The following is a 72,089-nucleotide window of genomic DNA, read 5'->3' as shown; positions in this document are numbered from 1 at the left end:
AGGTCATGATCTCACAGTACTGAGATTGATTCCCACATCAGGCTCCCTGCTCAGTGAGGGGTCTGCTTCCCCACTTTGTCTGCTCCTCCTCCATCCACGGACACACACACACACACACACACACACACACACACACTTTCTCTAAAATAGATAAATAAACGTTTTTTAAAAAGTGAAAGTACACCTATTGAATGGGGAAAATATTTGCCAATCACATATCTGAGAAGAGTAATATGAAGAATATGTAAAGAACTACAACTCAAAAACAAAAAAAAATCCAATTTAAAAATGGGCAGATGATTTGAAAAGAAATTCCTCCAAAGAAGATATACAAATGACCAATAAGCACATGAAAACATTCTCAATATCTATAGTCATTAAAAATCAAAACCAAGATGAGATACTACTTCACACCTGATACAGTTTAACAAAATTTTTTCTTAATTTATTTTTTTGACAGATAGAGAGAGAGCCAGAGAGCACAAACAGGAGAAACAGCAAAGGGGGTAGGAGAAGCAGGTTCCCTACTGAGCAGGGAGCCTGATGTGGGGCCTGATGTAGGACTTGATTCCAGGACCCAGGGACTATGACCTGAGCTGAATGAAGGCAGGCACTCAACTGACTGAGCCACCAAGGCACCCCAGTTAAAAAATTTTTTTAAGGTTTTATTTATTTATTTATTTATTCATGCAGAGAGGCAGAGACACAGGCAGAGGGAGAAGCAGGCCCCACACAGGGAGCCCGACATGGGACTCAATCCTGGGTCTCCAGGGTCAGGCCCTGGGCTAAAGGCTGTGTTAAACCATTGAGCCACTAGGGCTGCCCTCACCTTTGATTTCTTTAAATGAACTTCTGTGCCTTTCTTTCTCTCTTTTCTTTCTGGAATCCAGATTATTTTGCATAGACTACAGACTTCATTCTTGAGGACTCTGTGCTATGCAGAATGACAAGCTAAAAAGGTAGAAATCAGCTTTGAGGATATCTTTCAGTTTAGAATGAGATGGGTTACAAATAGGTTGTGGCCTTGGAAATAGTGGAACTGCCTTTGATATGTGACTGTCTGTTTGTGCAAGAACCTCTTCCTCCATAAATTTGAGAGTTTTCATATTTAAGTAGGAGAAGTTTATACCTCACTAAGTCTACATGTCTTAGAATTTTATAGGTACCAGAAACTGTTCTTTATGCCTTACCTATTTTAATTTTTAGAGTGATTCTAGAGGGTAGGTGTATGTGAAACATACCAGTGAAAGAATTGAGGGAGAAGCTACAAAATAAGTAAAAGCAGTAAGAAGCAAACTTAGATATAATATTTGGTATATTTTGCTCCAGTTTCTTCAGCTTTAATCATGTTGTCATAATTCTTATAGAAGGCTTTTATTTAATAACATTGTGCATCAATGTGCTTGGCACATTCTGGATTCTCATACAGTGAAGATTCCTTCAAAAGCTGCCACCTAAGTTCCAGCATGGGATGAAGAAAGAATGTATGTAAGGGAAAAGGACAGTAGGGTAAAATTTCAGGCTGCCGCACTAAGATGATATTCCTCACCCATAATCACAGTGATCATAGCTCTGAGGTGTTTGCAAGGTAGTGATCAAGGTGATTACTGAGGGGAAAGCACAGTGAGTTCTACCAGGAGCCTTTAAAATCCCATCTGGCTATTCAGTGAGATCCTCTGATCTTAACCTCTGTCACAGCCTTCTCTGCATTGCAATGAGCTTCCTTCCCCCGAGGTGAAGCATGGCTGCTAATCACATACCCATGCAAAACAGCCGTGGTCTAGTGAGCAGGGCCCTGGGGAACTGTGCCTTTCTGCTCTTCACCCAGGAATCAGCAACCTGCTATGGCTAAGTCCTTATGTTGTGAGTAAATTCGAATATACTACTCTAGCAACCTTCAAAGGACGCTGAGTGGGACTAAATATTTTCTTTATTCTTCAGCGTCATGAACTTAGGCTTAAAGGTGGTAAATCAATTGCCCACAGACTGAATAGATGGATAGATGGTTGGACAATGAGTGACCGCATAGATGTCTGACTGTGAAGCTCATGTTTTTTTCCACTGCCCTCCTGTGCTGAAGTGACCTGCCTCTGTCCATCCCCTTTCCTGTGTGAGTTCATGAGTTCTGCCTACAATGAGAGCCATGGGAGTAAAAGGCAATGATGTCCTGCTGGTTTGGGATGACCTACCCCTCAAATTTCCTCTGCTGGATGGTAACATAGATCACAGATATATCTGTTTTAGGATGCAGAGGCCAGTTTCCTGGAGGAGATCTAGAATAAATGAAGATGGTATTTTGGTAATATCCAAAAATCATCCAGGCTATCAAAGAACCCCCTTTCTTTTTTCAATAAGTTCTAATATAGAATCTAGTTAGGGAACAGGAAGAGAGAAAGAAAAAGAAAAAGTTTCCTCTCTTTGAATAAAATTTCAAAATCTGGCTAGAGGAGAAGGCATACAAGTAGATACATAGAATATGATGTGGCATGATGACAAATTCCATATAAGCCATAATAATGGAGAATAAGTGGTGACAGTAGTTGTATTATGGGTGGAGCAGTTAGGTTATCAATGTCTTCTGGATGGGAATAAAGATTTTCCTGAACAGGGGTAACTGGAGAGAGCAGAATATGTATAAAAATTCAAATTCAGAAGCAATCCAGTGAGTCCAAATCAATTGGGTTTAAGTGTGGGTAGCAGAATTATGGGATGAACCTAGGGGGAGTGAGAGGAGATAAAATTGGAAATTTAACTTAGGATCTGAACATGAAGAACAATGAAGCCTGAACTGAAATGTTGGCTAGGATGCTGTGAGCAATGATGCCAGAAGGAGAGCTTGCTGATTAGATTTGCGTCAGAAAAATGACTGGCTATCAGTGTAGAGGATGTGTATGTGTGTGTGTGGAAGAAATGCATAGCGATGAACAGGAAGGCTCTTGCAATAATCCCAGGGCAAGTCTTGAGAGCTGAGTCCTTACTCCAGCAGTGGAGATAGAAGTCATGATACACATTAAAGGTAGAAGATTTGCATAGACCTATTAGTAATGGGATGTGGGATCAGGTGAAGATGGAAAAGGGTACCATGACGGCACTCATGGACTTGTGTTTACAGTGTGATAACTTTTCCACCAAGGTTTTCACCCACTTTTAGTTCTCCACATTAAATCCTTGGCCTCTTGTGAGGTGAAAGGTGAAGTTGACCTGATGAGGCATAACGTAAGTTCATATTTTTAGAATCAGAAAGATAGCAGCATGATAAGGGTAAGGAGAAAGATATTCAGTCCAACCCTATCACCTCCTAGGTGGACAAACTGAGACTGACAAAGACAAACATAGCCAGTGAAGGCAACCGCATTTCCTATTCTCCCAGTCCAAGTATCAAGGAAGTGAGTCTGAGGCTTGGGTGGCTGACTGTGATGCCCCTGGTCCTATTCTTGTATTTGTGCAAGCAGAGTTCTTAAGGGAAAAATCCTTAAGCTTAAAGTGAGTGTCTATCCCCATGCTCAGGTCACACTATAGAGATCTCATTCTACCATCCTAAGTTGGAATCTGTGATTGAGAATTTCCAGGGCACAGGAAAAAATTGGACATCAAGTGTTGTGACAGGATGCTGTCAGTGGTCAATTAAATGTTCTAGTTCTAATAATTATACCTCAAGTTTCTTCTCTGAAGTGAGGTCACAATACCGACATTCTGAGGTTGTTATAGGCAATCTAATAAGAAAATGATTACCTAAGCACTCTGTAGCAATGCTTTTGTATCAGTAACCACTTCAAAAATACCTAAGATTTCACCCTCAATCTATAGGAAGAGGCCTTCAGACATTCCATATTATGGGCCATTGGTTCTCAAAGTGTAGTTCCTGGCCCAGAAACATCGGCATCACCTGGAACTTCTGAGTAATACTAATTCCTCAGGCCTTACCACAGAATCCGAAACTGGAGGTGAGGCCAAGAAATCTGTTTTACCAGTCTCTCCAGCTGTTTCTGATGTGCTTTAAATTTGATAATCACTGCTGTAGGCAGATTGTAGGCCTGCAGGCTGGGAACTGTCTTCAGTGACAGTTCCCAAGCTCATTGTCCCAAGCTTCACTTGTGTCTGGCCTCTACCTTATTTGCATCCCTCCCCTGTCCCTGCTGGTGCTAAAGAGATGTGATGCCCTTCCAGACATTGTTGCATGGAGTGGCAGGGCAAGAAGGTGTAGCAAGAAGAGTGACACCAGAGTAAAGCCCTTTGCTTTAATGAAGCAGGGATCTTAGTTCAGGAGAGACACGTGGGGATGTTCTTGGGCCAGGGGTAGTCGTTGAACCTTCTGAAGCCTGTGCCGAGTTTGTTGTCTTTGGGGTTTCCCTGCAGGCAGACAGGATGCAGCACATTTTTTCTTTGGGGCACATCCCAGTAGGAGGCACTGTTGCCATCTCTCCCGTTCTGCACACCGACCTGCAATTTCCAGTTTTGTTTGCACACTTTCTCACATACCAATTACCTGCATAAAGGAATTATATAGATTATTTAAACCAGAGACCTATCACAAAAAGATAGAAATGACAATAGTTTTTTGAACACTGATTATTCAAGTCCCTTACTAGTGGCATTGTTATATTTTTCCTAATCCTCAGACTTGCCCTGAGGATTAAATGAGACTTTATAAAAATATTACACACAGAATTTTGATGTATGTATGAGCCTTCCTGAAATTGAAATTCTGGATGTAAAAACTCACTGGGTATCTATTCCCTGTTGTTTTATATATATATATATATATAATATATATATATATATATATATATATATACTCTCATTATTTCTAGTAACAAAAGCCCTAATCAATTTCATAAAATGTAACTAAAACGCACATAAACCACCTAAAAAGAAGTAAAATATGAAAATTTTAAAATATGAAATGCTCAATTCATCACTGTAATGCTTCTTACTGTCATCCAAGTGCACATGGCTTTTGTTGCTGCTTGGTGAGATTTTCAAAATGTCTTTACATGTTTGAGGTCCTACAAATTGTATATGAAATGTAACTGGATTTGTCTAATACATTGTCTTATTAAATGTGATATAATTATATATATATGAATATCTATGTATCTATACCTATATAATATTGAGATACAAATATACTCTACAACATGTTGGGAATAAAAGCCATTCTACTAGGAATATATTCATTAGGGATCCATTCTGCAAGGTGTGCTTACATATGATATACACATTTAAAAATTTTTCTCTCACATGATATAACTCATAGAAGGCCCTGAAGAGATGTTAGAACTCTTTCTCACTGGGGCCTATGTTGCTCAACTCATTTTCCTATTCAATCAACACATATATAATGGGTGCCTACTATGTTAAGAATGCTGCAAGAATGATGGGAATAAAACAATGAACAGGAAAACAAGATCTGAGAAGCTTTTGTGGGAGGTGAGAGGAAAGAAAATAAACATGTAAGTGAATAAGCAAAATAACTACAGATTGTGATAAATGCAACAAATTAAAAAACATAATGGAATGTAGTAGAGAGTAAGAAAATGGAGCAGTAATTTTTGATTTCTGACTATTACCACCACTGGTATCCTTTATCAGCTGCTTAATTCTCTGAGGATTAAATGAGATTTTACATACATGATGTTTATGGACATGAATTTACATACTAGATGTAAGGCTATATGAAAGGGCCTTCACTCATAAAATCAGGATTCTACATGGGGTTGTTGAGGAAATTGTCCCTTAAGAAATGACATTCAAGCTTAGATGGAAGGATGGATGAAGGGGATCCAGCTATGTGAAGATCTGGAAAAGTGTTCAAAGAAGTAATAGTGTATGTGAAGGCTAAGAGTAGAGGAAGAACCTGCTATTTCTGAGACCGGAAAAGATTGCTTGACTTCTTTGCGTGGTTTTTCTTTATCTCCTGTTTTTTTTTTTTATTTTATTTTTTTTTAATCTCCTGTTTTTATTCTTTTTTTACCTGTAAGGAGTCTCCAGAATGGCTTTTGACTTTATTTTTTTTAAGATTTATTTATTTATTTATTCATGAGAAACACAGAGAGAGAGAGGTAGAGACACAGGCAGAGGGAGAAGCAGGCTCCATGCAAGGAGCCTGATGCAGGACTTGATCCCGGGTCTCCAGGATCACACCCTGGGCTGCAGGCGGTGCTAAACAGCTGCACCACCGGGGCTGCGGGGCCTTTGACTTTAAACTGTCTCTCTAGCACTGGGTGTTATGCTATATGTTGGCAAATTGAACTCCAATAAAAAAAAATTAATTAAAAAAAAAAAAGAAACACAGAGAAAAAAAAAAAACCTCTCTCTAGTCCCTTTCTCCATGATCTCCTCTTTCTCTCAAATATCTCCGTGGAAATAACATTCAAATGCTTTTCTTCTGCTTCTTCAACTGGGACAAGTGAATGGAAACCTCAGATCAAGTTTCTCTCCTTTTCATTCTGATCTACCTTGAGGCCTGGTATTTTGTTAATTCTTCCTTCCAAATGTCCTTTCTTAGGCTTGCATCTCTCTAATCTAGAGAGATCTTGGGTTAGACTTGGATAATCTTGTAGAATAATCCTGAATTGCTTGTGTGTGTCTAGAAAGGAAACTGAGGAATTTTCTCAGGTCCTTTGATTTAGAAAGAGGACACCATGCAAGTGTGTGGTGTATATCATCAATGTCCCAGAGGACAATCAGCAATCTAAACTCATAGAATTTCAAGGATGTAATAGATCTGAAACATCTTCTGAGGCAGCCTTCCTGCCGTTATTAATTTCCTCTTATCCACCATCAATTTGAACAGTTCTGCAAATTCTAAAGAACCTAAAACACTTTCCCTAGAGGCAGGCTATAGAGTTATACAATTCTCTGTTAGGAAATGCTACCTCAAAAGTTAGTTCTTCCCTTTTTTTGTGCCATTAGAAAACATGGATGTATCTAGAGAGTACAGTGCTAATAAATGAAGTGAGCCAATTAGAGGAAGACAAATACCATATGATCTCACTTATATGTGGAATCTAAGAAACAAAACAAATGAACAAAAGGAGAAAAAAAGAGAGCCCAGAAGACAGACTCTTAACTATAGAGAACAAACTGACGGATAACAGAGAGGAGGTGGGGCGTGGTGGGATGGGTGATAGAGACTGAAGTGTACAATTATGAGGAGCACCGAGCAATGTATAGAAGTGTTCAATCACTGTATTGTATGCCTGAAACTAATATAACACTGTATGTTAATTATGCGGAAATTAAAATAAAAACAAGACAACACAGTAAGCATGGTGCACAAACTATCCTCAACATAGAGAACTTTCTAAGCTAATGGAAGAATGCAAATGAAATACTAATAGATTTGACAACATGCCAATGAAAATTTTTTGCTTCTAATAAATCAGTAAAAATAGAAGTTTTACTGTTACAACCTTAAGTTAAAAAAATATTATACATTCATATATCCATTGGTAACAACTTTTAAAATGTGAGCAGTGGTGGAATGGTGGCCAGTTTCTTTATTTCTAAAACATTTTCAGTGTTCTAGTCTTAATTTTATAAATATAAACTATAGAATTAATTAAAAGATAGCAATGCTATACACATAGAGCTGAAATTTGGCATAGGATTTCCAACAGTCTTGAATCTTTTCCCTATGTTCACTCACAATGTTTCTTTCCTTATCCACCTTACAGTCCTATAGATATTTAGAAATAGCCTTTCCTGTCCTGTTAATCACATCCAAGAATTAAAAAAACGGGAGACTTTCTCTGTAAGACTAAGAAAATCAGAAGAAGTAATATTGCAGACTTATTACTTTAAGAGTAATACTTGGTGCCATACAAAGTGAAGTGAGTCAGGGTTGGCCTGAACTGGCCCTGAGTGATAGGATAGAGGGGGTTTTGGAACATCAGTACCATCTCTACATTTGGATTCTCAGTATTCTCCTTAACTGCCAACCATAGACACTGCTCTGTTGTGGGAGCTTAGAGGTCTCTTATAATAGAGATGTTCTGAAGAAGTAGGGCAAACCTTAGCATTCCCCTCCTAGCAAGAATCCTGCCCCTATACTCCCCTGGATGTTTGCTAATAGGAATTTCATATCTAGGACCCTGTTCTGGGCTAACATTTTTACCCCCAAGATTCTGTTTACCTGAGACCAACTGGGTCAGGAGCATGAAGCTTGAAAGAGTGAACAATAGGGACTTCATGGCTCCTGAAACATGTAGGTTCTATGGAGTCCAGAAGTCTCTATTCAATGTGACTGCACACAGGTCTTTATTGTCCTCCCTAGATAGGGTTGGGCTCAACCAGTAGACCAGTAGGATACGGGATACTGTGCCAAAAATAACTTCAGTCCATTGACCACCCGCTCTAACTGAGGCATCACTATTCAAGAGCCCTATTCTAGGCATGCCTTGAGGGAAAGAGAAGGACTTAGAAGAGTAGGTGCAACGTCCACTGAAGTGTGTGACAATCTGGAGAGAAAAACACAAGAAGAATTTATATTGCTCCCCCAAGGCTGGGTACTCCTATCTGTTTTTTTCACAGTCCTCCTGTTTTGGTTCCAAGGGTATTTACCTTACTGCATTGTGACTATCTGTTCACCAGGCTGTCTCTTTTCCTAAAATACAATTTCTATACACTAACAAAGAGACTGAAGAATGAGAAATGAAGGAGTCAACCCCATTTACAATTGCACCCAAAAGCATAAGATACCTAGGAATAAACCTAACCAAAGAGATAAAGGATCTATACCCTAAAACCTACAGAAAACTTCTGAAAGAAATTGAAGAAGACACAAAGGGATGGAAAAATATTCCATGCTCATGGATTGGAAGAATAAATATTGTGAAAATGTCAATGTTACCCAGGGCAATTTACACATTTAATGCAATCCCTATCTAAATACCATGGACTTTCTTCAGAGAATTGGAACAAATCATCTTAAGATTTGTGTGGAATCAGAAAAGACACCAAATAGCCAGGGGAATATTATTATTATTATTATTATTATTATTATGCCAGGGGAATATTAAAAAAGAAAACCATAGCTGGGGGCATCACAATGCCAGATTTCAGGTTGTACTACAAAACTGTGGTCATCAAGACAGTGTGGTACTGGCACAAAAACAGACACATAGATCAGTGGAACAAAATAGAGAATCCAGAAGTGGACCCTCAACTTTATGGTCAACTAATATTCGACAAAGCAGGAAAGACTATCCACTGGAAAAAGGACAATCTCTTCAATAAATGGTGCTGGGAAAATTGGACATCCACATGCAGAAGAATGAAACTAGACCATTCTCTTACACCATACACAAAGATAAACTCAAAATGGATGAAAGATCTAAATGTGAGACAAGATTCTATCAAAATCCTAGAGGAGAACCCAGGCAACACCCTTTTTGAACTTGGCCACAGCAACTTCTTGCAAGATACATCCATGAAGGCAAGAGAAACAAAAGCAAAAATGAATTATTGGGACTTCATCAAGATAAGCTTCTGCACAGCAAAAGAAACAGTCAACAAAACTAAAAAAACCTACAGAATGGAAGAAGATATTTGCAAATGACATATCAGATAAAGGACTAGTATCCAAGATCTATAAAGAACTTATTAAACTCAGCAACAAAGAAACAAACAATCCAATCCTGAAATGGGCAAAAGACACGAAGAGAAATCTCACAGAGGGAGACATAGACATGGCCAACAGGCACATGAGAAAATGCTCCGCATCACCTGCCATCAGGGAAATACAAATCAAAACCACAATGAGATACCACCTCACACCAGTGAGAATGGGGAAAATTAACAAGACAGGAAACAACAAATGTTGGAGAGGATGTGGAGAAAGGGGAACCCTCTTGCACTGTTGGTGGGAATGTGAACTGATGCAGCCACTCTGGAAAACTGTGTGGAGGTTCCTCAAAGAGTTAAAAATAGATCTGCCCTATGACCCAGCAATTGGACTGCTGGGGATTTACCCCAAAGATACAGATGCAGTGAAAAGCCAGGACACCTGCACCCCAATGTTTATAGCAGCAGTGTCCACAATAGCCAAACTGTGGAAGGAGCCTCGGTGTCCATCGAAAGATGAATGGATAAAGAAGCTGTGGTCTATGTATACAATGGAATGTTACTCAGCCATTAGAAACAACAAATACCCTCTATTTGCTTCAACGTGGAGGGACCTGGAGGGTATTATGCTGAGTGAAATAAGTCAATCGGAAAAGGACAATCATTATATGGTCTCATTCATTTGGGGAATATAAAAATTAGTGAAAGGGAAAGGGAATAAAGGGAAAGGAGAGAAAATGGGTGAAAATATCAGTGAGGGTGACAAAACATGAGAGACTCCTAACTCTGGGAAATGAGCAAGGGGTAGTGGAAGAGGAAGTGGGCGGGGGTGGGGTGATGGGTGGGGAGGGGGGCACTTGGCAGGATGAGCACTGGGTGATATGCTATATGTTGGCAAATTGAACTCCAATAAAAAAATACAGTGGATGTTTGAATACTAACTACATATTATTCTTTCTTTGTGTTAGTTCCATGCATAGAGATGTACCTAAGAAGTTGTTTGTTGAATGAAAAAGTTAATACTTTATTGTTAATCTAGCAATTTACAAATTTTTTAAAGAAATAAATCAGTGCTCAAAAATACATATACAATGATGTCTTTAAGTTCTCATTCAAGTCCTAAAACAGATCATTGTAAAATAAAGTGTATACATATATTTTAATGCTTTACATCTTTTTAAAAAAGATTTTATTTATTTATTCATGAGAGAGACACAAAAAGAGGCAGAGACACAGGCAGAGGGAGAAGCAGGCTCCTTGTGGGGAGCCTGATGCAGGACTTGGTCCCTGCCCCTGGAATCACACCCTGAGTGGAAGGCAGACACTCAACTGCTCTGCCACCCAATGCTTTACATCTGTTAGAGGAGTGCAGAGATTTTTGTCTAGACATTTTTGAATGAAGGAGCAACCTTGCAGAACAACATGTAGAGTAATGATTCTAATTTATGTGAAAAAGGTGTATGTGTTGTAGGTAGGTAAATGGATTAACTAAAAGAGTACAAGACATATCATTCTGACAGTAGTTTTCTGACTGAGTTAGAGGTGACATTCAAAGAGGATTTTATTTGTGTTATTAAAAATTCTTATGAAAAACCATTCTTATGAGTAGTCCTGTGGATTGTTACTGGAGGTAAGGTCCTAGAGATTTTATTCTTTGTGGGGAATTTTTGTTTTTTATTATTTAAAATTACTGAGATATAATTGAAGTACATTGAAAAGCATTATTTAAAGTGTACAGTTTGGTGAGTTCAAACAGGTTATGCACTATCACCAGAATTAATGTAATGTATATATCCTTCACCCTCTGGTAACCATAAATCTGGTCTCTTTTTCTATGAGTTTGATTTTTTTTAGATTCCACATATAAATGAGATCATACAGTGTTTGTCTTTTTCTGTCTGATTTATTTATCATAATGCCTTGTACCACCTTTTCTTTATCTGTTGATCTGTTGGTAGAGACTTAGGTTGTTTAGTTAATTGTGAACAGGCTATTCACACTTCAGCTGATTTAAATAGTGCTGCAACAATATCTGCAACACCAATATGTCTTTGAGATCCTAATTTCAATTCTTTTGGATAAATATCCAGAAGTGGGATTTCTTGATCATATAGTAGTTCTATTTTTATTTATCTGAGGAACGTCCTTTCTGTTTTCCATAGTGGCTATACCATTTTGCATTTCCGTCAACAGTGTGCAGGTTCTACTTTCTCCACGACCTCACTAACACTTGTCTTTTGCTTTTTTTTTTTTTTTTGACAACAACCATCCTGACAGATATGAGGTGATATATCACTGTGGTTTTGATTGGTATTTCCTTGATGATCAGTGATGTTGAGCATTTTTTCATGTACCTGTTGCCTGTTTGTATGTATTTTTTGGAGAAATGTCTAGCCATTCCTTAATTCGTCTTAAAATTGAGTCCTTAGTGTTTTTTTTTTTTTTTTTTTTTTTTTTTTGCTGCTGAGTTGTAGGTGTTCCTTATGTATTTTGGAGATTAATCCTTTATCAGTATATGGTCTGCAAATATTTTCTGCCATTCCATAGGTTGTCTTTTCACTCTGTTGAATGTATCCTATACTGTACAGAAGATTTTTAGTTTGATGTAGTGTACCACTTTTCTATTTTTGCTTTTGTTACCTATACTTTTGATGTCATATCCATGAAATTATTGCCAGGACCGATGTCATGAAGCTTTCCCTTATATTTTTCTACTAGGAATTTTACAGTTTCTGGCCTTACATTTAAGTTTTTAATCCATTTCGAATTGATTTTTGTGTATGGTGTAAGGTAAGAGTCCAATTTCATCCTTCTGCATGGGGATGTACAGTTTTCTCAAGCCATTTGTTGAATTTATTATTTTCCCCCATTCTGTATCCTTGGCACCCTTGTAGAAGATCAGTTGACCATATATGCATGGATTTATTTATTTTTTTTAAAGATTTTATTTATTCATAGAGACAGAGAGAGAGAGAGAGAGAGAGAGAGAGAGAGAGAGGCAGAGACACAGGCAGAGGGAGAAGCAGGCACCATACAGAGAGCCTGATGTGGGACTTGATCCGGGGTCTCCAGGATCACGTCCTGGGCTGCAGGCGGCGCTAAACCACTGCGCCACGGGGGCAGTCCAATGCATGGATTTATTTATGAGGTCTCTACTCTGTGACATTGGTCTATATGTATGTCTTTATGCCAGTACCAAACTGTTTTAATTATTGTAGTTTTGTAATGTGTTTTGAAATCAGGAAGTGTGATGCCTCCAGCTTTGTTCTTTCTCAAAATTGGTTTGGCTATTTGTTCCATATGAATTTTAGAATTGTTTTCTACTTCTGTGAAAAATGCCATTTAGGTTTGATAGGGATTTCATTAAATCTATAGATTGTTTATGATCTCTGGAGATGCAGACAAGAGTGTCTCCCACTGGGGTCCCAGATCCTTAGGACTGCTGACAGACTGTGGCTGTGAGGGGCCTGGAACCAAATATAAGGCCCTTTCAGAAACTTCAGGGGGACAGGCAGGAGTGTCTCCTACCAGGTCTTTGTGCCAGCAGGAATGTTTTGGACAATGGCTGGGATGGGCTGGAATCCAGTTATAGGGCTGGTATGGGTTGGAGCTGGTTCTTGGGCCACTTTCTGGGTGCATGGCCAAGACCAAGTTCTGTATGACTATTACCCTATGCTTGAGTGGGTGTGACTCTTGAAGGGCTCCTTAATATATGGTGCTGGTGACAGGACCAAGACAAGTGGGGCTGCAGGTAAGTCCATAGAAATTGGAGCTTTTTCCTTGTCTGTAGCCGGGACCAGGATTGGTGAATCAGTTCTTGGGTGTTGGCCTGTGTTCTTAAAACAGCTCTGCTAAGTCTTCAACTGCACCAGGGTTTCACAATCTCTTATCTGGATTCCAAAACTCCCACAAAGGCATTTTTGTTCTTGGATGGATGCCAAATTATTGTTCAGAGGGGATATGAGAGGAAAGTGTTTTATTCAGCCATCTTACAGATGTTAGTCCTCTGTTTTCCTACTGTTGACTTCTAAGAGTTCTTTGTATGTTTTGGATACAAGTCCTTTATCAGATACATGTTTTCAAATATATTCTAATGTGTAGCTTATTTTTTTCATTCTCTTAAAAGTGTTTTTCATAGATCAGCAGTTTTTAATTTAATTAATTGATTAATTTTAAAGGCTTTTAAATTTATTTTAGAGAGAGAGTGAGAGAAGGGAAGAGAGAAAGAGAGAATCCTCAAGCAGACTCCTTGCTGAGCAGGAGCTCAGCCCTTGCTGAGATCCTGACCCTAGCTAAAGTTAAGAGTCAGCCACTTAACTGACTGAGTCACCCAGGAGCCCCCAGTTTTTAGTTTTGATAAAGTTCATTAAATTTTTTCTTTCATGGATCATGCTCTTAGTGTTGTATATAAAAAGTCATCACCAAACCCAGGGTAATCTAGATTTTTTCATATATTATCTTCCGGGAGTTGTGTACTTTTGCACTTTGCATTCAGGTATGGGATCCATTTTGAGCTATTTTTTTGTGAAAGGTGTCAGATGTGTGCATAGATTCATTTTTTGGGTGTCCAGTTGTTCCACCATCACTTTTTCCCCCATTGGATTGTGTTTGTTCCCTAATCAAAGGCCAGTTAACTGTATTTGTTTTGGTCTATTTATGGGCTCTTTATTGTGTTCTATTGATCTCTGTCTGTTCTTTAACCAATATCACACTGTCTTGATTACTGCCACTTGATAGAAAATCTTGAAGTTGAGTAGTGTAAGTTCTCCAAATTTTTCTTTCTTCACATTGTGCTGGCTCTTTTAAGTCTTTTGCCTTTCCATGTAAACTTTAGAATCAGTCTGTCAGTACCCATAAAATAACTTGTTGGGATTTGGATTTGAATTACATTGACTCTATAGTTAAAATTGGTAAAAACTGACCTTAACTCTGTCCCTGCATCTCATGGAAACTTCCAAGCTTTGTTGGCTTTTCCCTCCCTGCATGACAGCTTGGAAAATCTCTGCAAGCAGTTAGCTGCGGGCAAATGTAGGCTTTACTTTGTTACTTTGCCTTTTCTTGGGAGTCACTTCTTGAGCTTCCTATTCCTCAATGATTTAAAATTATTGTGTCATATTTTGTCCAATTTTTAGGTTGTTTGAGTTGAGAGAGTAAATCCAGTCCTTTTGATTCCATCTTAGGCCCAAGAAAAATCCTAACATTTTCATTAAAAATAACCTGGGTGTTATACTATATGTTGGCAAATCGAACTCCAATAAAAAATATACAAAAAACTGAATTTAAATTAAAAAAATCTAAAACAAAATTAATTAATTAAAAAATAAATTTGGTGGGTTTCCATTTCACATTATTGGTGGGCTATTCAGAGCTATCCTTTAGTTTAAAATAACTGAAAAGTATGGTAACACTTTTTACAGTATTTAGAAAACATTATGGGACTGATGAATAAGTAAAGAAGTCTGGCCAAAAGTGAAGGAAAGTTAATATAGAAAGTAAGTTGGACATACAAGTTAGTTTTAATCTGATGGCCTGATAATTGTAGTTAATTAAAAAAAACTATTTTGATGCTGTTCTTGGGCAAGGGAGATAGAAATCAAACCTTGACATATACACATAGCTTTTTTTAAAATTTTATTTATTTATTCATGAGAGACACACAGAGAGAGGCAGAGAGAGGCAGAGGGAGAAACAGACTCCCTGCAAGGAGCCCATTGTGAGACTCTTTCCGGGGACCCTGGGATCACACCCTGAGCCAAATGCATGTGCTCAACCACTGAGCCACCTAGATGTCCCATACACATAGGTTTTATAATGGGAAACAATTTTCACAGTAACTGTTACCATAGAAAATACAAAGTAATGTGCAAATAATATACTGAATTCAATAAATGAAGTTATAAAACTATAAACAATCAATTGTTTTCCATAGATTAGCAAATACAAGTAGAATCAGAAATTTTAAAAAATGCTAGTAGTAAAAACTTCAAAATCTAGGCATAAATCTAAAAGTACAAAACTGGAGACTATATATCCAATAACAAGATAAAAGAATTATAAGAAAGGATATAGTTATACTAGTAACAGAATCATGGATATGCTTATGCAGTTGCTTGATTATTGCAAAGGCAACGCTGCAGCCAACTGAATAACCAATGTTGTTTTCAGTAAATTGTGCCTGGGTGACTTGACATATAGCAGAAAATTAACCTTGACTCTTCTTTCATACCTTATACAATCAGTATAAATGGTTGCAGGTATAAATGTGAAAGATAAAAGAACAAAGATTCTAGAAAAAAGCAGAGGAGAAAGTTTTCAATACAACTGAAATCAGCTATACAAAAGTAAAAATATATATAGAGGAAAAATAGAATTTTAAATTTATTACAATCTAGAATTTCTGGTCATAATTTCACACCGGTAAAGGAGTAGAAAGACATAGAGTGGGAGCAAATATTCATGATACATATATCTGATGAAGGACTAATATATGAAGTATTTTGAAAATATGCATCTGTGAGAGAAATATCAACCCAATAAAAAAAACTGGCCAAAACTTTGAACACTTAACAAAAGAGGATGTGTCAATGGCCAATAAATATATGAAAAGGTACTCAACTTCATTAGTTGCCAGGGAAGCTCAGATTAAAGCCACTGATACCCTACCACACATTCAAAGAGAAATATGATGACTATGAAGTTTTGATAAAGCTATCAGCAATTATAAATCATATACATTGTGAAGAATAAGTAGGTATAAAACTTTGAGTAGTTAAACATTTACAAATTTTCAGCAGCAATTCATGATGAAATATTTCTTAAGCTAGGAATAGGAGGGGAACTTTTTTAGTCTAGCTTAAAAAAAGATTTAAATTTTAGCTAGAGTAGCTTAAAAGAACAGAAAGTACAATACTTCATGGTTGATTACATAAAGATTTTCCTTGAAATAAAAATGATTCAAAATATTATACTGGGAATACTATATTGTGTGATAATAATTAGAAAGCATAAGTTTGGAAAGGAAAGGACAAATCTGTCATTTATTTAATGACATGATTACATATCATGTAAAAAATGAAAAAGAATTTGGAAATTATTAGAATGTAAACATGAAATTTTTTTTAGATTTTATTTATTCATGAGAGACACAGAGAGAGAGGCAGAGGCATAGGCAGAGGGAGAAGCAGGCTCCTCTCAGGGAGCCCGAGGTGGGACTCAATCCCAGAACTCCAGGATCATGCCCTGAGCTGAAGGCAGATGCTCAATCACTGAGCCACCCAGGCGCCCCTAAAAATGGATTTTGTAAGGTCATTTGATATAAAAGGACTATAAAATAATCAACCTCTGTTTTACATGTCAGCAACAAAGAAGTAAAAAAGTGAAATCTTTATAAAATCAATTTATAGGGGCACCTGGGTGGCTCAGTCGGTTAAGTGTTGGATTCGATTTTGGCTCAGGTCATGATCTCATGGTCTGAGATAGAGCCCAGTGTCTGGCTGCTTGCTTAGTGGGGAGTCTGCTAGAGAGTATCTTCATCCATCTCCCTCTGTACCTCTCCCACTTGTGCGCACACTGTCTCTCAATTAAATAAATTAAATGAATCCTAAAACCACCCCACAATTTATAGTGCTTTCAGAATCATACACTTTTCAAGAATAAATCTAACATATGTTCTATATTTATATACTAAAAATACTAATTTTTTGAGAGGAATGTAAAAATACCTCTAAGGTGAGGATATAATTTGTTCATGAATTAAAACACTCAATATTATAAACATATCAAATTATCTAAACTGATGCAAGTCTAATTGTGTGTATTGTGTGTGTGCGTGTGTGAAAGAGGTATATAGAGAGGAAGACTGGTCATGCAGGAAAAAGAGAATGCAGAACATTTTCTCATGTGCTTGTTGGCCATGTCTATGTCTTCTTTGGTTAAATATCTGTTCATATCTTCTGCCCATTTCATGATTGGATTGTTTGTTTCTTGGGTGTTGAGTTTAATAAGTTCTTTATAGATCTTGGATACTAGCCCTTTATCTGATATGTCATTTGCAAATATCTTCTTCCATTCTGTAGGTTGTTTTTTAGTTTTGTTGACTGTTTCTTTTGCTGTGCAGAAGCTTATCTTGATGAAGTCCCAATAATTCATTTTTGCTTTTGTTTCTCTTGCCTTCATGGATGTATCTTGCAAGAAGTTGCTGTGGCCAAGTTCAAAAAGGGTGTTGCCTGGGTTCTCCTCTAGTTTTTTGATGGATTCTTGTCTCACATTTAGATCTTTCATCCATTTTGAGCAAATATCATTCTCAATGGGGAAAAACTGAGAGCCATTTCCCTAAGATCAGCAACACGACAGGGTTGTCCACTCTCACCACTGTTAACATAGTACTAGAAGTCATAGTCTCAGCAATCAGACAACAAAAAGAAAAGGCATTCAAATTGGCAAAGAAGAAGTCAAACTCTCCCTCTTTGCAGATGACATGATACTGTACATAGAAAAAACAAAAGAAATATTACTCAGCCATTAGAAACAACAAATACCCACCATTTGCTTCAACGTGGATGGAACTGGAGGGTATTATGCTGAGTGAAATAAGTCAATCAGAGAAGGACAAACATCATATGGTCTCATTCATTTGGGGAATATAAAAAATAGTGAAAGGGAATAAAGGGAAAGGAGAGAAAATGAGTGGGAAATATCAGTGAGGGAAACAGAACATGAGAGACTCCTAACTCTGGGAAACAAACAAGGGGTAGTGGAAAGGGAAAGGGAGGTGGGCGGGGGGTTGGGATGACTGGGTGATGGACACTGAGGGGGACACTTGACGGGATGAGCACTGGGTGATATGCTATATGTTGGCAAATTGAACTCCAATCAAAAAAATTAAAAATTAAAATTAAAAAATTAAAAAAAAGAAAACCCAAAAGACTCTACCCCAAGATTGCTAGAACTCATACAGCAATTTGGCAGTGAGGCAGGATACAAAATCAATGCCCAGAAATCAGTGGCATTTCTCTACACTAACAATGAGACCGAAGAAAGAGAAATTAAGGAGTCAATCTCATTTACAATTGCACCCAAAAGCATAAGATACCTAGGAATAAACCTAACCAAAGAGGTAAAAGATCTATACCCTAAAAACTACAGAACACTTCTGAAAGAAATTGAGGAAGACACAAAGAGATGGAAAAATAGTCCATGCTCATGGATTGGAAGAATAAATATTGTGAAGATGTCTATGCTACCCAGGGAAATATACACGTTCAATGCAATCCCTATCCAAATACCATGGACTTTCTTTAGAGAGTTGGAACAAATCATCTTAAGATTTGTGTGGAATCAGAAAAGACCCTGAATAGCCAGGGGGATATTGAAAAAGAAAACCAGAGCATTGAGGATCACAATGCCAGATTTCCAATTGTACTACAAAGCTGTGATCATAAAGATAGTGTGGTACTGGCACCAAAACAGACACATAGATCAATGGAACAAAATAGAGACCCTAGAAATGGACCCTCAAGTCTATGGCCAACTAATATTTGACAAAGCAGGAAAGACTATCCACTGGAAGAAGGACAGTGTCTTCAATAAATGGTGCTGGGAAAATTGGACATCCACATGCAGAAGAATGAAACTAGACCATTCTCTTACACCATACACAAAGATAATCTCAAAATGTGGTCAGTCTTACAGGGAACAAACTCTGATTTCCGATTCTTTTCAGTCAGCTGAGGCTTATTTTTATGGACTAGGGTATAGCCTACCTTGGTATATGGCCCATGAGAGCTTGAAAAAATATGTATTCTGCCGTAGTTGGGTGGAATGGCCTATATATGTCATTGAGATCCTGTGGTTGATGATGTTATTGAGTTTATCTATTGATAGTAATGATTTCCTTTCTTCTTCTTGTCAATTGCTGAGAAGGAGTAGGGATGTCCCCAAATATAATTGTGTATTTGTCTAATTTCCTTTTAAGCTTTTGCAATTTTTTCTTCACATGCTTTGCAGCTTTGTTGTTTGGAGCATTCACATTAGATTTGCTCTGGTGATGAATTTGTCCTTTTATCATTATGTAATGACTTCTGTAATTCTTCTTTGCTCTGATGTCTACTTTTCTGATATTAATATAGTCATTCCTGCTATTATTTTTGTTAATGTTCACCTGGTATAGCTCTTTTTATTCTTTTATTTACAACCTAATTATATGGTTAAGTTTGATGTGAGTTTCTTATAGATAGCATATATTTATTGTCTAGTATACTCTGAGAATCCCTATCTTTTAATTTGTATATTTATATATTTAAATGTAGTAATTTAAATGTAATTAATGGTATCATAACACTTAAATATTTCATATTATTTTTGTTTTATTTTATTTATATCGTTCTCTTTTCTGCCAATTTGTGAATTACTTGAATATTACTTCGAATTCCACTTTGATCTATCTATAGTATTTTTGAGTATACCTCTAATTATAGCTTTTGTAGCAATTACTCATAGTATTACATTTATATCCATAAGTTATCAGTCTACTGAAGAATTATTTTACCGTTTCAAGTGAAGCTTAGAAATTTTATCTCCCTTATGTCTTCTTGATCTTTTCTGTTTAAAACATAATTGACTTATTATACTACCCAAAGCAATCTACGGATTTAATACAGTCCTTATCAAAATATCAACAGCATTTTTCACAGAACTAGAATAAACAATCCTAAAATTTGCATGTAATCACAATAGATCCTGAATAACCAGAGCAATCTTGAAAAGAAAAACAAAATTGGAGGTATTACAATTCCGGACTCCAGATATATTACAATGCTGTAGTAATCAAAACAGTATGGTTCTGGCACAAAAAAGACACATAGATTAGTGGAACAGGATAGAAAACCCAGAAATAAATTCATAATTTTATGGTCAATTACTCTTCAATAAAGGAAGAATGAATATACAATGGGAAAAAAAGATATTCCCTTCATTAAATGGTGTTGGGAAAATTGGACAACTACATGCAAAGGAATGAAATTGGACCAGTTTCACCATATACAAAAACAAATTCAAAATCAATGAAAGATCCGAATGTGAGGCCTGAAACCGTAAAAATCTTAGAAGAGAGAACAAGTAGTAATTTCTCAGCCATAGCAACATTTTTCTAGATAACATCTCCTGAGGCAAAGGAAATAAAATAAAAAATAAACTATTGGAACTACATCAAAATAAAAAGCTTCTGCATAATAACATAAACAATCAGCAAAACTAAACTGAATGGGAGAGGTATTTGCAAGTGACATATGTGATAAAGTGTTAGTATCCAAAATATATGAAGAGCTTATAAAACTCAACACCCAAAAACCAAATAATCCAATTAAAAAATGGGTAACTGAGTGATGGACATTAAGGTGGGTGGGCATGTGACTGGGTGTTAAGGCAACTGATGATTTATTTATTTACTTATTTAAAGATTTTATTTATTTATTCATGAGAGAGAGAGAGAGAGAGTCAAAGACATAGATAGAGGGAGAAGCAGGCTCCCTGCAAGGGACCCAATGTGGGACTTAATCCTGGGCCCTGGGATCATGCCCTGAGCCAAAGGTAGATGCTCAACTGCTGAGCCACCCAGGCATCCCCTGATGAATTATTTAAAACTACATCTGAAACTAATGATGTAGTGTATGTTGGCAAATTGAATTTAAAGTTAAAAAATAAAAATAAAAATAAATGGGCAGAAGACATAAACAGACATTTCTCCAGAGAAGACATACAGATGGCCAACAGACATATGAAAAGATACTCAGCATCATTCATCACCAGGGAAATGCAAATCAAAACTGCAATGAGATTTCATCTTGCACCTGTCAGTATAGCTAAAATTTAAAAAAAACAACACAAGAAACAAGTGTTGGTGAGAATGTGGAGAGAAAGGAACCTTCTTGCATTGTTGGTGGGAATGCAAATTGATGCAACCATTGTGGAAAATAGTATGGATGTTCCTAAAAAGAATTAAAAATAAAACTACCCTATGATCCAGTAATTGCACTACTGGGCATTTACCCCCAAATACAAAAGCACTAATTCAAAGGGAGACAGGCACTTTTATGTTTATTGCAGTATTATTTACATAGTCAAATTATGGAAGTAGCCCAAATGTCCATCGATAAATGCATGGATAAGAAAGATGTGGTGTATATACATACAATAGAATATTAGCAATAAAAAAGAATGAAATCTTGCCATTTGCAACAACATGTGTGTATGTGTTTAAGATTTATTTATGTATTTGAGAGAGAGCACATGCATGTGGGGGTTGCAGCAAGGGAAGGGGCAGAGGAGGAGGGAGAGAGAGAATCTCAAGCAGCCTCCCTGCTAAGCAAGGAATCCAACAAAGGGCTTGATCCCATGATCCCAAAACCATGACCCCAGTGGAAACCAAGAGGTGGATACTCAAACAACTGAGCCACCCATGTGCCCCAACCACATGTGTTTTTTTTTTAATGTTTTAGTTTTAATTCCAGTTAGTTAACCTACATTTTATATTAGTTTCAGGTATGCAATATGATGACTCCATGATTCCATATATCACCAGGTGCTCATCACTCTCAAGTATGCTCCTTAATCCTCATCACCTACTAATCCATTGCCCCACCCACTTCCCCTCTGGTAACCATCAGTTTGTTCTCTGTAGTTAAGAGTCTATGAAGGCCATTTGCAACAGCATGGTTGGAACTAGAGAGTATAATGCTAAGCGAAATAAGTCAATCAGAAAAAGACAAATACCATATGATTTTACCTATATGTGGAAAAAAACCAAAACAAATGAGAAAAGGAAAAAAAGAGCGAGAGAAATATTCCATTGTACATATTACTCAGCCATTAGAAACAATGAATACACACCATTTGCATCAATGTGGATGGAACCGGAGGGTACTATGCTGAGTGAAGCAAATCAATCGGACAAGGACAATCATTATATAGTTTCACTCATACGGGGAAGATACAAAATAGTGAAAGGGATTATAGGAGAAAGGAGAGAAAATGAGTAGGAAAAAATTAGAGAGGGTGACAGAACATGAGACACTCCTAACTCTGGGAAACGAACAAGGGGTAGTGGAAAGGAAGGTGGGTGGGGGGATGGGGTGACTGGGTGACCGGCACTGAGAGGGACACTGGATGGAATGAGCACTGGGTGTTATACTATATGTTGGCAAATCGAACTCCAATACAAAATATACCAAAAAAATTGCCATAAAAAAAAAGAGGGAGAGAGACTAATCAAGAAACAGGCTCTTAACTATAAAAAACAAACCGATGGTTACCAAAGGGGAGGTGGTGAAAGGGATGGGTGAAATAGGTAAAAGGGGATTAAGGAGTGCACTTATCATGATGAACAGTGAGTAACGCATAGAAGTTTAAATCACTGTATTGTATACTTGAAATGAATATAACACTGTATGCTAACTGTACTGTAATTAAAATTTTAAAACAATAAAAAATAATTGACTTTAATATTTCTTATTCCTACATTGAGAACCACAATAGTGGTTATAATTTTTGCTTCAACTGTCAAACATAATTTAGAAAACTAAAAACTAGAAGGAAATTCTGTGTATTTACCCATGTTTTTGTTTTTTCTGTTGTTCTTTCTTATAATATTGTATTACACGATTTCATTTTTATTCACTTTCCTTCTGTGTGAAGAATTTCCTTTAGCCATTCTTTTAGATTAGTTTTATGACCTACCCTCCCTCTCAGTTTTCCTTCAACTGAGAATGTGTTTATTTACTCTTTATTCTTGAAATATAATTTCCCAGATATAGGTATCTGAGTCGACACCTAATATTTTCTCAGTACTTAAAAAATGTTATGCCACCTCCTACTGGCCCTTATAGATTCTTATGAGAAATCTCCTGTCCGTTGGAGTGTTCCCCAGCCTTCCCAAGTGTTTTTTTCTATTTTTTAGCCCCTAGATGTGAGAGTTTTCTCTCTGGTAGTTATAAAGACTTTTTTCTTTGTCTTTATTTTCCGAGAACTGAATTTGATGTGTCTTGGGTACATAGTTTTTTTGGGGGGTGATTACCTATTTTAGTCATCTTCTTGCATCTATAAATTTGTCTTTTCTCCAACTGCTTTTAAAGGCTTTTGGCCTTTATTTCCTTGAATTATTTTTTGCAGTCTATACTTCCCTTTTCTTTGTTTTTAGGACTTCAATGCTGTGAATACTATATCTTTTGTTATCATCCCACAGGTCACTGAGGCTTGGTTCATTTATTTTTCATTGTACTTTTCTCTCCATTGTTCAGATTGAGTAATTAGTCGTGCCCAATCTTTAAGTTTACTGATTCTTTCTTTTGTCCCCTTCATTCTGCTATTCAACGTATATATTGAGTTATTATTTTTCATTACTGAATTTTCCAGTTCTAAAATTTCCATTTGATTCTTCTTTATATCTATTATTTCTTTGCTGGGGCTTTTTATTTGTTTAAAGTCTTAACTTCCCTTTAAAAGATTTTGTTTCAAGTGTGTTCATTATTGCCTGATGAAGCATCTTTATGATGGCTACTTTAAAATCCTTGTCAGATAATTCTAACATCTATATCATCCCTGTGTTGGCATTCATTGATTCTCTTTTTTCATTGAAGTTGAGATCTTTCTGTTTGTTTCATATTATAAGTGATTTTTTAGATTGAAATCAGGACATATTGAGTAATATGTCACGTGGTTCTGGATTATAATTAAAACTTTTGTTTTATCAGGCCTCTACTGATATCACCCCATTGGCACAGCCTCATTTCTATCTGATGCAGGTGAAAGTTCTGATTCTTTACTTTGTCTCTGTGGGTATGAGGGGTAGAGGAGCTCTTCATCATTATGGAGTAGGGGTAGGATTTAGGCCTCCCATGAAGCTTCTACTGATGCCACTCTGACTGGGAGGGGAAGAAACCCCTCATTACTGCTCCAAACATGGCCTTAACTGATTTAGACTATGTGTGTGTATGTGTGTGTGTGTGTTGGCCTCATTACTTCTTAGTCAAATAGCACACTGAATTCTCCAAGAAGGGTGGTACATCCTGAAGCATCAAACAAATAATGTTTATCTTGGAACATTAAGATCTAATTGTGCTAAGCCTGTAGGCATATCCTGAGCTTTCTGGAACATCACAGGGGTCAGGTGAGGAACTGCATGTTCAGACCACCATCCATGAAAGGAGCAGGCTAGAGATTCAGCAGATAAGAAGAGCTCTGTTGACAGATATTCAGTGCCACTACTGGTTTAAGTCAACTGAAGAAATTTGGCATGTAATATCAGCCTACTTCCCCTGGAACGTATAGGGGCTCCTCAGAATGCCTGCCATTTTTGGATACAAAACATGGTCAGGGCATTGTTAGTGTTGGTAAAAAAGTATTAAGAGTTAAAATGTTTTCATGCATGTTAGTTATTTCCTGGTTCATTCATATGGTCTCTATCCCACCTAAGGTCTTTGTTTTTGTAGTAGTAGTTATTGTTGTTGTTTTACCTTGTTTTAGCAAATAATTGACAAAGATAATCATTTCCAAAGTTTACGACATGAAAGTGATTGGCTTAGTTTCCATGCAAGGATACTGTAAGATAAATAAAAGAAACACATGGAATAAACAGGGGGTGGTCAAAGAAAAATAATTTTTTTCTAGAAAAAAATACCACTAAGTAAAATAAAATATTGAATGACTATTATTAATAGTATTCTGCTATTATAGCTTGTTAATGTTGGACCTCATCTATTATTTATTGTAAAAGAAAAATTATTTATTATTCTTTTATAGCAATAGTAGGTGAAGCTGTATGTTACCTATACTTTATCTCTGAAACCCTCATTCTTTTTATAGTGTGAGCTTGTTGCTATACAGGCTATGGAGCTCTCATCCTATAATTTTGTTTTACTAACTTTTTGAGTTGGCATAAATATCCCTAGAAGTCATATGTAAAATTTTCAATTACTCTTTCTTTTTGTTCATGTTACTTCTTTTAAAGAGTGTGGGAAGTAAACATCAGTACCATGCATTCCAACATATATATTTTTTCTATATTCATATTCAAACATTGTAATAAAAAACCATGGACAAGCTTGCACACATAAAAATGGCTTATAATCAGCCTTATTATGTGTAAGGGTGTATGTGTATACATATATACAAATTATAAATGGGTTGGGGATCCCTGGGTGGCTCAGGGGTTCAGTGCCTGCCTTCGGCCCAGGGCGTGATCCTGGGGTCCTGGGATCGAGTCCCACATCGGGCTCCCTGTGTGGAACCTGCTTCTCCCTCTGCCTGTGTCTCTGCTTTTCTCTCTCTCTCTCTGTCTATCATGAATAAATAAATAAAATCTTTAAAAAAAATTATGAATGGGCAATTTGGGATGAGCAGCTGCCTGAGACTAATCTACAATATGACTGAAAAATAAATGAAAAAATAAGGTCACATCAGAGTTATTATTTGAGAATAAGTTTTTTTATATGTATATTTTTATTGGAGTTTGATTTGCCAACATACAGTATAACACCCAGTGCTCATCCCATCAAGTGCTCCCCTCAGTGCCCATCACCTAGTCACCCCATCCCCCTGCACACTTCCCCTTCCACTACCCCTTGTTTGTTTCCGAGAGTTAGGAGTCTCTCATGGTCTGTCACCTTCTCTGATTTTTCCCACTCATTTTCTCTCCTTTTCCCTATAATCCCTTTCACTAAGGGATGCTATGTAAAGAGAAAAGGAGAAAGAACAAACTTTAGGAAATTAGAAATACGGTTAAGATAATGTGAAGAAATATTTAAAATGTAATTCCAAGTGGAATGTGTGAGCAAAATGTGTGAGACATAGAATGTCAATTCAGGAAAGCTGATATTTGATTAATTATGTGTCTGGTTAATTATCTGGTTCTCAAAGGGAGGACAGAGTAAAGAAGGAAAGGAATTATTAAAAAAAAATTACATGAGGGATCCCTGGGTGGCGCAGCAGTTTAGCGCCTGCCTTTGGCCCAGGGCGCGATCCTGGAGACCTAGGATCGAATCCCACATCGGGCTCCCGGTGCATGGAGCCTGCTTCTCCCTCTGCCTATGTCTCTGCCTCTCTCTCTCTCTCTCTCTCTCTCTCTCTCTGTGACTATCATAAATAAATAAAAATTTTAAAAAAAATTACATGAATTTGAAAATGGATATTCTTTCCATATAAATAATGGATCTTCTTTGTTTTCCAGAAATGCTCAAGATAATACTATTTCACATAATAAGTAAGAATGGTGTTCTTCTAGATAAAACACAAAGAAAAAGAAAAGCTGAAAATAGCTAGAGGGAAAAATGAGGTCCTTACCTTACTTAGACAGCGTAACTATTCTTGTTACTGTGACAGATGATTTTTCACTAGCAACAACAGAAGCCATAATCTATGGAATAACTTCTTCAACATATTACCAAAAAAATAGTAAATGCAACCTAGAAATCATATCCACCAAAAGTATATTTTAAGATTAATTATAAATATAGCCTTTTCAGATTTTTTCAAAAAGAAAAATTCCCAAAGACATAGACATCAAGAAATCTCATGAAAGAATAAAATTCTAAAGGATACTGTTGTTGAAAAAATGACCACATTTTTCTGTGATGACAATTTGTGATGGAGAAGTAATTTAAAATGTGATAAAAGTGGATAAATCAGAGAGCTTGGAAGCAACCCTGATCAAAGGATGTTGAATCCAGAGTCCCATTCCTGCTGGACTGCAAGTATCTGGCCCAGCTGCATGTCCTCACTATATATGGAGGATGCAGTGTGCCAGCTGCCAGAGAACAAGGAAAATAGTAGCCAATATGGTATTGCTAGGCTCTTCACTGAATATTTTAACATTTTAAGTCAGGGAACGCACCTCCTCTTGGGATTTCAGCTTCATCCAAGCCACCTCTCACAATAGGGCATCATTCTTTCTTTTTTTCCTAAAGATTTTATTTATTTATTCATGAGAGACACACAGAGAGAGGCAGAGACACAGGCAGAGGGAGAAGCAGGCCCCCTGCAGGGACTGATCCCGGACCCTGAGGTTCACGCCCTGAGCTGAAGGTAGACACCCAACCACTGAACCACCCAGGCATCCCAATAGGACATCATTTTTAAGGGCCTTCTGCAGATGCTTCTGAATTTTAGGCAAAAATGGGGACATTCAGATCCTAATCCCTGGAACCTGTGAATGTTATGTACCAAGAAGGACTTTGGAGATAGGGTTAACATAAGGATCTCAAGATGGGGCAGATTATCCAGGATAATGTAATCACAAATATTCTTGCAAGAGACAGACAAGATTTGATGACAGAGGAGGAAAAACATGATGTAAAAGTGTAAAACAGGGGGAGGAGAGGGCCATGAGCCAAGGAATGGGGACATTCTTTAGAAAATGGAAAAGCAAAAGACATGAACAGAAATCTCACAGAGGAAGACATAGACATGGCCAACACGCACATGAGAAAATGACCTGCATCACTTGCCATCAGGGAAATACAAATCAAAACCACAATGAGATACCACCTCACACCAGTGAGAATGGGGAAAATTAACAAGGCAGGAAACAACAAATGTTGGAGAGGATGTGGAGAAAAGGGAACCCTCTTGCACTGTTGGTGGGAATGTGAACTGGTGCAGCCACTCTGGAAAACTGTGTGGTGGTTCCTTAAAGAGTTAAAAATAGAACTGCCCTACGACCCAGCAATTGCACTGTTGGGGATTTACCCCAAAGATACAGATGCAATGAAACACCGGGACAACTGCACCCCGATGTTTATAGCAGCAGTGTCCACAATAGCCAAACTGTGGAAGGAGCCTCGGTGTCCATTGAAAGATGAATGGATAAAGAAGATGTGGTTTATGTATACGATGCAATGTTACTCAGCCATTAGAAACGACAAATACCCACCATTTGCTTCAACGTGGATGGAACTGAAGGGTATTATGCTAAGTGAAGTAAGTCAATCGGAGAAGGACAAACATTATATGTTCTCATTCATTTGGGGAATATAAATAATAGTGAAAGGGAATATAAGGGAAGGGAGAAGAAATGTGTGGGAAATATCAGAAAGGGAGACAGAACATAAAGACTCCTAACTCTGGGAAATGAAGTAGGGGTGGTGGAAGGGGAGGAGGGCGGGGAGTGGGGGTGAATGGGTGACAGGCACTGAGGGGGGCACTTGATGGGATGAGCACTGGGTATTATTCTGTATGTTGGCAAATTGAACACCAATAAAAAAATAAATTTATTGTTAAAAAAATAAATAAAAAAATCTTTTTCTCAGGAAAAAAAAAAAAAGCAAAACAGAAAATGGAAAAGCCAAGGAAACAATCTCCCTTAGAATCTCCAGAAGAAACCAGCCCTGCTGACACCTTGATGTTAGTCCTGTAAGACAGGTGTTGGACTTATTATGGCCTCCAGAAGTTTTAAGAGAATAGATTTCAGTTGTTTCTAGCCAAAAAAATGTGGATAAATCAAGTTAAGAATTGGCAGGATTGAATAAAAAGTATTTTGTTTAAAGAATCAAACTGAGAGGATTGAGTAGAATTAAAGTGTCTTATGTTCCACATATTATTCAGATATAGGGAAAATTCATGGATTAACTTTACAGTAGATGAAAAATAGGTATTGTTTACAACAGATATATGTAAAACCAAAAACATAAAGATTAAAAGTGAAAAGATGATAAAAGACATAGCATGCATATAAACATCAACTAAAGAATACTTCTTAATGTTGAACAAAATGGCATTTAAGGCAGAAATTACTGCTGGAGAAATATGGGTCATTTAATAATAATAACTTGTTGGATTTAGCCAGAAAGTACAACCATCTCTAACTGGAATGCATGCAATAATTCTGTCTTAATATTATAATAGATGGAAATAAGATAAAATAATAGAGTAAAAAAAAACACAATAGGAAATAAGTCTGAACTAGTGGTTTAAAGGGTATATTGAGTTAAAATATTCCATGAATTATCTGAGTCAGGAAGCTAGAGAGCAGAGATTTGAACTCTAAAGAGCAGAGCTGAAATACCCTGTTATTTTAGGGCTGTGGTTGTTAAGACCCATCAGAATCTCAAGAAAAAGACTGGAGGGCTCTATCTGAGGAACAGGAAAGCTAGATGTAGGTGTAATCATTACTAACACTGAAACAGAGCCCTGAACAAGCAAGATACTTTGTTAGAGTGAGTAATAAGGCCTTTATTTGCTATCTGGAGAAAGGGAGAAGATTTTCTAGTTGAAGATAACATCATTTAGAGTCTTTATAATCAATCCATCTTACCTAGTATCTGGCATACAATAAAACTCACAAGCCATAAAATAAAACTTAGAAAGAATGGGGAATAGCCATATGATAAAAGCAGTATGGTGGAACAGACCATAAGGTGATCCCCAATAATCAGTAATTCCTTGTGTTCAGGCTCCTGAGTTCCTCTTGAGAGTGTGCAGAGCATGTGATTTAATATAACTTAGGGGATACAGCAAAGGTGATGGGCTGTCATTCCTGTTATAACATTATATTATGTAAGAGTTCATCCAGAAACTCATGCTGGTGATTCTCCTTGATGGGTTGATGAAGTAAATGGTCGTGTTTGGATAGATTCCAGGTACTGAGGGTAACTTCTGTCCAACAAAGAGCAAGGAAATGAAGACATTTGTTTTACAATTTCAAGGAAATAAATTCTGCCCGGAATCTGAGTGAGCTTGGTAGCTTTTTTTCTCTCATTTGAGCCTCCAGATTAGAATGAAGCCTGGCCAATATCTTGAAATTCTTACACTCTAGTATAAGCAAAGAACCCAGATAAGCTATGCCCAGACTGCTGAATCGCAGAAACTGTGAAATAATAAACATGTGTGTTTTTTTAAGCTGCTAAAGTTGTGGTAATCTGTTATGCCACATCGAAAACTAATGATAGCAGACTCACTGATGATCCAAAATTTGGAGTTAAGAGATAAGGACTTTTAAAGCAATCATAATTAATGTGTTAAAGAAATAGAGGGAAAATACAGATGAGCTAGATGGATAGAGGATAGAGAATTGCAATAGATGATTGAAACTAATAAAAAAGAGTCCAATGGGGTTTTAGAACTGAAAATATAATGTATAGAAATAAGAACAAAATATATTTAATAGTAGAGTCAAAAAATGACAGATGATTGGATTAGTGAATTGAACAGATAAATAGAATATACAAGAACTGAAAACTGAAGAGGTAAAGACAAAAGAATGAAAAGAGAAGTGAGCATGTGGTGGATAAGATAATGCTCCTCTTCCCCCAAAAGATGTTCATGTCCAAATCCCTAGAACACTTGAATGTCATTTTATATAGAAAAAGGACTTTATGGACATGATTAAGTTAAGGATCTTGAAATGGGAGGATTATCCTGGATTATCTGGGCTAAACAATGTAATCGCAGTGGTCCTCAGAAGAAAGAAGCAGATACTGGAAGAAGAAAAATGAGATGCGACAGAAAATGAAGATGGGACAGAGCCACAAACCAAGGAGTGCAGGTAAGCTGTAGAAGCTGGATAGGAAGGTGACATAGTCCTCCTTTGAATCTCCAGAAGCAACACAGCTCTGCTGACATCTAGATTTTAACCCAAATTGATTTTGGACTTTTAACCTTCAAAACTAAAATTGTGAAGTTTAGGTAGTAAATCTTTGTTGTTTGAAGGCACTAAATTTGGGGTAAAGTAGCAGTAGATAACAAGTAGAGATTTTGATTCCTGGAAGTGAGATGTTGTGACAAATAAATATCAAAAAATGTGTAAATGGCTTTGGAACTGAGTACTAGGTGGTAAACACAAGATTTAGGAAAAGCATGATATATAAAGCCTAGACTGCCTTGAATAGTTGTTAGAAGGGATATGGATGCTAATAACTTTGCCAGCGAGGACTCAGAAGGGATTGAAGAGCACGGTAGAAAAATACTAAATCACCTTAGAGAATGTCTAAATAACCACAAACAGATTTTTGGTGGAAATATGGACAGTAAAAACACTGCTAGCAATGACTCAGAAATAACATGTTATTAGAAGCTAGAGGGAAGTTGTCCTTGTTATGTACAGTGGCAAAAACTTAGCCACTGTACATATTATATTCTACAGTTATATGGAAATCAGAATATGTAAAGTGATGCATTTGGATATTTAAGTGAGGATATTTGCAAGCAATGTGCTAAAGGCATGGGCTGTATTCTTGGTGCAGTTTATGGTAAAATGCAAGAGGAAAGAGATTGATGGAAAGAATTGTTCAACAAGAAGGAACCAGCATTTGATAATTTGGAAATTCACCTATCCAGATTACAAAAGACATTCAAATTTGGAGATCTACTATCAATAAAACATGTTCTGGAAAGAAACCTAAGGGTCTGGCTAGCAAACCTTTTGCTAATGCCTTGGAAGGATCACTGAAGTCATAATATTCAATCACTCAGAGGCTTCTTCCAAGTGATTAAGCATGGGACTAATGGCTCCTCTCAGCCATCTAAGCAGAAGCTGTGAATAGAGAGAGGATTATCCAGAAAATATCTTTGGAGGGATATCTTGTCTAGTGGAATGAATCTCAAGACATACACAGGAGACCCACAAGGTTTCTGAGAATGTTGTATCTTGGACTGAAAGTGACAGAGACAGAAATAAATGAATGAAAGAAGACTGTTGAACTCCCAAAATCCTACAGGCAGAAAGCAAGCTAATCAAATTACCCATAAATACGTGCTACCATTCATGAAGAAGGAAGGATGGGTGGGGTGACATCAGTGGATGTGATGCAACAGGTGGCTCTGAGTGTCCATTCCTACAGAGAAACATCGACAAATCAAGCCAAAAGTGTCAGAATTAATTTTGTCAGAAATCTGGAAAGTAGTCAAAGGTTTATAGTAATCAAGCAAAGACTGAATCATTGAAAAAAGGAAATTTTTAAATGGTGGGAAAGCTTTGCAGAATTTTTTCTTGTCTTTGCCATAACTGCCCCTGACTCAGTAGTGGTCTTAAAGACAAACAGCCAATATTCTCAGTATATGAGGCAGTCTAAGGTGAACTGATCTTATTCTCAAGAGTTATGTTCATTGAACACTACATCTGAAACTAAGTATGTACTTTATGTTGGCTGATTGAATTTAAATTAAAGAAAGAATGATGTTTATTTGTTTTAACCTGTCAGAGGTAAACCTAAAGGACTGGCACAAAGCATTTACCATTATTTTACCTAAGTCAGAACCCACTGAAGATAGAAACTGTCTGTTTTCATTGAAAACTTTGAAAGGAAAATGAACAACTTATAACCTCCTGGGAACAGAGATTACAACTGAGGCAAGCATTAGGGTATTGAAAACCTAGCAGGAAAAATTGCTTTTTGAAATTAGGGTTTCTCAAAATCCCCATGTAGACTGGGTAATTTAGCAAGCTACACATGTAAAGGGAAGGACACATGCTCAGAAACGACTTTTTTCTTGTTTTAAGGTTAGAATGACAACATCTAAACTCTTTACATGTGAAACTGAAGTAGGAACTCTGTCTTGGTATATAATTATTGGGATATAATCCTTTCCTTGCAGAAGTCTTCACAGACTTATACATTGCTTTCCAATATATAAATTGTGTTCTGTATTTTAGCTTATAGTCTTGCAGATACTATGTAGTTGTTGGTCTAATTCTTTTTCCTTTGTTAATCTTTTTTTCTTTCTGATTGGAGGCTCGTAAGCCTTTCTAGTGTTCAGGAATTTTGCCTGGATGTTCCTAGGAGATTGTCTCTTATTGTCAATCTATCCTAGGTTCAAATGGCTTGCTTAAATCTTCAGCTTGTCGTTTTTTTTTTTTTTTTAATATTTTTTTATTTTTTTTTAATTTTAATTTTTTTTTATTTATGACAGTCACAGAGAGAGAGAGAGAGAGAGAGAGAGAGAGGCAGAGACACAGGCAGAGGGAGAAGCAGGCTCCATGCACCGGGAGCCTGACATGGGATTCGATCCCGGGTCTCCAGGATCGCACCCCGGGCCAAAGACAGGCGCCAAACCACTGCGCCACCCAGGGATCCCTTTTTTTTTTTTTTTTTTTTTTAAGAATTACCTTATTATTTTTTTTCTTGATCAACTCAAGTTTTTATCTTGTATGTATTTTTCTGAAACTCTGTTGAGGGTTTTTGGGTCTTTCTGTAGATTCTCGTCTACTTCCTCATTATTTCCATTCTTCAGGTTTGTTTTTAATGCTTTCACATAATTAGCACTTAATTATCCAGGTTAGTAAATTGGGGCTGAGTACTGTTCCCTAAATTTTTACCTTGAATATCTTATTTGAGAAAGTATAGTTTTAAACTTAATCTTTTTCTCTGCATGTGAATTTGAAGCAGTTTCTATTCCATTTCCCTAGCTACTGTCTGCCATTTCTTTTCTGAGGCAATGGTAGAAACCTTCATGGCTAACCCTTACCTATGCACTCTCAGGCTAAAAGGCAAGGAGGTATTTATTCAATTTAAATCTCTTTGGTGAATGTGAGTCTCATATATTCATGTGGGGCCAGTGTTGACTCTTCAGGACTTCCACAGGTCTCTGAACACTTGGTACTTCTTCAGGACTGCCAGGAATTTTTCCAACTCAATCAAGGAAAACAAACTTCACAACATTTCTCTTTGCCTAAAGCCCAATAGTGCTAACATCCTGACTTGTGCATCTGTCTAGAACTGTTAGCAGCTCCTTGACACTGGAGAAGTAGGTCTCCTCAAAGTAGAGGAGGAGAAAGGAACCATATTCAGATCACCATGTTCCAAGAATCTTGAGACACATTTTCTAACATTATAACAGAATTGACAGCCTTGGCAATGTAAGCATGATAAATAACTGACGGAATAGGGAGATGTGTTGTGTGGAGGAGGTGATGTGTCTTTAACATCATAAGAAATCCAAAATAATACCTAAAGTTAGTAGAAATAAAATATTTGCACATGTGATTTCATAAAGCCAACTAATAGGAAACTAAAGCATAATATTGCTAACAAGAAGAGGAGGGAGTATGGGGAAGTAATCACTAAGTTTCACTCAGTAATCACACCAGTCAAATCAAGGGGCTCTACGTACAATTTTGACTTCATAAATAGACGAGGTTACACATTTTGGAGAGAATTCTAAGGAGAATATCCAACTTCAAAAATGTTTCCTTTCAGAGGGATATTTCAAGGTATTTTACTTCATGTTTTACTTCATTCTATATTATTTGAAAATGTTTCATCACATACATGTATGGTTTAAAATTAATGATTCTTTATGAAATGGTTATATAACAAAATGTAATGGGATAGAGTGTTTGGCCAGCCACAGGCTCAGTTAATACCAGACTGGGGTTATGTTTACTTTTGATTGCTGGTCTGTTTTCTTTTCAATGTGACATTGTAACAGGATAGAATAACACAAGTGATATTATATAACTTATAGTTCAGTCTAATTAAGACCATATATTAATGTACTTTTATGTACTTGTTCTGCTTTTCTATTAGCCATTGTGAGTTAATTTCTTTGTGTGTTGACCATTTTTTGGTCTCTGTAATTCTGTGTGCCTAGATCATTACTCTCATTTCAGGCAGCAAAGTTTTTTTTACTTTCTTTATTGAAAGTTTGTTCTGTATTTCATTGATTTCTTTTCTTCTTCTTTACTGTTTGTCTTATTTGCTATGTATTTGAGCCTGATGCACTAAACTTTCCTCTACTCTTTCGATATGAATCTCTATTTTCAAATTATTTCCTTTTCTAATATATGGATCAAATGGCACAAATTTCCCTCTAAGAATTGTTCAGTTGATATATCTCTATATCTCTAATATAACTTAGTTGAGGAGATTTTATTTTATCAGCTTTACTGAGGTGTAATTGATAAATAAAATTACATATATTTAAGGTATACATGTGGTGTTTTGTTTTTTTAAGATTTTATTTATTTTTTTGAGAGGGAGGATGAGCCTGGCGGGGGAATGGGCAAAGGGAGAGAGAGAAGCAGACTCCCTGCTGAACAGGAAGCCTGATGTGGGGCTTGATTCCAGGACCTTGGGATCATGACCTGAGCTGACGGCAGATGCTTAACTGACTGAGCCACCCAGGTGCCCGCACATGGTGTTTTAATATATGCATACATTGTGAAATGATTACCAAAGTTAAACTAATGAACATATTCATCACTTCCTATGGTTACCATCTGTGTGTGTGTGTGTGTGTGTGTGTGTGTGTGTGAGATACTTGAGATCTACTTTATTACTAAATTTCAAGTACAACGTATCATTACTAATTATAGTCACTATGCTGTTCATTAGGTCTCCAGAAATTTTTGATTTTATAACTGAAGATTTGTACCCTTAATTATTATCCCCTCTCTTTCCCCCACTCCTAGACTCTGGTAACTACCATTCTACTCTCTGTTACTCTGAGTTCAATTTTTCTTTTTTTAAGTTCCACTTATAAGTGAGATCACATGATCTCACTTTTGCTTTTCTGTGTCTGGCTTATTTCACTCAGCATAATGTCCTCCAGGTTTATTCATATTGTTGCAATGGTAGGATTTCCCTCTATTTTTAAGGCTGAATAATTAGTGATATGTAAGGAATTACTAATGCCCCTTTGTTAATTGTTTTCTGGGTGTTTTGCAGATCCTTTATTCTTTTCTTTCTGTCTTATCATATTCTTTTGTGATTTGGCAATTTTCTATAATAATATGCTTTGAGTCCTTTATGTTTTGTGTATTTTTTTTAATTTTTTTTTAATTTTTATTTATTTATGATAGTCACAGAGAGAGAGAGAGAGGCAGAGACACAGGCAGAGGGAGAAGCAGGCTCCATGCACTGGGAGCCCGATGTGGGACTCGATCCCGGGTCTCCAGGATCGCGCCCTGGGCCAAAGGCAGGCGCCAAACCGCTGCGCCACCCAGGGATCCCTGTTTTGTGTATTTTTTATTACAGGTTTTTACTTTGTAGTGATTATGAGTCTTGGAGTCAAACTTTTGAATGTCAGTATTAGGATCCAATACTGATATGCATTGAAATCCAATTCTCATTTAGTTTATTTAAGGAAAAGATTTATTCAGACATGAAAGCCTGAATGCACAGCTAGGAATGTGTGTGGTTTTCAGAGCTCATGCTTGAGGACTATGCGACTCTGCAGGATGAAAAGCTAACAGGTTAGAAGTCAGCCTTGAGGATACCTTCAGGTTTAACATGAGATGAGTTAGAGATATGGCCTTGGGAGCAGCAGAACTGCTTCCCAAATGTGGCTGGCTGCTCTTGTTCAAGATCCTTTACCTACAGGAACTCAGATTTTTCATATTTTAAATGAGAATAACCTATACCTCACATACTTTGTTTAAATCCACATTTCATAGCATTTCATTAAGTATCAGAGACTGTGCTCAGTATTCAAAGTGCTTATTTAACTTTTAGACCTATTCCAGGAGGTCAGTGTATGATTATACCTGTCTTACCAATGAATAAACTGAGGTAGAGACCACATAATAAGTAAACATAGTAAAAGGAGAACCTAGATATGTTTTGCTCTAGTTTCCTTAGCTTTAATCATGTTATCATAATTCTTATAGAAGGTTTTTATTTAATTATATTGTGTATCAATGCGCTTGGCACATTCTGGATTCTCATACAATGAAGATTCCTTCAAAAGCAGAGAAGGGTTATTTGCTACCTAAGTTCCAGCATGGGATGAAGAAAGAATGGATGTAAGAGGAAAAGTAGGGTAAAGTTTCAGGCTGCCGCACTAAGATGATATTCCTCACCCATAATCACAGTGATCATAGCTCTGAGGTGTTTGCAAGGTAGTGATCAAGGTGATTACTGAGGGGAAAGCACAGTGAGTTCTACCAGGAGCCTTTAAAATCCCATCTGGCTATTCAGTGAGATCCTCTGATCTTAACCTCTGTCACAGCCTTCTCTGCATTGCAATGAGCTTCCTTCCCCCAGGTGAAGCATGGCTGCTAATCACATACCCATGCAAAACAGCCGTGGTCTAGTGAGCAGGGCCCTGGGGAACTGTGCCTTTCTGCTCTTCACCCAGGAATCAGCAACCTGCTATGGCTAAGTCCTTATGTTGTGAGTAAATTTGAATATACTACTCTAGCAACCTTCAAAGGACGCTGAGTGGGACTAAATATTTTCTTTATTCTTCAGCTTCATGAATTTAGGCTTAAAGGTGGGAAATTAATTGTCCACAGACTGAATAACTGAATAGTTGGTGGGACCATGAGTGACCTCATAGATGCCTGACAGTAAAGCTCATGTTTTTTTCCACTGCCCTCCTGTGCTGAAGTGACCTGCCTCTGTCCACCCCCTTTCCTGTGAGTTCATGAGTTCTGCCTACAATGAGAGCCATGGGAGTAAAAGGCAATGATGTCCTGCTAGTTTGGGATGACCTACCCTTCAAATTTCCTCTGCTGGATGATAACATAGATCATAGATGTGTCTGTTTCAGGATGCAGAGGCCAGTCTCCTGGAGGAGATCTAGAATAAATGAAGGTGATAGTTCATTCTGATTATTTTCTCTGACTTATGTGGGCAGCTCTTAAGGAAAAAGTCCTATTAATAAACATGAATAACTAAATAGACCAGTATTTACATCACACTACAGAGCACTTACTCTCCTTTCTATCCTCTCTAAATTGGCCATTATATTCAAATTTCCAGGGAAAGAAGAAAATTGGATAACATCAAAGTATTGTGATAGAGTGCTCTTAATAGTCAATTAAGTCTGTCTCAGTTCAAATGCCTGCAAACCAGTATTCCTCTTCTTTGTTTTTTTTTTTTTTTTAAGATTTTATTTTCTATTTCTCTTCTTTGAAGTGAGGTCACAATACCTACATCCTAAGGTGGTTGTAGGAAACCCAATAAGAGAATGGATATGAAAGCTTATGGTAGGAATGGTTTTGTATTATTAACCACTTGAGAAATATTTGGCAAATGCCTTCAATCTGTGGGAGGAGGCCTTCAAGCATTCCATATTATGGACCAGTAATTCTCAAAGTGTGGCTCTTTGAGTAGCAACACCAGCATCACCTGGGAACTTGTGAGTAATGCTAATTCTCAGGCTCTACCACAGAATCAGAAACTGGAAGTGAGGAGCCAGAAGTCTGTGTTTTGCAGTCTCTCTGGGTGTTTCTGTTGTGCTTTAATGTTTGATAATCACTGCTATCGGCAGACTGAGGCCTAGGAAACTGTCTTCAGTGATGACACCACTTCTGTCCATCCATCCCTAATGAGTGTTTTGGACTAAGCCTCACTTGTGTCTGGCATCTGTCTTATTTGCATCCCTCCTCCGGCACTGCTAGTGCTAAGGAGATGTGACGGGAGTGGAGGGACAGTGGGGAGGGGAGTAGAGAGAAGACTGAGCCCAAAATAAGGCCCTTTGCTTTAATGAACCAGGGATCCTCTAAGGAGACAGAAGCTGAAATGTTCAAATAGTAGAAGCAGTGATCACCATTAGTGTAGTTTTCAGTTTCTTAGTAGTTGATAGTTGTTGATTCTTAACAGTTGGCATAAAGATTTTATTACTGGAACTTAAGGGTTTAATTTTATTGTCAGTAGCCAGAACACAGCACACCTTGTGTCTGTCACATCTCCATTTCAGATAATCTTTTTGAAGTTCTCCACTAATGCATTTCTTCTTGCAATATCCCATTTTGTTTTCACACCTTCTCAAAAATAAGTGACCTGTGTAAAGGAATTGTTTAGCTCATTAAACCAGATATTTATCAAAATAAATTTAAACATTGAACATTGACTATTGAAGTCTTTATCAGTTGCTTTGTTGTATTTGTCCTAACAGTGAAAACCTCCTCTGAGGAATAAATGAGATTTTATGAATACAGAAATATATGGATTTATATACATATGTAAGAACTTACCGTTCCTGAAATGAGAATTCTGCATGCAAACTTTCCCCAGAATTCTATTTTTCATTTTTTTAATGAAAAAAATTACACATCAACACAAAATTCCCAGTTTTCTAAAGTGTAACCAAAACATATTTAAACACATAAGTAGAACTCACAAGCTATCCTCCTATAACATATGAGATGCTTAAATCATTGTTGTAATGCTTCTCAGAATTAACAAAACAGACATAGCTTTTGTTGACACTTGGGGGATTTTGAGAATATCATTACATGTTTCTGAGATCCTACAAATTTTATTTGGAATGTAATTCTATGCTTGTCTTACATATGTTGTTAATAATGTATCAACTGATAGACAAATACATCTAAAGTTTTAACATATAAACATTGATTATATATATATGCATAATTCTTGGTAATTTTAGTAATAAAATATAAAAGAGGCATTTTACTAGGAACATACTAATCAGAGAGACATTCTGCAGGGTATAAATATTTTGTAGGTACATAATATGTGTGCATATTACATACATATACAAAGTCTTCCATCAAATGGTTTAACATCTAGAGGGCCTTGAAGAGATGTTTGGACTCTTCCCCATCTTGCTCTATGTTGAGTCATATTTTCTTTTATGCAATCAAAATATATATAATCAGAATTAAGCAGAAGAGACAAGGTCAGGTGCTTACATTGGAAAAGAGGAGAAAGAAAATAACAAGTAAATAGCTACAGGTTGGTCTAAGTATTATTATTATTATTATTATTATTATTATTATTATTATTTAAAGATTTTATTTATTTATTCATGAGAGACTCAGAGAGAGGCAGAGACATAGGCAGAGGGAGAAGTAGGGAGTCCTAATGCAGGACTCAATCCCAAGATCCCAGGATCATGACCTGAGCTGAAGGCAGACGCTCAACCACTGAACCATCCAGGCATCCTGTGATCTAAGTATTATTAAGGAAAGAAATAATGTAACAGAGAAACTGAGTAGATCTACTAATGACAGGATGATAGAATTACCCCTAAGGAAGTGATAATTTGATGCTAGACATGAATGATAAAAAGGATCCAGCTCTGTGAAGACCTAGAAGGTGTTAGAAAGAAAGGGAGTAGCGTATGCAAAGGCCATGAGCTGGTGAAGAGCTTGATGTACCTGAGGGACTTCTGCTGTTTTCATAACTCTTCTCCCTCTTCATATTCTGTGTGTCTTAAGGGCTCTTGTAATGATCCTTGGACTTAAACTTCCTTTCCAACCACGCCCTCTTTTATCCTTTTCCTCACTGTAAAAACAAACATCTCCATGAATGTGAAACTCAAAAGTCTTTCTTCAACTGGGATATATGGATGGAAATCTCAGATCAAATCTGTTGTTTCCTTCTTTCCATTCCTGATGTTCCACGTGTCTTGGTGTTTTGAGGATTTTCTCTCCAAAATATATGTATTCCATTTTTAATGCCACTTGATGTTGGAGATGGATTGGCTAATCTTACAGGATAATCCTGAATTGCTTGTGTTTGTCTAGAAAATGAACCTGAACTTTCTCAGGGCCCTTTGCTTTAAAACTAGAACACCATGTGAGTGTGTGATGTATGTTAATGTTCCCAGAGGCAGGGAGAAAAATTGTACAACCTAAACTCATAGAATTTTGAGGTTACTTAAGACCAGGAACATTTTCTGAGGCATTTCTTATACCATTATTAATTTTTTTCCTATCCTTCAATTTGAACAGTTTGCTAGTAGTAGAGAATGGAAACCATTATATTCTTGGAGGCAGGCTGTAGAATAACATAATTATCTTTCTGTTAGGAAATTCTTCCTCAAAAAGTTAGTTTGGTACTTTGTGGCATATATTAAAAAATTACAGATAAGATATAGTCCAGTGGGCAGCCCGGGTGGCTCAGCGCTGCCTTCGGCCCAGGGCCTGATCCTGGAGACCTGGGATTGAGTCCCACATCAGGCTCCCTGCATGGAGCCTACTTCTCCCTCTGCCTGTGTCTCTGCCTCTCTCTGTCTCTCATGAATAAATGAATAGAATCTTAAAAAAAAAAAAAAGATAGAGTCCAGTGTAAAAAATAGAACCATAGAAAATATAAAACACGAGTAACTGTTCTCAATACTGGAAAGAACTTTCTAAGCTAATGGGGAATACAAAGAAAAATACTAATAGATTTGATATGAAAATGAAAATTTCACACCTCAATAAATTAATAAAAAATTAAAAAGTGACCAATAGGTGATTGCCTTGGGTTTGTGGGGCCAAGTGAGGAGTGACTGCTGATGGGCACAAGGTTTCTTTCTAGGATGATGAGGAGATTCTAAGTTTAGATCATGGTGATAGTTGCACAATTCTCTAAATAGACTAAAATGCATTGATTTATATATTTTATTTTTTTAAGATTTATTTATTTATTTATTCCGGTGGGACTTGATCCCAGGACTCCAGGGTTAGGCCCTGAGCCAAAGGCAGGCGCTAAACCACTGAGCCACCCAGGGATCCCCGATTTATATATTTTAAATGAGTGGGCTATATGGTATACAGAATTTATCTGTATCAATAAAGTAAAAAATAACCAACACAATAATTTGCAATGCATGAAATGCTGAAGTTAACATACCTGTCAGATAAAAGTATCAAATTAATAAGAAAGCACTAATATGCTAAGAATAACCTTTGGAAATATATGCCAGTTCCCTGATAAAAATAATGTCTTGTCATAGATATGAAAGTACATATCAATAAAGGTACTAAAAGCTAGCACACAATATTTACATTAATATCAAATTTCAAAGTTAATATACTAATCTAGGAAAACCTAAATTAATTAGTGAGAAAGTACTAACATACTAAGAGTGACCATTTGAAAAATGTATGGTGGTTCTCTTAAAAGAAATACTATGATGTAACCTGGAAATGAACTTCTAAAATTTGCTTATATACAGAAATCCTACAATGATTTATGAACTAGATTACAACACTTTATAATACTAACACATTGGAAAAAATAACTTGGGATGCCTGGGTGGCTCAGTGGTTGAGTGTCTGTCTGCCTTCGGCTCAGGACGTGGTCCTAGGATCCAGGATTGAGTCCCTCATCCGGCTCTTTGCAGAAAGCCTGCTTCTCCCTCTGCCTGTGTCTCTGCCTCTCTCTCTGTGTGTCTCTCATGAATAAATAAATAAAATCTTAAAAAAAAAAAAAAGGAAAAGATAACTTGATGCAAGCAAAGTCTTTCCAAACAAATGTTGGAATAAAAATAGAATAATGAACATCTATGGCAAACCTTATTTTTGAGGAATATTTAAAGGTCTGTAAAATTCACAAAATGTTAAATTAAGCAGTTAGGTTAGAAACATGCATATGACTTGGTCAACATTTAGAAAATATAAGAGGTTATTAAATTGTAACCAATTTTTTTGATTTCCCAAATAGAGCATTCCTGTCTTAATTTTGTAAATATAAACTATAGAATTAATTAAAAAGAAGGAATGTTTACACGAGAAGCCTGAAATGTGACATGGGACTTCCAGCAGTTCTGAATCTTTTCCCCATGTCCACCCAGGATAGTTTCCTTCACTTTTCCACTTTACAGTCCTACAGATATTCAGAAATAGCCTTTCCTGTCTTATTAATCACATCCAAGAATACAAAAATGGGAGATCTTCTCTGAAAGATCAAGAAAATTAGAAGTAATATTGTAGAATTGTTACTTTAGAAGATAACACCTGGTGCCATACAAAGTGAAGTGAGGCATGGCTGGCCTGAGTTGGCCCTCGGTGATAGGATAGAGGGCGGTTTGGAAAGTCAGGTCCATCTCTGCATTTGGGTTCTAATTATTCTCCCTCAGTTTCAACCATAGTCACTGCTCCATTGTGAGATCTCTTAGATCTTCTCTTGGGATCTCTTAGAAGAGAGATGTTCTAAAGAAACAGAGCAAACCTCAGTCTCCTGTCCTGAAACACTTTCCCCCATTCTCATGGAGAGTTTGACAATAGGGATTCTATGTACAGGACCTTGTTCTAGGTTAGTGTTTCTTTTTCCCCAAGATTTTATTTACCTGAGACCAAGTGAACCAGGAGGAAAAAAATTGCGAAGGTGAATAATAAGGACTTCATAGCTCCTGAAAGACAGTGGGTTCTATGGAGTCCAAAACTCTATTCATTGTGATTCTGGACACAGGTCTCTGTTGTCTTTTCTAGATGGGGTTGGGCTCAGCCAGTAGACCAGTAGCATATAGGATACTGTGTCAAACATAACTGCAGTCTATTGGCCAGAAGCTCTAATTGAAGCACCACTGTTCAGAGTCCTGTCCTAGGTATGTCGTTAAGGAATGTGAAAGATAGAAGAAAAGGTGAAAGAATGGTATGGTAATTTGGAGAGAAAGGACACTTACAAGGGTAATTTATTTTGATCCTCTAAGCCTGGGCACTCCTACCTGGGTTTGTTTGTTTTGTTTACAGCTTCTTGTGTTGACTCTATTAGTGTTTATCTTACTGCATTGTGACAATCTGTTCACCTGTCTCTCCCTCTAAAATGGAATGCCTTTAAGGACACTGACTATATATTATTCTTTTTTGTTTTTCAGTAGTGGGTACAGAGAAGTACCTATGTAACTGTTGAATGAACAGATTAATCCTCTTTTGATCATAAGCACTTCAAAAAGTTTTTTTTTAAAGAAATGTCAGTGATCAAAGATCTATGTACAAAGATGTCTTCAAATCCCCCTTTAAGCCCATCAGTAGAATATCATTAAATGAAGTGCATTCAAATGATTTAACATCATGCATCTGTTAAAAAGAGTGCAGCAGATTTGTTTTTCTAAACATATTTTTGAGTGCAAAAGCAATGTTGTAGAACAATATAGTAATGATTCTAATTTATGTAAAACTGTATTGTGTGTATGTATGTCAGTAAAAGTATTAGCTAAAGGGGGTGGAAGGATACACATCATTTTAATAATAGTTTCCTCTAGATGGAACTGGTTAAAGGAAGGTAGTCCCAGTAAACTTTATTTTTATTTTTTTTTAATTTCATTTGTTTATTCATGAGAGATACAGAGAGAGAGAGAGGCAGAGACACAGGCAGAGGGAGAAGCAGGCTCCATGCAGGGAGCCCGACGTGGGACTCAATCCCGGGTCTCCAGGACCATGACCTGGGCCGAAGCTGGCGCTAAACCGCTGAGCCACCCAGGCTGCCCCCCAGTAAACTTTAAATTGCATTAAAATTTTTTGAGTGTTTGGGGAATATGAATAATAGTGAAGGGGAATATAAGGGAAGGGAGAAGAAATGTGTGGGAGATATCAGAAAGGGACACAGAACATAAAGACTTCTAACTCTGGGAAATGAACTAGGGGTGGTGGAAGGGGAGGAGGGCGGGGGGTGGGGGTGAATGGGTGACAGGCACGGAGGGGGACACTTGACGGGATGAGCACTGGGTGTTATTCTGTATGTTGGTAAATTGAACACCAATAAAAATTAATTTATAAAAAAAAAATTTTTTTTGAGTGGCCCTCTGGATTGTGACTGAAATTCAAAAGACTTGAGATTTCCTTCTTTGTGAAGAGATTTTATTTTTTCATTTCTTTTGCAGCTTTATTGAGATATAACTGACATATATTAAACTGTATTATTTAAAGTGTTGAATTTGATGAGTTTGACATATGCAAACATGGGTGAAACCACCACCACAATCAACATAATACTTCCTTCAACCTTCAAAGATTCTTTGTGCTTCTCTGAAATCCATTTCTTTCTTTCTCTTCCTCCATATTTCTCAGACAACCAATGGTCCAGTATCTGTATATAGATTTGTTTGCGATTTCTAGAATAGCACATAAGAGAATGCATAGCATTCTTTTTTTTTAGCCTGTCTTCTTTCATCAGTGTAATGATTTTGAGATTCATCCATGGTGTTGGTTATAATAATACTTAATTTACTTTCACTGATAACATTCCATTTCATGGATATACAAAAATTTGTTTATTCATTCACCTCTTAATTTTGGTTGTTTCTAGATATTGTTATTACAAAGCTGTTGTTGATCATTTGTGTGCAAGTCTCTGTGTGGATATATGCTTTCTTTTCTTTTGTATAAACAGCTAGCAGGGGAATTTCAGTCACAGAATAGGTATATATTTACTTATTAAGAAATGACCAGGTGCCTGTCTGGCTCAGTTGGTAGAGCATGTGACTTTTGATCTCCGGGTTGTGAGTTCAAGCCCCATGCTGGCTGAAGAGTTTATTTAAAAAAAGAAAGAAAGAAAGAAAGAAAGAAAGAAAGAAAGAAAGAAAGAAAGAAAGAAAGAAAAGGAAAGGAAAGAAATGGCCAACTTCTTTTCCAAATGGTTGTACCATTTTACATTCTTACCAGTACTTTATGAAAGTTCTTTTGGATATATATTCAGAAGTGGGATTGCTATGGTAGTTCTATTTTTAATTTTTTGAGGAACTTCTGTACTGTTTTTCCATAGTGGCTGTCCCAATTTACATTCCTATCAACAGTGCACAAGTGTTCTCTTCCTCTGCATTCTTGCCAACATTTGTTATTTCTTGCCTTCTTGATGATAGTCATTCCAAAGACGTGAGATGACATCTCATTGTGGTTTTAATTTGCATTTCCCTGATGATTGTGATATTGAGCATCTTTTCATGTGTCTATTAGCCATTTGGATGTATTCTTTGGAAAATGTCTATTTAAGTCCCCTTCCTATTTTAAAATTAGATTGTTTGCTTTTCTGTTATTGAGTTGTATGAATTTTTTATATATTTTGGATATTAACCCTTTACCTGATATATGGTTTGCAAATAGTTTCTCCCATTCTGTGGGTTGCTGTTTTCATTTTGTTGATAGTTTCTTCTGCTGTGCAGAAGCTTTTAAGTTTGGTATAGTCCCACTTGTTAATTTTTTGCTTCTGTTGCTTGTTCTTTTGGTGTCATATTTTAAAAATATTGTCAAGACTTGTGTCATTTATATGATACTCTAGACATTGCAAACCAACCTATAGAGAACTGGTAGAAATCTAGCTTGCCTGAAGGCGTATTGTGTGCCAGTCTCAGCCTATCAATAATTGGTCTTGTGGTTGGACCAGCCCTTGTGGTTATGATTGCAAGATACTTTTCAGCAATAACCATCAGGAAACTTTGAAGAAATAAAGTTTATTACTTATAAGACATGGAGATTACATAGCACACCTGAGGCCACACAGGGAAGTCATGGGGAGAGAAAAAGTATGCACAGGGGTCTGGAGTTCTGCTTTTATTTGGGCTGAGGATGGGGTTTAGGGTATTATGGTCTCACTATTGGTGAATTTAAAATGTAAGAGCAGAAATTTAAAGCATTGGAAGAGAGGGACACCTGGCTGGCTCAGTTGGAAGAGTGCATGACTCTTGATCTCAGGGTTGTGAGTTTGAACCCTATGCTGGGTATAGAGATTACTCAAATAAATTAAACAAAAAAAAAAAAATGTAAAGCATGGGAAGAGAAAAAAGTAGTGTCCCAAGTGGTCAGTTATTGAAACCAGCCAAGATCTCTAAAAGGGACCTAAGTGAAGATGGGTAGGGGGCTTTTTTTCTAGCTCTGTAGCTGGTAATGTGCTTATTAGAAATAGCCATTGTTGAAGTGGATGCCTCCCCAATCAAAGCTTAAGTCAGGCACCTGCATTACAAAAACAAATAAACAACAAACAAAAAAACACAAAACAACTGCCTGGGTTTAGGCTATAGGGAGACTCCAGCAGAGCAGCAGAGTGAGAATAGGAGTCTGGACACAGTGGAGAGGAATTCCACAAGAGCCACCTAGGGTGATACTGCACAGGGCTAAGCTGTCCAGCACTGGGGACAACCTCTCCCATTGAGAAAGTTTAAAGCAGTGAGTTAGTGCCCAGCTACCCCAGTTGTGTGGGTCATGGCTGGAGAAACTTGTTTCTTTTCAGAAGAACCAAGAGTACTGAGGTAGGGCTCCCATGACAGGGGAAAGGGAAAAGACAGGGAAGGAAGCAGATAAGAATATCAAAAGGCCATAGAGAAAGCAATTCCTGTTGACTGCTTTGGGGTTTCTGTAGGAAGTCTACCTACAAACCTCTAGGAGTGTCCAACTGGAAGATCTCCATACCTGGTCCTTCGGAACCCATAATGCCCCAGTGCTAAGCCTGCACCTCCCCCTACTTTGCAGCCAGATCTTTGTGTGGCCCACGAATGCTGGCAGTGAGAATAGTTCAGATACCTGGGTCTGTGGGCAAGGAGAAACCACTGGAGCTGTAGTGCCACCTTCTGGAAACTAAAGAGAGGTTTCCAGCAGCCAGACTGGTGAGTTTCTAACAAGAGAAAACAATAAAAGCTTAAGAATTCTGCCACAAAATGGAACAAGAAAGGTGGAACTGATCTACCCATACACAACCTAGGAAACACCAGGTAAACTGATAACAAGGGACAGTACTGCATGGGAAGACAACCAGCAGAGATTTAAGAATGTTTCTGCTGCTTTATATGTGAAGGCAGCATGAAAAATGCAGGAACATCACTATAAGATATCCATAATTCTCCCAACAGCCAAACTCAAAGTTAGAGAATATTGCAATCTAGCTGATAAATAATTCAAAATAGCTGTTTTGAATAAACTTAGTAAGCTATAAGAAGACTTAGCAAGACAGTTCAATGATATTAGGAAAAAAACCACAAGAACAAAATGAACTCTTAATCAGAGAAATAGATCCTAAAAAGACCCAAACAGAAATTCTGGAGCTAAAGAATTGAATGAATCAAATGAATATAATAGAGAACATCTTTTGAGAAATGAGCAAATGGAAGGTATTTTAAGTGACTAGAAGATAGGAATTTTGAACAGAAGAGAACGAAGAAAAAAGAATAAAGTGAAGACAGCGTGTATGTTCTTTGGCACTGAGCCAAAGGGGAAATATTGGAATAATTGGGGTCCTAGAGAGAGAAGGGAAGGAGAAGAAGACAGAAATCTTAAAGAAATAATAACTGAAAACTGCCCAAACCTGGGGAAAACTTGGACAACCGAATTCACAAAGCTAATAGATCACCCTACTATCCTAGGGGCAAAAGACCTCCAAAATACAACATAATAAAACTTCAAAATCAAAGATATAGAGAATCCCAAAAGGCAGCCAGTGAATGAAGAGTGTGACTGACAGAGGAAACGCCTTTAGGCTGTCAGCAGATTTCTCAGCAGAAACCCTAACAAGACAGTGGAGTGACTTTACTAGGCAAACAAAAGTTGAAGGAGTTCTTCACTACTAGACCTGCCTTGCAAGAAATGCTGATGGGGGCGGGGCAATATGGTGGAAGAGTAGGGTCCCCAAGTCACCTGTTCCCACCAACTAACGTAGATAACTTTCAAATCATCCTGAAAACCTACAAATTCAGCCTGAGATTTAAAGAGAAAACAGCTAGAATGCTACAGAGTGAAGAGTTTGGGCTTCTAACAAGTACAACTGATTTTTAGCCACTCTGCACTGAGCAAAATGACTAGAAAGAACTCACCATGAAAGAAAGAATCAGAAACAGTCCTCTCTCCCACAGAGTTACAGAATTTGGATTACAATTCCATGTCAGAAAGCCAGTTCAGAAGCACAATTATAAAGCTACTGGTGGCTCTGGAAAAAAGCATTAAGGATTCAAGAGACTTCATGACTGCAGAATTTAGATCGAATCAGGGCAAAATTAAAAATCAATTAAATGAGATGCGATCCAAACTGGAGGTCCTAACAACGAAGGTTAATGATGTAGAAGAACAAGTGAGTGACATAGAAGACAAGTTGATGGTAAGGAAGAAAGCTGCGGAAAAAAGATAAAAACAAAAGACCACGAGGAAACGTTAAGAGAAATAAATGACAGCCTCAGAAGGAAAAAAATCTACGTTTAAGTGGGGTTCTAGAGGGTGCCGAGAGGGAGAGAGGACCAGAAAGTGTATTTGAACAAATCATAGCTGAGAACTTTCCTATCTTGGGGAGGGAAACAGGCATTCAGATCCAGGAGATAGAGAGATCCCCACCCCCTAAAATCAATAAAAACCATTCTACACCTTGACATTTAATAGTGAAACTTGCAAATTCCAAAGATAAAGAGAAAATCCTTAAAGCAGCAAGAGACAAGAAATCCCTAACTTATATGAGGAGAAATATTAGATTATCAGCAGACCTCTCCACAGGGACCTGGCAGGACAGAAAGGGCTGGCAGGATATATTCAGGGTCCTAAATGAGAAGAACATGCAACCAAGAATACTTTATCCAGCAAGGCTCTCATTCAAAACGGAAGGAGAGATAAAGAGCTTCCAAGATAGGCAGAAACTGAAAGAATATGTGACCACCAAACCAGCTCTGCAAGAAATGTTAAGGGGGACTCTGTAAAAGAAAGAGGAAGTCCAAAGAAATAATCCACAAAACAGAGACTGAATAGGTATTATGATGACACAAAATTCACATTTTTCAACGGTAACTCTGAACGTGAATGGGCTTAATGATCCCATCAAAAGACGCAGGGTTTCAGACTGGATAAAAAAGCAAGACCCATCTATTTGCTGTCTACAAGAGTCTCATTTTAGACCTAAGGACACCTACAGCCTGAAAATAAAGGTTGGAGAACCATTTACCATTCAAATGGTCCTCAAGGAAGACAGGGGTAGCCATCCTTATATCAAATAAATTAAAGTTTATCCCAAAGACTGTAGTAAGAGATGAAGAGAGACACTATATCATACTTAAAGGATCTATCCAACAAGAGGACCTAAAAATCATGAATATTTTTGCCTATAATGTGGGAGCTGCCAAGTATATCAATCAATTAATAGCCAAAGTTAAGACATACTTAGATAATAATACATTTTTACTAGGAGACTTCAACACGACACTTTCTGAAAATGACAGATCTTCTCAGCACAACATTTCCAATGAAACAAGAGATTTAAATGATACACTGGACCAGATAGATTTCACAGATATTTACAGAGCTTTACATCTGAATGCAGCTGAATACACATTCTTCTCAAGTGCACATGGAACTTTCTCCAGAATAGACCACATTATGGGTCACAAATCAGGTCTTAACTGATACCAAAAGATTGGGATTGTCCCCTGCATATTTTCAGACCAAAATGCTTTGAAAGTTGAACTCAATCACAAGAAGAAATTCAAATACGTGGAGGTTAAAAGACCATCCTGCTAAAAGATGAAAGGGTCAACCAGGAAATTAGAGAAGAATTTAAAAGATTCATGGAAACTAATGAGAATGAAGAAACACCAATTCAAAATCTTTGGGATACAGCAAAAGCAGTCCTGAGAGGGAAATACATCTCAATACAAGCGTCCCTCAAAAAACTGGAAAAAACTGAAATATACAAGCTAACCTTGCAGCTAAAGGAACTGGAGAAAGAACAGTAAATAAAACCTACACCCAGCAGAAGAAGAGAGTTAATAAATATCCAAGCAGAACTCAGTGAAACAGAGACCAGAAGAACTGTAGAACAGATCAACAAAACCAGGGGTTGGTTCTTTGAAAGAATTAATAAGACAGATAAACCATTAGCCAGCCTTATTAAAAACAAAAGAGAACAGACTCTAATTAATAAAATCACGAATGAAAAAGGAGAGATCACCACCAATACCAAGGAAATGCAAATGATTTTAAAAACTTATTATGAGCAGCTATATGCCAATAAATTAGGCAATCTAGAATAAATGGATGCATTTCTGGAAAACCACAACCAAAACTGGAACAGGAAGAATTGGAAAACCTGAATAGGCCAATAACCAGCGAGAAAATTGAAGCAGTCATCATCAAAAACCTCCCAAGACAACAAAGGCCAGGGCTAGATGGCTTCCCAGGGGAATTCTATCAAATGTTTAAAGAAGAAACCATACCTATTCTACTAAAGCTGTTTTGAAAGATAGAAAGGGATGGAGTTCTCCCAAACTCGTTCTATGAGGCCAGCATCACCTTAATTTCAAAACCAAAGACCCTGCCAAAAAGGAGAATTATAGACCAATATCCCTGATGAAAACAGATGTAAAAAGTCTCAACAAGATACTAGCCAATAGGATCGAACAGTACATTAAGAAGATTATTCACCATAACCAAGTGGTATTTTTTCCCGAGATGCAAGGCTGGTTCAACACTCATAAAGCAATCAACGTGACAGATCATATCAACAAGATAAAAAACAAGAACCATATGATCCTCTCAATAGATGCAGAGGAAGCATTTGACAAAATAGAGCTTCCATTCCTGATCAAAACTCTTCAGAGTGTAGGGATAGAGGGAACATTCCTCAGCAAAAATGTATTATTGGGACTTAATCAAGATAAAACCTTCTGCACAGCAAAAGAAACAGTCAACAAAACTAAAAGACAACCTACAGAATGGGAGAAGATATTTGCAAATGATCTTTCAGATAAAGGGCTAGTATTCAAGATCTAGAACTAATAAGTATCTAAGAACTAATAAGTTCTTAATAAAGAACTTATTAAACTCAACAGCAAAGAAAGAAACAATTCAATCATGAAATGGGCAAAAGACATGAACAGAAATTTCACTGAAGAGGAAGACAAAGACATGGCCAACAAACGCATGAGAAAATGTTCTGCATCATTGCCATCAGGGAAATACAGATCAAAACCACAAAGAGATACCATTTCATACCAGTGAGAATGGGGAAAACTAATAAGACAGGAAACAACAAATGTTGGAGAGGATGTGGAGAAAGGGAGACCCTCTTGCACTGTTGGTGGGAATGTGAACTGGTACAGCCTCTCTGGAAAACTGTGTGGAGTTTCCTCAAAGAGTTAAAAATATAACTACCTTACGACCCAGCAATTGCACTGCTGCGGATTTACCCCAAAGATACAGATGCAGTGAAAAGCCGGGACACCTGCACCCTAATGTTCATAGTAGCCATGTCCGCAATAGCCAAACTGGGGAAGGAGCCTTGGTGTCCATCGAAAGATGAATGAATAAAGCTGTGGTCTATATATACAATGGAATATTACTCAGCCGTTAGAAATGACAAACACCCACCATTTGCTTGGACATGGATGGAACTGGAGGGTATTATGCTGAGTGAAGCAAGTCAGTAGGAGGAGGACAAACATTATATGGTCTCATTCATTTGGGGAATATAAAAGATAGTGAAAGGGAATAAAGGGGAAAGGAGAGAAAATGAGTGGGAAATATTAGTGAGGGAGACAGACCATGAGAGACTCCTAACTCTGGGAAATGAACAAGGGATGGTGGAAAGGGAGGTGGGTGGGGGGTGGGGGTGACTGGGTGATGGTCACTGAGGGGGGCACTTGACGGGATGAACACTGGGTGTTATGCTATATGTTGGCAAATTGAACTCCAATAAAAAATATACAAAAAATAACTATAGTTAACTATAATTTGTTTTTTTCTTTAAAGATTTTATTCATTTACTCATGAGAAACACACAGAGAGAGAGAGAGAGAGGCAGAGACACAAAGGGAGAAGCAGGCTCCATGCAGGGAGCCCGATGGTTACTATAATTTGTTAATGACTTCACAGCATAAAAGAGGTAAATTTTTTTTAAGGATTTTATTTATTTATTCATGAAAGTACAGAGAGAGAGAGAGGCAGAGACACAGGCAGAGGGAGAAGCAGGCTCCATGCAGGGAGCCCGATGTGGGACTCGATCCTGAGACTCCAGGATCACACCCTGGGCCGAAGGCAGGCGCTAAACCGCTGAGCCACCAGGGATCCCCAAAAGAGGTAAATTATGACATCAGAAATATAAAAGGGGAGGAGAAAAAGCGAGGATCCTTATAGGTGAATGCAGATTAAGTTGCGGTCAGCATAAAATGGACTGTTTTATCTATGAGATGTTTTATGTAAGCCTCAAGATAACCACAAGACAAACATCTAAAGTAGGTTCATGAAATATTAAAAAAAGAAGGAGAGATAAGGGGGAGAACAGAGCATACAGCCATGGAAAATCAGCAATTTACAAGAGTAGTCAGAAACAAAGGAAAAAAGGAACAATGGAAATACAAAACCACCAGAAAGCAATCAGTAATATGGCAGTAATAAGTTTTTTACATATCAGTACTTATTCTTAAGATAAATGGATTTAATTCACCAATTAAAAGGCACAAAGGGGCTAAATGGTTATTTAAAAAACAAAATAAAACCAGACCCAACTATATGCTGCCAAAAAGAGACCCATTTTGGCTTTAAGAACACACATATGTTCAAAATGAAAGGATGAAAGAAGATATTTCATGCAAGTGGAAACCAAAGGAAAGTGTAAGTGTAGGCTATAAGCCAAAAAATGGTAACAAGAGACACAGAAGGTCATTATATAATGATAAAGATATCAATACATCAAGAAGATATAACACTCATAAATATATATACAACCAACATTGGAGCACCTAAATATATAATTAAACAAATGCTAACACATCAGAGAGAAGAAGTTGACAAGATTACAAGAATAGGGCACTTCAATACTCCATTTTCAGCAACAGATAGGTCACCGAGATAGAAAATCAATTTTAAAAATTGGAGTTGAACCATGCCTTACACCAAATGGACCTAACAGACATTGTTCAAAAAGTAAATTAAAATGGACTAAATAGTTAAATGTAAGAGCTAAAACTATAAAATCCTCAGAAGAAAACACAAAACTTCATGACCTTGAGTTAGGCAATAATTTCCTAGATATGACACCAAAATCAAAAAAGTTAAATGTTAACTTCATCAAAATGAAAAATGGTTATATTTTATTTTCTTAAAGAATTTTGAGGGTGTGGTTTTCCTAACACAATTTAAGACTGAAAAATAAAATATTTCATCATAAATGTATATAATAAAAAATATGATTAGTGATGTATTATAAAAACGTACCTGTAAAAATTATAATTTAATTTTTAAATTCAATCTGAATACATAACAATTATTCATTTAATAAAAATGTAAAGAAGCTTTTTAAAAGAATTAGAAACATTACATCATTGTTTCCTCTTTAAACTTTCTTTTAAAAGATTTTATTTATTTATTCATGAGACACAGAGAGGCAGAGACATAGGCAGAAGGAGAAGCAGGCTCCATGCAGGAGCCCGATGTGGGACTCGATCCCAGAACTCCAGAATCATGTCCTCAGCTGAAGGCAGATGCTCAACTGCAGAGCTGCCCAGGCATCCCTCCTCTTTAAACTTTTATTCCATGAATTTAAGTTTTTATTCCAACTTCCTCACAAAATTAAATCTTAATGTAGTATAGTTTTATGTTTGAAAGTTCATTATTGATCATTATATCATATTTCTTAATAACAAAACATGGATATATATTGTAACTTATTATAAAATCTCCATGAACATAAAGCTCTAAATCTTTAACAACATATTCAAGATTGAGTCATGATTTCAATATCTGGGACAAAATTGCTTAAGGATGCATAAGTGTATTATCAGACAAAAAATAACTATTAACAAAGATAACTTTTTGTTTCAGTGTATATATATTTAGTAAATAGATAGTGCTTTCTTTCTATTAGTTTATGAATACATAGATAAATATTACTTGTTACTGGAATGAGATGAAAATCAGCATTAACTTTTCCCCAATTTTTATTTTGAAAAATGTAAACACTAAAAGAACTAATTCACATCAATAGGTATAGATGAGAAAGTTGGAAGATTAGGCATCAGATAGGTGATAGATAGATTGATCACACAGGTGTTTCAACTCTATACAAGTTTTACACCAAAAGTTCCTTAGTAAGCTATTATTAAGCTTCAAAAAAGCTTAATTTCAAAGCTTTATCCACCATTAGTTTGATTCTTCCTGATGTCATTGTTTTGGTAAACAAAAAATTTTCAATCACTTGGATTTCCAAAAGATTTGTTACCCAAAGTCTATGATTACTCACTTCTGAACACCAGCACCAATATTTAAATTATCCACTGATTTGACACCTGGAGAGTTGTCCACTCTGGGCAATCCATGATTGTCAGATAAAGGACAGGTGAGAGGTACATTTTCTTTTCAGAGTAGGAGAAGAGAAATTGAGGAAGTGGATGTGAAAAGAAGACCTTGTTAAGAACGCTCTGAGCATGATAAGACATTCAGAAATTGAGGGTCTAAAAATGGATTCCCTTAAATTCTCAATGTGCACACCTTGGAAAACCTTTTTGTAGCTGGTATCCCAGTTTGAAGACTACCAATCATATTGTGTGACCTTCTAATATCTATTGAGATGATTGATGAACCATATGTTCTCAAGTTTTTATTGAGCATTTGCCATGTGCTAGGCACTGGTCTAGCACCTTGGGACACAGGCATGAAAAAGATCAAGGTGTTAGGACTATATGGACATTATGGTTGTAATGACAGTCCATAAATAAGTAAATAACTCAATAATTCAGTTGGACAATGAAGAAATATACAAAATAATTTCAAAGGGCTTAAGTGATAAGAAGAAAATAGTACGGAACAGTGAGGAGCAGTCTTGTGGCCAAGAATTGTTTCTAAGGAGGTGATATTTGAAGCAAAGATATGGAAAAAGAGTAGTCTAGGCTGAGGCAGACTTGTGGTCGAGGGACGGCTTCATACTGAAAGGATGCCTCTGTGAAGAGTCAACGCATGACCTGTGTGATGAGGTGTCAGCTATGCAAAGAAATAGAGAAGAGCAATTTAGGCAGAGAAAAGGTGATCAATTTGTTCCACTTTGCTAAAGACTTTCTTAATATTGGCACTAATTCTGGTGTTCTGGGGAAACTCTCAGTCCCAAACTAAGATGATTTGTCAGCCTAACGGGGGGAGGACCTTTATTGGAATAAAGATTCCTTGAAAAGTCAGTGATCCAATATTCAAACTGCTGTCATAGTCACTGGCAAGTTGACTTAGATAAAATAAAAAGAGAGGAAAAAGCCTTCTTGATTCTGAGACATTTAGGCACTTGAGACTGTGACTTTCAGTAGCACCCCAGATTTAGTTCAATACATTAATAATTAATCAACTTCGTAGTTAATAACTGCTTCTCTGTGATATCAAAGAATTAACTTGCTGACTCATCAGTCACCATACAAGCATCATTCCTCATATGTATGCAGGCACACAAAGTTTAGAAACCCTACATACAATAAGCATTTGTGGACAAGATAAAGATCTGGAGAAGCATGATGTGAGATCACTATAGTGGGAAATTGGACTGTTCATTGAAAAGAATATTGGAAAGACGAGTAGAATTTGTGATGCAGCTTTTAATTTTTTAATTTCATATGATGCTCTCAAGGCAAGTCCCACTTTCACCTCTATTTAGTTAAATCAGTATTTGTGCAGAATGAGGTAGTTTCTAACTATCATCTGTATCTAATTAAGTCAATATTTTGGAGAATGAGGTGGTTTCTAACTATAACTGGGTTAGTTTCTAGTTGAAGCCTTATACAAAAGTTGACCTCAAGATACAGATAGGGATTTCAACTCTTCACTTATAATAAAAGGGAGGGAGGAATGTGAGTGTGGTAAAGGGAGGACTTATTTGGAACTTTTTCTGTACCTTCATAGATTCCTCTGTATATGATAGTAGTGGTTCAGGCATTAATAAAGTCAAAATCCTTGTCTCAACCATAAAAGCAGCTCCAAGCTGTGGTTTTAATTTTGTTTTGTTTTTGTTTTTTGTATGGATGGAAAAATACACAGACACACAAATGTTCTCTTGAAACCACTATATTTTAATACATCACAGGAAGACAAATAAAGAATATCAGCCCAATAAAGGGAACCCTTGTGGCTTCTGTGCATTTCCCTTTACACATTTCTAGGATAAACCTTAGCGCATATCTTGGCAGTAGAATTATGTCCATATGCATGCCATCCAATTCCTAATAGAATTGTCTCTGGTGAAATAACATCAATAGAATGAGTTCCCTGGATATTATTCCCAGTGCTTATTTCTAGTGTCTCATACCCAGATGAAATGGTAATTAGTTGTACTGTTAGTGGTCTCAAGAGGATGGGCCAAAGCTTAGGAAGAAACTTGTTAGGTCTCAATTCTTCTTCTTTCTCTGGTATTGCTTGATTCACCTGTGAACTCATCATTTAACCAAGATACAGGGGAATTCAACAAAAAATCCCAAGTACTGACATCAGTAGTTATCTCTTCTTTAATGGGTTCAAGACGTGGTGGCATTTTTGTGTATCCATGATCATCTTTTATAGGAATGCAGCATGTTAGCTTGTTCATACAAAGAAGTTTGTACCTCTCAACATGAAAGCATCGTTTTCTGCAGTGTCCTATATTATCCTTCCAACATCTTTCAGTTTCCCAGCCAGCTGCAGGGAATAAATGAGTAGATCAAGTTTTTAACTCTAGCAACAATATGGTAAGCATTAATTCAAAATTTTGACAACTATTACTACTCCCATCTAAAGTAATATGATCAATACTATAAGCTATTGGGAGACAAGAAAGAAAACTGAAACTGTATATTAAGTATTGTGTGATATGCCATCAAGGAAATGGGGGGGGGGAGAAGGAAAGCAGAAGAAGGGAAGAGCAGGAGGAAGAGAGAGATATATATAGAGAGAGGGAGACCAACATAGAGCTGATATTTAAGCCAAGGCAAGAAGGATGGAAGGAGCTAGCCAGGTACACAGGAGGCAGAGATTGTTTCATGGAAAGACCAGTGAATGCTCAGTCCCACTGCTGAGAAACTGCATTGTGTATTTGGAGAAGATATCTAGAGAAGGCTGATGAGTCTGAAGTGTAATGTGCAAAGAGCAAAGGAGAAAGAGATGAAATGAGCTTGAAGTGGCAATGCTACCCCCCAGTCAAGTTAGGCCATTTTTAAGCATTTTTATTTCAAAACAGAGTGTGACCTAATTCATGATTTAAATGGTTAGTTTAGATTTTATGTGGAAATTAGATTAGGGAAAAGAAAGAATAGAATCAGGAAGGCATGTTAGAAGCCTTGGCTTGACATAATGGGACTGGAACTGGGGCTTCAAGAGCTGTGGAAAGAGGAGGACAGATTTAAGCCATCCATTGGGTATAAGATCAGAAGATAAAGAAATCAAGGTACATTACTACAGTTCTGTTGAGATTAGTAGTGCTCACTTCACAGAATAGTAAACTGAGAAAAGAACAAGATTTGGGAACGTTTGGGTGGCTCAGCGGTTGAGCGGCTGTCTTTGACTCAGGGCATGATCCCGGGGTTCCGGGATCGAGTCCTGCATCAGGCTCCCTGCAAGGAAACTGCTTCTTTCTCTGCCTCTCACTCTGTTTCTCGTGAATAAATAAATAAAATCTTAAAAAAAAAAAAAAAGAATACGATTTGGAAGGAAGAGAAAGAGGCAGGCTCAAATATTTGCTTCAGGGCATATAACATATCATATACCTAGGATGTTAAGAAGGCAATGAAATATACCTGTAGGATCTCAGTAGACAAGTTTGGACTCTAGATGTAAATTTTGGAATCTTTACTCACAGATATCTAAAACTATAGTAATGGATAAAGTGTAATGAGTTGGAATAACATGGGATAAAAGGTGGCCAAGATTCGGGTGAGTGTCAATATTGAGAGCTCAAATAGGACAAAAAGGCACAAAAGGAACAACCATGTAAGTCAGAACAAAACAGGAGAATGGGACACTGGAGAACTAGATTAGTTTCTCCCAAAGCAGACCTTGGGGAATATTTTGAGTATAATAATTGAAGGGAGAGGCATTTTCCTCCCTCCAAAATCAGTTTGGAAATGGGATAGTTAGGGAAGTTAGAAAGTAAAAAAAAAAGAGCTAGGAGGAGTTATAATGGTGGAGTAGTAGGAGGACTCTACACTTGCCTCATCCCAGGAAGACAACTAGATGAATACCAAATCATTCTGAACACCCAAGAAATCGATCTGAGGACTGAGAGAACAAACCGCACATCTAGAGGGAGAGAAACAGCCACTTTGAGGAAGGTAGGAGAGTTGATTGAGGGAGAAAAGATCTGTGGTTGTTCCAAAGGGGAGGAATCCCTGCGTGGAGAGAGGAGAGAGAAACAGAGGGAGAGAAAAAGAGAAAGCAGTGCAGAGGGGATTGCACCAGAAAAATGCTTCTCCCAAACCATTGACTGGGAAAAGGAGAGGGGCTGATTATCATGTTTTTCAAAGCAGTGGAGCTCAAAGTCTGAAGTTTTAGAAATCCGCGCCATTGCAGAGGGTCGTGCCTGCCAGGCTTAGGGGTGCTCCCGTGGGAAAGGAGGGCAGAGACCCGGCAGCGGACAGCGTGGTTTTAGGAACCTCTGGATGGCACTGGAGAGACCGTTTCCCTCCTTGGAGTGCATTTGGGAGAGGTGGCACTGCCTCTCTGGGGAGGAAGGAGAAGGCGGGCGCTACAGAGCAGCCCTCTTAATTAGCACAGCAACAGAAGCACCTGCTGAAGGTACCACAAACCCGAGCCCCGGTGTAGTAGAGCGACGGGCACTAGCCACGTGCAGCAAGACCCTCCCCTAGAGGATCCCCATAGATCCACACCACACCGGATCCCTGAGATCTGGAGTTCTGAAACCCAGCTGCGCGCCTGAGATAAAACACTGGAGCACTGTGCCACCAGATAGGGACACAGACAGGGTGAAGGCGAGGTCTTGGTGGAAGCCTGGGACGCTAGAAGGGAGATGACTCACTCTTTCCTGAGGCCTTCCTGAACAGTGGCAGAAACAAACTCCCCTCTCCAGGGATGAGAGAGCAGGCCCATGCCATTTTTCCTCTAGCCCATCAGCGCAGACTGACTTCAGTGATCGACACAGTGTTGCTCAGTGGAGACTGGAGCCACTTACACCAAGCCCCGCATCTGCGTGCCCTGCAGGTACATCTGTACTAGGGCAAGTGGGTCTGAGAAGCAACGCAACAAGCTTGCCCCCAGATCAGCACAAACCCCTGGTGCACACCAAGTCTACTGATCATAGAGTGCTGCAAATCTTCAGCTCTAGGGGAAACAGGAGCTAGCCTAGCTAGACACACCTAGCTAAAAACTTGCCACACAGTGGACAAGGTCCAAAGGCTCCCCACTGCAGGCGGTGAGAAACTCCACAGAGGACTAACCTGAGGGAAGAAGCAGGCAAAACCCAATAGCAGTGTGCACACTCAGAAACATTCCTGAAGCACCAGGCCCTGGACAGGGGACTTCTTTATTTGAAGATTTTAAAAAATGTTTGTTTATTGATGAGAGACACACAGACAGAGGCAGAGACACAGGCAGAGGGAGAATCAGGCTCCCTGCGGGGAGCCTAATGGGGGACTTGATCCCAGGACCCCAGGATCACACCCTGAGCAGAAGGCAGATGCTCAACCACTCAACCACCCAGGCGTCCCTAGGACCTCTTCTTAATACAGCCATTACTCTCAGGAGCAGGAAATGCAACAGGCTTTCCTAACACACAAAAGGACAGTGACCTTGAGAAAATGCTAGATGGAGGAATTCACTCCAAAAGAAAGAACAAGAAGAGGTCACGGCCAAGGATCTAATAAAAACAGATCCAATTTGCCTGAATCAGATTTTTAAACAATCTTAAGGATACTAGCTGGGCTAGAGAATTGTATACAAGACACTAGAAAATCCCTTACTGCAGAGATAAAGGAACTAAAAACTTGTCAGGCTGAAATTTAAAAAAATATGCTCGGTGGGAGAGTTATAATGGCAGAGGAGTAGGGGACCCTAAGTTCATCTGCTCCCTGGAATTCAGCTAGTAGTTAGCAAATAATTTTGAACACCTGCAAAATCCGAGATCTGAGAAAAGAAACGCTGCAATTTTATAAATGTAAAAGTGATCACTTCTGGAAGGTAAGAGATGCAGAGATGTGAATCTGAGGCCAGGTATCAGAAGATAGGGCGACGGGAGGCTCCTGCAAAGTATTCTAAGCAGCATAATGCAAAATCAGAACTTTCTGAACTCAAGGGTGATGTCCTTGGCTTAAAGGTGTTGAGGTGGCAAAGCAGGGAGGAATCCCAGGTGGGACAGCGTGGTCTCAGGATCCATGGGGTCACTTAAAAATGGCTGTGCCTGAATATGGCAGTTCTCAGGCACCTGGTAGGGAAGCTGACTGAAAACAGTGAGTCTAGGCACCAGCTTTCTGCTCCATGTGGCCCTAAACTGTGAGCTGCTATATGGTCATGGGACTGCTCTCCTGGCAGGGGCCCAGCAAAAGCTAGAAGCTCTATGAGACTGTGAGATCCCTTCCCTTCCCTTCCCTTCCCTCTCCCTGCCCCCTCTGCCCCAGGAAGAGCATGAGTCCACACCACAGGAGTCCAAAAAATTTGGAGACTTGAAACTCAGTCATGTGCCTGAATAAAAACACTCTGTCACAGGCTGGGTGAACACAGAGTTTGGAGGGAAAAGAGGGGGACAAAAGTAATTGACTGCTGTTCCGTGAGGGCTCACTGGAGTGGAGGATGCAAGCTTTCAGCTCTGGGGCTAGAGAGTGGGGAGTTGCCACAGTCATCACCTGCCATCCGTGTTGAAAGCCTTCAGGGAGCAAAACAGTGCCACCTAGTGCAATCTGGAGCTGCTTACTCTGAGCCCGGCTCCCTGGCAAGGGAAGCACATTTTCTTAAGTGCAAAGGCACCTGAGAATCAGTGTGTCAGGCCCCTCCCCAAGAAGACTGCAGGAACAACTGGCTAGTGCCAAGTTTATTGATCATAGAGAACTGCAAGGCTTCAGCTCTTGGGGAAAATACTATATAGCATTCATGGTTTTTTCTTTTCTCTTCACTCTATTCTTTCAGGGGATTTTTCAGATATTGTCTTATTTTTCAATGCTTTTTAAAATTCTTTTTTAAAAAATAAAAAATAAAAATAAAATTCTTTTTTAAGTTTTATTTTATATAGATGTTATATTTATTTTTGGTTTCTGTTCATTGTATTTTATTTTATTTTACTTTATTTTGTATGTATATGAGTTTTTCTTTGTTTACTATTTTGGGATCTAGTGGCTTTTAACAAGCATACCAAAATACAACCAGGATCTAGTATTTTGTTTTGTTTTTGTTTTCTTCTGTTTGTTTGTTTTTTTTTTCTTTCTGCTTTTGTTGGTGGTATTGTAGTCTCTTTTCTCTCTTTCTTCTGTTCTTTTCTGGACTTATTGACAAGATAGGGAAATTCACCACAAAAGAAAGAACAGGTGGTACTCACGCCGGGGATTTATTTAATCAATATGGATATAAGTAAGATGTCTGAGCTAGAATTTAGAGCAACAATTATAAGGATACTATCTGGACTTGAAAAAAGCATAGAAGACACTAGAGAACCCCGTACTGTTAGAAATAAAAGAACAGGGCAGCCGGGGTGGCTCCCCAGTTTAGTGCCGCCTTGGGTCCAGGGCCTGATCCTGGAGAGCCAGGATCGAGTCCCACGTCAGGCTCCCTACATGGAGCCTGCTTCTTCCTCTGTCTGTGTCTCTGCCTCTCTCTCTTTGTCTCTCATGAATAAATAAATAAAATCTTAAAAAAAAAGAATTAATAAGCTAAAGCCCTAGCCAGACTTATCAAAAAGAGAAGAGAAAGGATCCATAAATAAAATCATGAATGAAAGAGGAGAGATCACAACCAACACTGAAGAAATACAAACATTTACAACAGAATGTCATGAGCAATTGTATGCCAACAAATTAGGCAATCTGGAAGAAATGAATGCATTTCTAGAAACGTATAAACTACCAAAACTGAAATAGGAAGAAATAGAAAATTTGAACAGACCCATAACCAGCAAAGAAATTAAATCAGTAACCAAAAATCTCCCAAAAAACAAGAGTCCAGGGCTGGATGGCTTCCCAGAGGAATTCTACCAAACATTTAAAGAAGAACTAATACCTATTCTTCTTAAACTGTTTTTAAAAAAAGAAATGGAAGGAAAACTTCCAAACTCATTCTATGAAGAGAGTATTACCTTGATCCCCAAACCAGACAAAGACCCCACTAAAAAGGAAAATTACAGACCAATATCCCTGATGAACATGGATGCAAAATTCTCACCAAGATACTAATAGGATCCAACCGTACATTAAAAGGATTATTCACCATGACCAAGTGAGATTTATTCGTGGACTGCAAGGTTGGTTCAACATCCACAAATCAATCAATGTGATTCACCACATTAGTAAAAGAAGGACAAGAACCATATGATCCTCTCAATGGATGCAGAAAAAACATTTGACAAAATACAGCATCCTTTCTTGATAAAAACTCTCCACCATGTAGGGATAGAGGGAACATACCTCAATTTCGTAAAAGCCATATATGAAAAACTCACAGTGAATATTATCAATGGGGAAAACTGATAGACCTTCCCATAAGGTCATGAACAAAACAGGGATGTCATTGTTCAACATAGTACTGGAAGTCCTGCCTCAGCAATCAGACAACAAAAAGAAAGGAAAGGCATCCAAATTAGCAAAAGAGTCAAACTTTTACTCTTTGCAGGTAACATGATACTCCATGTAGTAAACCCAGACTCCAGCAAAAAATTACTAGAAGAATACAGGAATACAGCAAAGATGCAGGATATAAAACCAATGCAGAGAAATCAGTTGCAATTCTATACACTAATAATGAGGCAGAAGAAAAAGAAACCAAGGAATAGATCCCATTTCAATTGCACCTTAAAAATGATAAGGTATTTAGGAATAAACCTAAACTAAGAGGTAAGGTATCTGTACTCTGAAAACTATAGAACACTTAAGCAAGGAATTGAGGAAGATGCAAAGAAATGGAAAATCTTTCCATGCTCATGGATTAGAAGAACAAATATTGTGAAAATGTCTATACTACCCAAAACAATCTACACATTCAATGCAATGCCTATCAAAATACCATCAGCATTTTTCATAGAGGTGAAACAAACAATCCTAAAATTTGTATGGAACCAGAAAAAATTCCAAATAGTCAAAGTAATGTTGAAAAAGAAAAGCAAAGCTGGAGACATCACAGTTCAGTACTTTAAACTATATTACAAAGCTGCTATCACCAAGAAAGTATGGTACTGGCACAAAAACAGATACATAGATCAATGGAACAGAAGAGAAAGCCCAGAAATGGACCCTCAACTCTATGGCCAACTAATCTTCAACAAAGCAAGAAGGAATATCCAGTGGAGAAAAGACAGTCTCTTCAACAAATGTTGTTGGGAAAATTGGACATCCACATGTGGAAGAAGGAAACTTGACCACTGTTTTGCACCATACACAAAACTAAACTCAAAATGGATGAAAGATCTAAATGTGAGACAGGAATCCATCAAAATGCTAGAGAGAACACAGCAGCAACCTCTTTGACCTCGGCTGGAGCAACTTCTTGCTAGACACATCTCCAGAGGCAAGAGAAACAAAAGCAAAAATGAACTATTGGGACTTTATCAAGATAAAAAGCTTTTACACAGCAAAAGAAACAGTCACCAAAACTACTGAATGGGAGAAGATATTTGCAAATGTCTTATCAGATCAAGAGCTAGTATCCAAAATCTATAAAGAACTCAACACCCAAAACCAAAAAATCCAGAAGACATACACAAGATATACAAATGGCCAACAGACACATGGAAAAAATGCTCAACATCACTCAGCATCAGCGAAATACAAATCAAAACCACAATGAGATACCAACTCACATGGTCAAAATGGGTAAAATTAATGACTCAGGAAACAACAAATGTTGGTAAGGATGTGGAGAAGAGGGAACCCTCTTACACTGTTGGTGGGAATGCAAACTGGTAGAGTCACTCTGGAAAACATTAGGGAGGCTCCTCAAAAAGCTAAAAATAAAACTATCTTATGACACAGCGATTGTACTACTAGATATTTACCCAAAAGATAGATACAAAAATACTGATTTGAAGGAGCACATGCACCCCAATGTTTATAGCAACATTGTCAGCAATAGCCAAAGAGCCAAACGTCCACCAACTGATGAATGGATAAAGAAGTTGAGATTTATCTATATACAATGAAATATTACTCAGTCATCAAAAAGAATGAAATCTTGCCTGTTTCAACAACCTGGATGGAGCTAGAATGTATTATGTTAAGTGAAATAAGTCAGTCAGAGAAAGACAAATAGCATACAGTTTCACTCAAATGTGGAAATTAAGAAACAAAACAGATGAACATAAAGGAATGGGGGGAAGAGGGAGAGAAAGTGGGAGGCAAACCATAAGATACTCTTAACTATAAAGAACAAACTGAGAGTTGATGGAGGGTGGTGGGCAGGGGAAGGGCTAAATGGATGATGGATATTAAGGAGGGGCCCTTGTGATGAGCACTGGGTGTTATATGTAAGTGATGGATCATTAAATTCTGTGCCTGAAACCAACCTTACAATATTTGATAACTAACTGGAATTTAAATAAAAACTTGAAGTTTAAAAAGAGAGAGCCAAAAAGGTGAGTTAAGCAGTTAGTTACCACTGTGGTTGACTAGAGCATAATCCCGTGGGAAACTCTGGCAGCCAGTGTATGAAACAAGCCTCAGAATTATCCTTGAGAATGAAAGGAGCTACAGTATCTATCTGCCACCTACCCAGGCAATAGTTGATAGATGATCATGAATGAACTGAGCTCAGAGTGAGCTCATAATTCCTTCTTGTTTCTGAATTGCTCTGTACAGGGGTATTTCACATACAATCAACCATGCTTTGGGGATAACTGCCAATTACAGGCTCATGTGCATGAAAATGTAAATGCCAAAAGGGTCCAAGGAAAGTTGCATCAGATATGACTAGATTATGCAAGAGAGGAAAGTGTTTCTTAAAGCAGTGAGTGGACATTTGTAGGCAAATACTGCTGAGCAGTTGAGTCAGATAAGGGCAGAAGTGTCCACTGTGTTTAATATGATGATTGTCACTGGTAAACATGAGAGGAGAAGTTTCACAGTGGCAGGGAAAAAAGTAACAAAAGTGAAGTTGGTGAAATGTGAATGAGAAAAGTCAAAGTAGCCCCTGGAGACAAAACTCTTACAAAGTTTAGTGTGAGGAAGAGCAGAGAAATAGAAAGATTCTTGGAGGATAATACAAAGCCAAGTGAGCATTTTTCAGGCATGTTTTGAAGAATGGGAAATAACAGAGCATGTTTGAAGGCACTTAAGAAACCAGTAGAAAGGGAGAAATTAATGTAGAATAGGGAAATGAGACAATGGAGGGGCATAGTCCTTCACAGTTGTCAAGGATCCAAATCGCATTGGGCAGATTGAGACACAGAAGGCACACATCCTTAGTTATGTCAACAGGGAAGGAGAAGATGAATGCAAAGGCATATTGGTATGAATGTTGATCATAGTAAAAAGAAAAAGTTCTATTTTAATTTTTTGCTATTTGTTTATTCATTTTTTTAGATTCCACATATGAGTGAAGTAATATAGTACTTGTGTTTCTCAGTCTGACTTATTTCACTTAGCAAAATACCCTCTCATCTATGTTGTTGTGAATGGCATAATCTTGTCCTTTTTAATGGCTGCATAACATTTCATATATATATATATATATACATATAACATATATATGTATCACATCTTCCTTATCTATTTGTCTATTATTGGACACTTGGGTTGCTTCTATATCTTGGCTATTGTGAAGAATGCTACAATAAACATGGGGGTGCATATATCTTTTCATATTAGTGTTTTCATTTTCTTTGGGTAAATACCCAGAAGTAGAATTATTAAAGCATATGGTGTTTCTATTTTTAATCTTTTGAGGAACCTCCATACTGTTTTCCAAGTTTCTGCCTAATATAATTCCTATCAACAGTGCACAAGGGTTCCTTTTTCTCCACATCCTCGTCAAGGCTTATTTGTCTTTTTAATTTTAGCCATTCTGACAGGTGTAAGGTGATATTATGGTTTTGATTTGCATTTCCCTCATGATTGGTGATGTGAGGTATCTTTTCATGTGACTCTTTGAATTTTTAAAATCTTGACATGTGGGATAAAGTCATAGGCTGGGAGGGAGAAGCACATAGAGAAGTAGAGCAGGAGAATTAAAGAGAAAGAAAGGTCAGTACAAAACAGCTGTCTAGGAAAGAGGAAAGATGAGCTCACAAAAGAAATACAGTAGGATTTCTAAACAATGTGATAATTCATTTGTAGGATATAGATATGAATGTAAAATGAAACTAGCTTGCTCCATTGTATGATCGTTTATCAAGGAAGCAAACCTGACCATCTTTCTCAGCAAATTGCCTGCAAAGTAAAAGGCTAGTGTATTCTAGGCAGAGAATGCAGCTAGAGCAAAGGTTCTATATTAGGGGGTAGCCTGGTATATATTAGAAAGGGGAAGTAATTCTCAAAACAATCTTTTCTGGATTTAATTTGATAATGTATAAAAAAGCACCTTTCATGGGTTGACATATATAAAGCTCACAATAATTTGTCTTCTGTTGCCTCCCCTGGGCCAAGAAGTTTATTCCACTTCTTTAATGATTGATTCTCTTACTATTTACTGGCTTAAATTTACTTTGCTCATGTTAGAATTTTCTGTAAGTTTCAAATGTAGACATTCCACTTTTTTCATTCAAGATACCACTTCTTCCTTCCTTACTTCTACAAAGATTATTTCTCAATTTTTCTTTTCCTCCAGAATATCTGTTCTTGGCAGCTCCTCATTCAACAAAGTTTGAGCCCCTAACTATGGTACAGACTTCATTCTAGGCCCTTAAAGTACATTTGTGAACTAAGCAGACAAAGTCACGTGGATATTACTTTCCACCAGGGTAAGACAGACAATGAAAAACAAGTAAATTGTCTTATATGTGAGAAGGTGATAAGTGGTTTGCAGAAATAAGAGAATCTATTTGGAGTGTCATGTGGGCAGATTGCAGTTTCTTTCTTTCTTTCTTTCTTTCTTTCTTTCTTTTCTTTTCTTTTCTTCTTTCTTTTTCTTTCTTTCTTTCTTTCTTTCTTCTTTCTTTCTTTCTTTCTTTCTTTCTTCTTTCTTCTTCTTCCTCCTTCCCTTCTTCTTTCTTTTCTTTCTTGGTTAAAGATTTATTTATTTACTTACTTACTTACTTAAGAGAGAGAGAGAGAGAGAATATAGGCAGGAGGGGCAGAGGGAGAGGGAGAATCTCAAGCAGACTCTACTGAGTGCAGAGCCCAAGGCAGGTCTTGATCTCATGACCCTGAGATCATGATCTGAGCCAAAACCAATAATTAGATGCTTAACTGACTGTGCTGCCCAGGCACCCCTAGATTGCACCTTCTTAAACAGCAGTTATCATAGGGCTTGAAAGAAGGTGACAATTAAACAATGACTTAAAAGAGTATAGGAATTAACCACACTAGTACCTGGGGCAAGTGCAGTCTAAGCAGAGGAAACAGAAAGCTGGGTTAAGCAAGCCAGGCATGCTTGAGGAAGAGCATCAAAACCAATGTGGCTCTAGTGAGATGAGCAAAGACTAGAATAGGATAAGATGAGGTGAGAGAGGTCATAAGGGACAGATCATGGAGAGCAGGTGTGCTGCTATTGGGACCCTGGTTATTGTTATGAGTGAAGAGGGAGCCATTGCAGAGTTTTGAGCAGAAGAGGCACATAATCTGACTTCCAGAGGGAGTGAATCATGCTGTCTGCTGTCTTGATGGCAGATTGCAGGAGGCAAGTGTAGAAGGACAGATAACTGTGAGGAGCCTATAGCAGTAGGAGGTGAGAAATGGTAGTGACTTGAATCAGAGTGGTAGGAGTGGAGGTGGTGAGATCAGTTGACTCTGGACATAATTTGAAGGAGATTTCTTGATAGATATAGATGTCACCGCTAAAAATATGAAAGAGAATTTTAAGAATGTGGCTCAAGCAATGCAATGATGGCAATTGGGAATAATCTATAATTGAATGTATTTTTGTTTCGAATGATAGCAATCATTTTTTTCAAAGCTCTCCAGTCTGGAATTATGCTGTTAAAACGTGTGCCCTCCATCACTAATATCTCAAAATCATAAACCTAAAAAATATGAATAACAACTGTATTATTTCAGACACATAAGCCATTTGCCAAAACATTATCCATCTCTCTAATACATACCAGATGCAGAATCAGAAAGCATCAACTTAAATATAGCTATTGACATTGATGGATAGCTTGGGTTGGCAAAAGTTACTTTACAAAACCACCAGATTATATATATATATATATATGTAGGATATGCAAGTAATTGGTATGATTGATTGAGGGATTCTGAAAGGAAAATTGAAGAAATGTTATTCTAGGGTTAAGAGAGTATTTTTCCTTAAACTCATGTAAACCTATCAAGCGTTTGATACTTTGTATCAATTACAAGTACTATTTTTCAATAAAAAGTAGATAATTTCTCAAAGTAGCATTACTAAAAATCAGGAATAAGCTCATTCTTGTTGATCTAATACCAGGAGCTTACTATTTCACTGGTTAACACTGGTTAGTGAGAGAGCCAGAAAGGGCTGCTCAGAGGATTGAGGAAATTCTTGCCTTTGGAGAAATGTCTCAGAAGATAGCCCAGCATGATAGGTGCCTCCAACGGAGTCTTAAGAGTGTTGGGGACGTGGAGTTGCCATGAGAGCATTTCTATTGCCTTTTTATTGGCCCAAGGCTTTCCTGTCCCTCTTTTCCTGTCAAGACACCTGAAAGCTCAAGGTCAGTACTTCATCCTAGTTCCATTATCTCTACATTTTAGGGTCCCATTACCTTTGGTCACCAGATTTAGGGACCCACATATAATGAAAGTCAACATCAGGAGATTCATGGCTTCTGGCAGAGAGGAAGCTCTGTGTCCCAAGGAATCCAGAGCAGTTTGCCCAGCTAGGAGTATAAATAGTCACCTTTACTTGCCTAACATGGGTGACGAACCAGAGATGGGAGAATGCCATGCCATCCAGATCACCAGACCATTAACTTGCACCACTGAGTGTGCATGACAAAATAATACTCTGTTCTAGAAATTATTAAAGGAAACTGAGGCATCGTGAAATGAATTATAATCCTGAGGAAGCGTAGGGTCTGATGGGAAGTAACAACTCCCAGAGGACATTTTTCTCCTTAACCCTAGATGGGGCCAATTACTTCTCCTCTATAAATATACACCAGTACTACAAATACACCCCAGTGATAGCAGAATGGTACATAAAGATATTTTAGACCAATTAGCTTTTGACTTCCAGTAGAGTATCCTCCTCTCTATCTGAATGATTGCCAAATCCACTTTGGTTAATTTTTGTATAAGTTATGGAGTTCAGTTTGAGATGAATGTTTTTTTTTACTGTGGATATTCAATTTTTGCAGTAACAATTTATTGAAAATACTATCCTTCCTCCATTGAATTGCCTTGGCATATCTGTCAAAAATCAGTTGCCCATAGTTGACTTTGTATTATATTCCATTGATTATGTGTCTATTCCTCTGCCAAAACAACACACTCTTGATTATTATAGCTATATAATGTCTTGATATAGTGCAGTGATTCTTCCTGCTTTATTCTTTTTAACCTTTTTTTTTTTACCTATACCAGTTCCTTTGCCTTTCAATAAAAATTGTAGAATAGTCTTATGTATATCTACAAAAGATCTTACTTGAGATTCTGATAGCAATTGAGTTACAACTGTGTATTAGTCGGGAAGAAATGACTTCTTTGTTATCTTGAGTCTTCTAATACATCCATATACTCCTACACCATTTCATTTAAGTGTTTTTAAATTTCTTTCATCACTTGAAGTTTTTAGAATACAAGGCTTAAAATATTTTTCAATTTATATCAAGTATATTATAAGTGATTTTAGTAATTTTATACTTTTAATTCCAATATGCACATATCCTCACTAGTATACAGAGGACAATTCATTTTTAAGTGTTGATTTTTGATCCCAAACACTCTGTTCAACTCAGTTATTAGTTCTAGAAGACTTTTTTTTGTAGATTCCTTGATCCTTTCTACATAAACTGTCAAATCAACTGTAAAAGGGGAGAATTTTATTTTCTTCCTTTCCAAAGTCTATTTATTTCCTTTTCTTGTCCTATTACGTGGAGTAGAATTTTCAGAATATATTAAATAAGAGAGGTTAGAGTGAATATCCTTGTACTTCTGTGATCTTAGAGGTGGGTATTCATTCTCTTACGTTAATATGACATTAGCAATAAGTATTTTGTAGATTTTTTTTTATCAAGTTGAGAAAGTTTCCCTACATTCTTAGTTTTCTAAGAGTTTTTATTATGAATGCATTTGAAACTTATTCAAATGCTATTTATACATCAACTGGTTGGATCATATTTTTCTCAGTCTGTTAATTTGCTAGGTGACATTGATAATTTTCAAATATTTAACCACCTTTCTTTCTGCAACAAATCCCACCTGGTCATGACTTTAATTCTTTTTGTGTATTGCCCAATTCCATTTGTCAGTACTTTCTAAATTTAAATAATTGTAGATTCACATGTACTTGTAAGAAATAATTTAGAAAAAAATTTTAAAAATTAAAAAAGAAATAATTTAGAGCAATCCTATGTACCTTTTATTTTGTGTTCCCTAGTAGTCATAGCTTGCAAACCTATCAACAGGATGCAATATCAACAACGACGATGTTGGCATTGATACATTCCACCAATCTTATTCTGATTCCCCAGTTTTGTTTGTAATTATTTGTGTGTGCATGTGTGTGTCTTGATGAGGTGTAT

Source organism: Nyctereutes procyonoides, unplaced genomic scaffold (assembly GCF_905146905.1).
Source record: "Nyctereutes procyonoides isolate TBG_1078 unplaced genomic scaffold, NYPRO_anot_genome, whole genome shotgun sequence".
Classification (NCBI taxonomy): Eukaryota; Metazoa; Chordata; class Mammalia; order Carnivora; family Canidae; genus Nyctereutes; species Nyctereutes procyonoides.
This window is presented reverse-complemented; position numbering follows the sequence as displayed.